The following is a 72,089-nucleotide window of genomic DNA, read 5'->3' as shown; positions in this document are numbered from 1 at the left end:
GATGACTGCTTTCTTGTGTTCTCACATGGTAAAGAGAGAGAGATGTCTATCTCTTCCTTTTCTTACAGAGCCATCAATCCCATTGGATTAGAATCCAGTTCTTTTGACTGTAACTTTAATTATCTCCTAAAAGCCGTATCTCCAATACAGTCACATTAGAGTTATGGATCCAAAACATCAATTTGGCAGGGGACAGGGGTATAATTCAGTCCATAGCATCTACCTACCACCAGTGATGAAACCCTGTTCCAACATCCCATTTTAGGACCAGCTCCCTCAGACTATTACTAACACTAATTGTTGTTTTCCCCAGGAGACAGTGAGATACTGAGATTTTCATCTAGGTGATTTACAGGGGAATATTCCAGGGAGGAATACTTTCAGGATGGTAATGAAAACAGGACTGAAACCATGATGCTGCTACAATAGAGTTATCAGTGGATCCCATGGAGCGCTTGGGACCTGCAGTGGTCATTCAGAAAAGTCCTAGATTTACCCAAAGGAAGTAATCCTTTGTACTTCTCTGTGAACAGTCTTTGGAACATCTGTAAAAGCCTGGCCTGCTGCAGTCCACGAGGTCACAAAGAATCAGACATGACTTATTGACTAAACAACAACAACAAGAAAAGCAGTATAATCTTGACAGAGTTTTTTCAGCCAAAGGCAATTACCATAGAGAAATCTAGTTACTAGCCTCAGAAGCTATCACTCCCAGAAAACAATGAGTATGTTAACTCTGGGGGAGATCTGGGAGACACACTCTAGTAATCCTCACCACCCCAGACAAAGAAAAGCAATTGGTCAAAGATTATATAATATAGTAAGATTTAATTAATTATGGATAAGAGTTGGGCTTAGCTGTTAAAGAATGGTGACTCAGGTGTTAAAGAATCTGCCTGCAATGTGGGAGACCTGGGTTCAATTCCTGGTTGGGAAGATTCCCCTGGAGAAGAGCATGGCAACTGACTCCAGTATTCTCACCTGGAGAAATCCATGGACTGTGTAATCCATGGGGTTGCAAAGAGTCAGACGAGACTGAGTGACTTTCACTTTCAAGAGTAGGAAAGAGGAAGGTGATTTTACTTAATTAAACTACTAAATTTTAAAATGCTTTTTGAAAACATTTTTGCTTGCTGTATTTATATTACACTAAGATATAAATGGATATCACCTAATAAATATAAAACACTTACAAAATATTGGGTTAGCCAAAAAGTTTGTTCCAGTGTTTTCATGAGATGTAATAGAAAAATCTGAATGAACTCCTTAGCCAACCCAATATTATAAGCCACACTGATTTTAGATAACATAATATATGAAAAATAGAGCTGTTCTGAAAATTATTTTCTGAGAACAGAAGCTGAAAGCATTTGGAACATTTTAGTATTACTTCATCCTTTGATTTTCTTTTTTAAAAAAGTAACTATTAATTCAACTGCTTTTAAACCAGTTCTCCTTGGTGAATACAACTTTCATAATTAAAAAGTAAATCAATTGTTTTTCAGCTTCATTATGTATCAGTTTATTAATAAGTATTATCTGAATCAGCACACATTTCTAATTTGTTTAGTCCAAGATAGTGAAACTAAGGTGTGCATTATTGATATGTTGTGCTGCAGTCCATGGGGTCACAAAGAATCGGACACGACTGAGCAACTGAACTGAACTTTAGAAAGTTTCACCTTGATAATTTAAAAAGTCTTTAATCTTCAAATAGTCCTTCAAAACTTATCTTCAGAAACTACAAAATATTTCTATTTGAATGTGACAACTTGAAAATACAGCAATTAATTAGAACATATTTAGAAAACCTCAACCTTAGTATGACTTTATATTTGGGAGGAAATATTTATGTACTATAATTCAAATACTTTCATTCCCTAAATGTATGTATTTAAAATTTACTTACATATCAGTGCAAGAGATAGAAAAATTGTATAAATATAATACACAGAATGAATATAAGCAATAATAAATATTAATCGTTTCCTTTTTTTTGAACATTTTAAGTCTTACTTAAAAATGGGCCAAATTTAGAAGCATAACTCTAAAAGATTCATGTAAATTTTTGGAAGATTTAAGACTTTATTCTAGAGGTCTATCTTTGTTAGTAGAAAGAAGCACTTCAACTTTTCTTTTACTTGCTTGTGACCACTTTAAGATGCTCTTCCAGTAGGGCATTTTACTTCTGCCCAAATACAAGGTGTTGGATGGGGGGATGGTTATACACGCTACAATAAATATGGCTTAATGCTGATTTATGTACTATGACTGGGACCTTTACCAATACATTTAATTATACATATTAATCATTGAAAAATGGATCTTTGAAGGGAGAACACTTTTATTCTGTCTGAAGAAATCCTTATTACAGAATTTCCATGATAACACATTCAAAAAAACAAGATAGTCAATAAATAACAAAAATTACGCTGGTGATTCAAGTTATGGTGCCAACATTCATCACCATTATTTAACTAAAACTAATTTATCATAGGAGTGTCTTGAAACTTTTTTCACCAAAGCTGTTTCCATTTTGTTATCCCACATTCTCACATTGTCCTAATAAAGTTAGAACAGGTTCCAGCTTTGGACTCTTTCTCTTTGTGTTTAAGACCTTCCTATTTTTACTCACTTGGAGCCCATACTACTTTTCTGCGCTCCTGATCTATATGTCCAACCACCCACTGAGTATGATCTAGAATTTTCTTTTTCTCCTATCCTCCAAATCAGATAAGCCTTTAACATCTATCAACTCCTTTAGGAGTAGCCTTAAAATCTTTTCTCTATCCTCACTGCTTCTACTTCAACTTAGGCCCTCAGTACCTCTTGTGTGGATTATTACAATAATTTCCTAATTATTCTGTCTGCCTAAAATTTTATTTACTACTCATCCATTCTGCATATTATTTCTATATGATGTTACTAAAATGCAAATTAACCAGATCAATCTTATGGTTAAACACTTTAATGTGACTCTGTAAGAAAAAGTTTAAATGCCTTGGCATTGCAGAGAAGACTCCCACTGCCAGCCTCTGGTGCTTCTCCAATCCTTAGCATCCCGGCCCTCCCCCATGCTGCACAGTCATGTGACTTCATGGCATTCTCCAGGTCCACACATTGCTCAGGTTACTAGGCCTCTTTTCTCTGCTGGTAATTTCCATCTCTGCCTCATCAAATTGGCAAAGTCCTTGCCATAATTTTGATCTCATTTCTTCCATCTTCTTATAAAGTGTGTTTGGATAATCCACTCTAAGTAGGGTCACCATATAATTTTTTTTTTGTCTAAATTGGGACACACTGAAGAATGAAACAAGGAGAGAATAATCCTAAGTCTAATGGATGTCGGGACAGAAGTCATAAACCAGGACTTTCCTAAGCAAACTGAAAAGGATGATCTCTTATCTAGAAGTAGAGTTGACTTGTTCCCTTTTCTTTGTGCTTCTTCTTACCTTTTTGTGGTCAATTGCTACCCCTGCACTTATTAAACTGTATTGAAATTATTTCTTTCTATGTCTCTCTTTCCTACAATGTCCTTGGTGATTAAATACTGCACTTTGCTCATCTTTTTATACATGACAACACAGCAGATCTGATCAGATTATTGATATATGGTATGTGACAAAAGCTCTATAACTGGATTATACAAATAAAGCAGCCAAGTTTACTAAATTTCTTCTGGGGAAGTCAGACATCTGAATAAACTTTAGATCCCTGTTCAACCAGTCTGGAGGTAAGAAGTTCCATGTGCTCACTTCAGGATAATTCTCGGAACCAAATTTTGGAGACATTGTGAGCAGCTGGGATCAGGAAGGTGTAGACATGTTTGACAAACAATATAAAGGGCTAGGTAGTACCCACAAACCACAGATCAAATGGAAGCCAGATGTAGGTGGATTCAGGGTCGAGGACTTCCCAGTATAAAAACAAGGTTAAGGTAAAAGAGAGGGCCAAAATCAGGAGGAGTCAAAACAGCCCAACATGTGGCACTAATGACAAAGAATCCCGAGGGGCGTGTGTGTGTGTGTGTGTGTGTGTGTGTGTGTGTGTGTGTGTAAATCACAGGTGTATACTTTAATGAGGTCCATACACATAAATGCAAATGTGTGCAATTTTAGTATATACATCCAGTCCTATGTGTTTATCAAGTTATATGCTATACATGAGCAACAAATAATTTTTCACTTCATCCATTTATTTCATTTCTACACATTTTGGTTTTCTTAAATAGGCCACTTAAAAATTAGATTATTTCTAGAAATTAGTTAAGCCAAAGATATTGCACATTCTTCCTTGTGAAATAATGATTCCTTCATAAGGGTCAGAATATTATTTTGATTACTCAAAGGGCTATTGCTCAACTTCTATATTCCCTCCTCACAGAGCTCATCTTAAACCTTCACTTCAGTTATCCCAGATGAGCACAAAAGGTTCCCAACATAAAACGCGTTCTAGCCTGTAACACTTTTTGTTTTGAATTAGATATATTTTAGCTCTATTCCCTCATCAATCAGCAGGGAGGCAGAAAGTCTGAAAAGAGCTAGGGAGGCACATGATGCACTTGATAAAACTATCTCTCAGGAAATTATTTCCATTTTATCATTTCCATTAAGTTTTTTTTGTTTTAATTCTTAGTGGTTCATTCTTCAAGAAATGTTAATAACTTGTCCCTTGGTGTTTTGCCTCTTTGAAGCTTGTTCTGATCATCTTTTCTCCACCAGTGTTGTTTCTTTTGTTATCACTGAAGCCACATCTGCTTGAAAAGAAGTGTCCTTTGATGGGACTTGAAATGCTCACAGTGTTGCCTGAGGCAAAAGTCTCAAGTTAGAATTTGGCGCCCAACCATCTTTGCTTTCAGCACCACCGACGCAGCAGCCACCTCCCGTGGGCACCCAGCATTCCCCTCATCTCTGTTTATGGACCTCCCTGGTAGCACTGCCTTTCCAAGACTGCGTTTTTCCTGTCAAAGTCTTTCCCTTGTCCCATTCCATCTGAAGCAACTGTCTTCCAGAAATCAACATGACAGACAAATTCATGCTAAGTATTGCTAACTTATTCCTTAAATCGAACAAACTTTTTTCCAAGGGAAAAGGATAAATCTCCATGGTGTAATTTCTGGCCAGAAAAAAAATACAGTTGATAATTCAACAATTCTGTTGCTCACTCTCCCCTCCTTCCCCCAAAAATGTATGACACTGGTGACTGTTAATTCTCCTGGTGATGACTTGGTGTGACATCACCATTTAGTTTTAATTTTTGTGAATTGTTGCTTTGTGAAACTATTCTAGGAAAAAAAGTCTTGCCAGCTCTTTGTTAAGAAAACATAAATAGACATGAGATGGCTAAGAATCTAACTTCCGAGAGGTTGGCAATTTGGGAAGATGAGATGGTTGAAAATTCGTAACCACCACAAAGAAAAGCCTTTAGAGCTTTCTCTGCCTAGAAGATATATTGCCATCACCCTAATCCAGGTTGGTCTATAAAAGCTCTTCCCTGGCAGCTGCAGCAGGCATTTTGTAAATGACATTATATAGGAGGCATTCTGTAGAGGACATTCTGCAGTGCACATTAGCAAAATGTATTTCCGTACTTCCGTGATTTTGTGAATTAGCAGATTGCACTAATGACAGCCATGGCAATAGAACTACAGTTAATGAGAAATTCTAAATGAGGGGGAAGAGGCTCTGTACTTTAAGAAACTACAGCCACAAATACTGAGAACTTTCTTAAGTACAAGGAAATAATCAAAACAACATGGATGAACACAAGAGCAAAGTGGAAAATGAATCGGATCCACAAACATTGCTAGACCAGCTGGTCAAAGCAAAAGTAGTATCATGATAGATTACAGTTTCCTAGAGGAGCGCGGGTGGTGGTTGCAAGCCAACTCACACTCTATATTTCTACTTATATTTGACGTACAAGTGGATGTATGCTTGTGCTAACTCACAGTACAGGTTATAAAATTTAATCCCATGTATTTATTCCCATCATCCTTTTTTTTGTTGTTGTTCTTTTATTATTAGAGTTACAAGTAAAATGTTCTGTTCAGATACATTAAGGAGAATCCTGAATTAGAATCAAGATTCTTTTGCATTCTACCATAGCATCTCTGCTGAAAACATTTTCGTGTTTTCAGTGGCACTTGGGTTAAAATCCAACCTGATTCAACAGCTGATAAAGTCCCCAGCATCTAGCTCCTGCATTCTCCCTAGCCTCAAGTCAGTCACTTTTCACCTCGATCATGATGCTCCAACCATACTTCTTTTTTTGTCTATTCATAGCTGCTTTGTTCATAATAAAAAAATCTGGAAATATCTCTGGTGCCAAGCCATAACATCCCTATCTTTTTTGAAGGTCCCTAACACTCAAAGCCTGTTCTTGCTTTAGGGCCCTGCCATGTGTTATCTCCTCTGGTGGCTGAGAATTCTCTTCTGTCTGCTCCTATCAGTTGGAACAACTGATTGGTTCAAGATCCAAGATCGAGAAAGGAGTATAACAGGGCTGTCTGCTGTCACCCTGTTTGTTTAACTTATATGCTGAGTGCATCATGAGAAATGCCAGGCTGGATGAGTTACAAGCTGGAATCAAGAGAGGTGGGAGAAACATCAACAACCTCATATTTGCGGATGATACCTAATGGCAGAAAATGAAGAGGAACTAACAGCCTCTTGATGACGGTGAAGAAAGAGAGTGAAAAAGCCGACTTAAGACAAAATATTAAAAAAAAAAAAAAAAAGATCATGGCATCTGGTCCCATTCAGTTCAGTTCAGTTCAGTCGCTCAGTCATGGTCGACTCTTTGTAACCCCATGAATCGCAGCACGCCAGGCCTCCCTGTCCATCACCAACTTCCGGAGTTCACACAGACTCACATCCATCGAGTCAGTGATGCCATCCAGCCATCTCATCCTCTGTCGTCCCCTTTTCCTCCGGCCCCCAATCCCTCCCAGCATCAGAGTCTTTCCCAATGAGTCAACTCTTCGCATGAGGTGGCCAAAGTACTGGAGTTTCAGCTTTAGCATCATTCCTTCCAAAGAAATCCCAGGGCTGATCTCCTTCAGAATGGACTGGTTGGATCTCCTTGCAGTCCAAGGGACTCTCAAGAGTCTTCTCCAACACCACAGAAGGGGACAATAGTAGTAACTGATTTCCTCTTCTTGGGCTCCAAAATCACTGCATACAGTGACTGCAGCCATGAAATCAGAAGACAATTGCTTCTTGGCAGGAAAGTGATGACAAACATGGACAATATATTGAAAAGCAGAGACATTATTCTGCCAACAAAGGTCATGTAGTCAAGACTATGGTCTTCCCAGTTGTCACGTACTGTTGTGAGAGCTGGACCATAAAGAAGGCAATGTCGAAGAACTGATGCCTTCGAACTATGGTGCTGGAGGAGATTCCTGAAAGTCTTTGGACAGCAAGGAGATCAAACCAGTCAATCTTAAGGGAGGTCAACCCTGAATATTCACTGGAAGGACTGATGCTGAAGCTGAAGCTCCAATATTTTGGTCATCTGATGAGAACAGACAGTTCATTGGAAAAGTCCCTGATGCTGGGAAAGATTGAGGGTGAAGGAGAAGAGGGCATCAGAGGATGAGAAGGCTGAATGGCATCACCAATGCAATGAACACAAACTTGGGCAAACTCTGGGAGACATTGAGGGACAGGGAGGCCTGGTGTGCTACAGTCTATGGGGTCACAAAGAGTCGGATATGACTGGGCAACTGAACAACAACAACTTCTCCTATCATGCCTGGCTCCCTCTAAGGCTCCATGTCTCAATTTAAACATAACCTCCTTGGAGAGATCTTCTGAAAATTCCATCTTTCATTTCATTTCATCACCTCCCCCTCCCCACATCACTACTATTACCTACTAGGAGTCAATTTCTTTCCTTTATAACACTGATTACAAATTGTACTTTTTTGTCTTTATTTTAGTTTGGTAGTGTCTCCCCTGCCTATTCCACTCTACCGAAAACTGTCTGCCTTGTTTACCACTTTATGTATCATACCTAGCACTGGGTTCTCTTTGCTGGCTTGTCTTGGCTGGGATGGGTTCCATAGAGAGATGCTCAAGGCAGCCCTCATGTGCCAATCCTTTACTGGGAGAACCCATCCCAGGACAGCAAGACTGAGAGAAAAAGAAGTGAAATAAAGATGAAGGAGAAATGAATGTAAGATCACTGTCCGGTCTCTCCATTACCAAATCATCTGCCACTTCACCACACAGCCAGTTGCTCAGCCATCAGAGGTGTTTCCAGATGAGCTAAACACAATCATCATGCCTAGGAATCATGGAATAGAAGGGGGAAAGGAAAGGATCTCTTTTCTCTCATTGATCAAAGTTCTCCAACAGGGAGTTCACTACTCAAGCTCTTATACCACCACCCTGCATGTCTAGGCAGCTGCTGGGGAAGCCAGATTCCTTCCGTGCCCTGTGTTGTGGGGCTTCATTTGAGTTCTGGAGTACTAGGAAAAAGAAGAAGCTCATTGGGTCTGGTCAGGTCGAGCCTGGGCTCCAGATTGATGTGGTTTCCATCACAAGTGACATCACAGCAATAGTGCCAGAGCTCAGCACCACTGGGAGAGACTGAGAAAGTGTGTGTTTCCCACAGACGAGTAACTGAAGCTGCAGCTACAGCAGTACTGCTAGCAGAAAGAGCTCTCTATGACCAAGTGGTCAAGGGCCTGGGAGACGAGTGAGGCCAAGGAAATTGGAGGAGGTGCATAAATTGAACCTTATTTGGTGCTCAATCTGTTTGTTGAATGCATAATGAAAAAGTGGATAAATTTAATGCTGGTAGAAGGCCATCTTAAGAAGTAGATCCACTTACAGCCTAAATAAATTGAGCAATCCATTTTTAGAAAGAAACTACACCTGCATACTACCTTTTAAAATATACTATAATACTTATCACCTCCAGACTGTCCATAGAACAGAATCTATTCAATATATCCCAGTTCAGTACTTTGTTTCCTTCTCAATATGCCAACACCCTCATCATCTTCTCAATACATTTATAGTCCTTCACCCACTCACCATCAGTCACAGGTTTATCTGTTTTGGTCTGGTCCATCTCTCTATATCTCAACAGATCTTTAAGCATCTATTTAAGAGGTATCGAGTGTGGACAGGCAGCATATAAGGAGCAGTTGACAAGTTTTAGGGGAGCTGGATTCTAATCTTATCTCAGCTTTAATCATACAAGGAAGTCTCAGGATAGGCATAGGCATTGGGCATCCCAGCACTGGATCAGTGGGAAAGGGAAGAAATGTAGGAATGTGTGTTTTTGAGGATGGAGTATGAATCTGGCTGACTGTCAAAAAGGATAGGCACCAGTTCAAATTATAAAGTCCTGATGACATGAAAATTTGGGGCTCAAATTGAATTACCACTGATATCTAAATGGAGTTGATAAAGCAGGTGAAGAACTAAAGAACTGAAGTTCAGGAGAAAAGAGAACAATTTGCAGGTGGCATGTTTTATAATTTGGTTTAGTTTATAAAATATTTAAGTCCTGAAGCTTGAAATATATGAAGCTGATAACAGCTGCCAAATAGTAAGGCCTGGTAGAGAGAAGAAGAGAACCAGTGTTTACTGAGCATCTGCTGTTACTCAGCCACATACATAAAACTACTCCAATCAGACAATCATCACCAAACTTTATCTGGTAGTTTTATCATTTCAGTTTTAGAGATGAGTATATTGAGGCATGATAAGGTCAGTCAGCTTCCCTAATTGAAGGCATTCAGATTTGTCTGCCTTCAAAGTTTCTGGTCTCCCATGATATCAAGCTAACTTATACAGAGGCAAGTCCTGAGAAGGGAGACTTTCAGACTCGTAACCTAGCATTCTTGAGACCAGGGCAGAGCTCCAGTCCCAACAGGACTCAGGGGCTGAACTCACTCCAGTACCCTTGCTCCACATCCCCCAGGTAAAGCATCCAACCCACAATGCCTCCACCTCCTCTCTATAAAGAAGGTACAGTCTTTCCAGGCATACCTAGACTTTTCCTTTTTGTCTGGTTTACTGGTACTGCGATGTGAATTAAAACAAAACAAAACAAAATGAAAACATCATGAGGTCTCTGCCCTCAAGGAAGCTACAATCTTCTTGAATAAGGAAGAAGATCCATGAAATTGTTATTAGGAAAACCATATAGGATGCAATGACTCTCAGTAAGTGTGTATGGATGTATGAGGTAGATAAGACGGAAGACGTTTCCAGGAAGGGTCATCATTTTAGAGGTGGAATGGGAAAGTCAGAATGAGATTCTGGTGTCAAGAAAGTGTGCACAAGTGAAGGGCAGGGGGGATCTGAAGCACTTGCTGTCTTTGCCCAAGACCACTGGACTAGCTGACAGCCCTTCTAGCAAAGACCAAACGTTTGGTTATAAGAGCTGCCACCTGCCAAGAAAAATACACACACCCACACATGGGGAAATAAACTTTAACTTTCCCCCCAAACTCTGTAATCCCTTTCCATTTGGTTTCCTGTCCTATGCGTTAGAATAAAAGGAAAGCTTCCTACTCTTTCTCATCTCAGGATTGTGTGGCCCCTGCCTTAACAAAATGTAGCTAATCTACTTGATTTGCAACCCCTAAAATGGTCAACAGGAAGGGAGGGGAGAAGAATACTAGGATACTGAAAATACAAAATCCTAGCCTTTGGATTTTCTTCAAAGTTAAGGACTCACTTAATTAGGATTTTATTTTCTGTCCTATTTATTTGAAATAAAAGCAACAGAAATAAAAAACCTGTGTCAAAAATGTGACACGCATATGTAGAAAAAAATAGCTTAGTCTGAAGTGGAGTAATAGATAATAGCATTGCTGGTTGAGTAGCCAGTACTTTAAATTACAATCAGACTTCTCACACAAGATAGTTCCGCTTTCAATCAGAACTTTCCTATACATTATTATTTTTGGAGTCTGAACACTTTTAAACTTTACCTTATCCTAAAGGTAAAGTTTTCAGAAGTTGAACATCATGATCTTAGTTGCTGTTGAGCTATGCATGAATAATGAAAAAAAAAATTGCGTTCCAACTTTCCCAGCAATTAAAGATAACTTTTTGTGTATGGATAACTCACATGCAGCCAAATTATAAAACTGAAACTTTTCATATGTCTAATCCTCAAGGAAAGTAGATCCTTGGGAAAATTTAACACCTTTCATTAATAACAAAGTTATAAGTGTAGCCTAAAGGCCCCAGACCTCATCAGTCTGTGTATACAAATATTTTAAAGCAAGAACTAAGCCTGATTTTTTTTTTCTATTTGAAAAATATTTAACTACAAAACTTTTCAAATATGTTAGAAATAAGAGGGAAATAGAACCCATTGCCTAAATGTAACAAATTAGAATTGTGCCAGATTTGCTTCAGAATGTTTCAGGGGGAAAATGTAATGAATAAAGTTGAAGCATAGAACACCCTCAGTCAGGTTCAGATTATCTCAGAAATAATCTTCTCAGAGGTAACTAGCATCCTACATCCTGAAGCAATCTGTAATCTTCTTCATCCCTGCTTTGAAAATGTTTACCCTGAATATATGTATATGCATGCATAAAAAATATATTCTAGTGTGTCATGCATTCTAAACATATATGAAAATGGTGGCATATTGTACTTACCCTTTTGCAATCTGCTTTTTTCACTCAACATTTTGTTTTTGAGAATTACCCATGTTGATGCAGATAGAAAGTTAAACATTTTTTCAGACAGTGAAAACATCCCAGCTCACTGAAGAAATCTTGCAAAGTTCACAGGGTTTTGTGGACATCCCCAGAAGCCTCTTCACCCTTGGGTGCCTCAGCCACCCTTCCTTTGGTTGCTGACTCCAGATTCTTCCCAGGTCACGGCTGGTCAAGTGGGACTTGTGGGTCCAGCTCTCCTCATTGCTGCCACTCACAGGCTAAGCAACCATTCTGCCCTTACCCTCTGTTCTGGGACACAGACCTCATCCATATCTTCAGACATCAGTGTCGCTAAGACTTACTCCCCAGCCCCCAACCCAAAACCAATAGTATGCTCTACTAAAGTAAAGCTCAAAATTCTCCAAGCCAGGCTTCAGCAATACATGAACCGTGAACTTCCAGATGTTCAAGCTGGTTTTGGAAAAGGCAGAGGAACCAGAGATCAAATTGCCAACATCTGCTGGATCATTAAAAAAGCAAGAGAGTTCCCAAAAAACATCTATTTCTGCTTTATTGACTATGCCAAAGCCTTTGACTGTGTGGATCACAATAAATAGTGGAAAATTCTGAAAGAGATGGGAATACCAAACCACCTGATCTGCATCTTGAGAAACCTATATGCAGGTCAGGAAGCAACAGTTAGAACTGGACATGGAACAACAGACTGGTTCCAAACAGGAAAAGGAATACGTCAAGGCTGATTATTATCACCCTACTTATTTAACTTATATGCAGAGTACATCATGAGAAACACTGGGCTGGATGAAGCACAAGCTGGAATCAAGATTGCCGGAAGAAATATCAATAACCTCAGATATGCAGATGACACCACCCTTATGGCAGAAAGTGAAGAGGAACTAAAGAGCCTCTTGATGAAAGTGAAAGTGGAGAGTGAAAAAGTTGGCTTAAAACTCAACATTCAGAACACTAAGATCATGGCATCTGGTCCCATCTCTTCATGGCAAATAGATGGGGAAACAGTGGAAACAGTATCAGACTTTATTTTTGGGGGCTCCAAAATCACTTCAGATGGTGACTGCAGCCATGAAATTAAAAGACGCTTACTCTTTGGAAGGAAAGTTATGACCAACCTAGATAGCATATTCAAAAGCAGAGACATTACTTTGCCAACAAAGGTCTGTCTAGTCAAGGCTATGGTTTTTCCAGTGGTCATGTATGGACGTGAGAGTTGGACTGTGAAGAAGGCTGAGCACTGAATAATTGATGCTTTTAAACTGTGGTGTTGGAGAAGACTCTTGAGAGTCCCTTGGACTGCCAGGAGATCCAACCAGTCCATTCTGAAGGAGATCAGCCCTGGGATTTCTTTGGAAAGAATGATGCTGAAGCTGAAACTCCAGTACTTTGGCCACCTCACGCGAAGAGTTGACTCATTGGAAAAGACTCTGATGCTGGGAGGGATTGGGGGCAGAAGGAGAAGGGAACGACAGAGGATGAGATGGCTGGATGGCATCACTGACTCAGTGGACATGAGTCTGAGTGAACTCCGGGAGTTGGTGATGGACAGGGAAGCCTGGCGTGCTGCGATTCATGGGGTCGCAAAGAGTCAGACAAGACCCAGCAACTGAATTGAACTGAACTGAAATGAAATTGATAAAAGGCTTCCATACTTCCACTTGACTATTAAGAGACCTGTTTCGGAGTGTTTCTTTGGGTATTTTACAGGTTGAGCGCACTCCTTTAGAGCACAACATCCAAAACCACCTCAGCAGGAACATCACCTTGGGACTGAGTCCAGCTGTGTTGTATGCTCGAGTTCCAGTGCTCAAGATGGCCCCTCATTCTCCTCCAGCCCCTGGCTGGGTTTCTGAGTGAACTGTTTTCTTTCAAGCATCTTCTGCTGCTGCTTAAAATAAATGCTTTCAGTTTTCCACTGTTATTGTTGCTGAAGATGTTTCAAATATTTCCTTTGGATTCTCATCTTTGACACTAGTGTGAATGTGTGGATGCAGTAGATTATTGGGCAGGGTATTTGAGGGGGGAAGACTGCCACTCAATTCCATTCATCAGAAACAAAACTGAACCTCAGCTCCTCTGGCTCAGTTTAGGACTCCAAGTATCTCAGAATATACTGGATATGAGAGGTCGATTATGTCTGGGGTAGGTAAGCCAGGGAAGGCATTACAAATGTGTTAATAATGACCTGATCTTTTATAGCTCAATTTCCCTTCATGGAAGAGCTACATAAGATCTGGGGGTAAGTGGAAACACTGAGAGATTCTCTCTCTAAACTGTTACTGAAGAAGTTCCTCTGAAGATAGCTGATTAAATTTGCTCAAGTTCCTGGATACAGTCTAAATGTCTCTCAACAGATGAATGGATAAAGAAGACGTGCCTTCTTCTTTAACGTCCAGCCAGTGGCCTGAGCCCAGCCCTGCTTCCTGCCCCAGCCCGACTGACCCAGCCCTGAGAGCCAATCCTTATCCTGAAATCCCTTACCTACTTTGTTCCAACATGTCAGAGACTGTACGCCTTGGAGACATGCTGAGGATATGGGTACAGTGCAGCAGGAGATTTACAACCTCTCCCCAGGGAACAACAATGTTTTCTAAGGCACAGGCCCCTCTCTTCAGGCAAACCCATTCCAGGGTGCCCTGCCCTTGGCAAAGAAAAGAGAACTAAGAGAACTCACCCGCACCCCACTGGCTCCCATCAGCCTCTCGGGGATTGGTTGCATTATTAAACTGGACACCTCCTGGAGCCCATCTCCGCCACTCTGGATTGGGGATCTGAACCCAACTGACTCCCTTTTAATTGGCTGAGGGCAATTGCCTATCCCTTCTGAACAACGCTTGCCGATCTCTCAGGACTAACCCATGTTCAACTGCTGTTCACATGGAACCCTTCAGCACTTCAGCCTTTAAAGTTCTCATCTGAATATTTGCTACTCCCACCAAGATCTGCACCTGTGGTGGTTCCACCCAGGCCCACACCACACCCTAGGCTTCAAGGCTCACTGCAGTGGTCCTCCTACATTTTGCTGTATAGCATCCTCAGGGCTTGGTGGGGGGATGTGTGTGTGTAGGGGGCAGTTCTGGCTCCCATTCCTCTTGCTCCTGTGTATGCATATATATATATACGTATACACACACACACACACATACATACACACACAATGGAATATAAGTTCAGCCATCAAAAAGAATGAAATAATGCCATTCTCAGTAACATGGATGGACCTAGATATTATCATACAAAGCGAAGTCAGAAACAAATACCATATGATATCACTTATATGTGGAATCTAAAATATGATACAGATCAATACATTTATGGGAAAAAAAAAAAAAGACTCACAGAAAACAGACTTGTGGTTGTCAAGAGGGAAGATGGGTGGGGGAAGGGAGGATTGGGAGTTTAGGATTAGCAGACACAAACTACTATACATAGGATGGGTGAACAACAAGGTCTTACTGTATAGCTCTGGGAACTATATTCATTATTCCGTGACAAACCACAGTGGAAAAGCATATGCAAAAGTATATATATATATATATAAAACTGAGTCACTGCTGTCCAGAGTAAATCAACTATACTTCAAAACATTTTTAAAAATTAACCAAAAAAAAACTCAAAAAATGAATATATAAATTTACTCAGCCCCATGCCATTGCTTTTACAAATTGTCTTGTTCTTGGGTGAATATCTGGTTGTTGACAGAGGAGCACTATCCCAGAGTTCATGTCCAAGGGTGTTTTTATATTCATCAGCCAATTTTTCACATATATTCTCTATTCACTAATACAATATCCATTTATAAAATGCTGACTACATGCAAAGCTCTAAGATATATACTCATTATGATTAATCTTGATCTATCTTAAATTTCAATCATCTGTTGATATATTACTCTCTTAGGTTGTGGGGTTTCTGAAGGCATCTTTATATGACTCTCTGATTCAAATTACAGTTCTTTCATTCACTGTGCTAGCTTTGGTGAGCTATGTAACACCTTAGAAACCCTGGCTATGTGAAATTAATATAGGGGTATTACTGTAGAAACACAGAGTGAGGATTTTATGTATGAAGAAAAACAAAGCTAATACTTAATGAATATGAGTGTCTTTAGATCCAGAGCACATTCATTAAAACTTTGAAGAAGAGGAAAAGGATGATAAATATTATTTGAATTAAAGTATACAATAAAATGCAAGGAAACTGATAATAACCACATGATATATATATAAAGCTTAGAAAATGCTTTTAAAGCTTCACATCAGCTCCCAGTATATTTCCTCACTATTGTAACTTGCTTCTAAAAGAAAAAGGATGCACTGAGACCCTCAACCTTTGTGTCTGCTAATCTGTACATTGTAACTACTTAGTACAGAACTGACTCAGTGTCTGCAAGGGTCAGCACAAGCCAGCGTGGGGCTGTGGCTGCATTTAATTTGGAATCCTGAGCGAGCCCCTCAGCGGGACACCTGAGCCCGCATCACCTGCCCTTGTCAATCATTTTGCCTTTCTCTCCAATTCGATTTCAGATGAGACCCCCAAGGAACAATGGAAAATCATGCCATCCTCGGAGGCTGAGAAAGTTCAGCCTAATCTGAAACCCAAATTGGCCTAAAGTGTCTTGTTTCAAAAATAATTTTTAGGGCTTTGATAGTGGGTCTCTCAGGATGGATTTTACCATGGGATGGCTGTGTATGCACAATTAGCTGACTGTAGAAGGGCCTTATTTTTAACAGAGTAGATTCAATTTATCCTGCAACCAGGAATGCCCAGAAAAGGAAAAGGCCGAAAGCAACAGAAACAACAGAGTACTGACAATGTGCGGCGTCAGCTTTTCTCAGGTTGGGTTCAGGCTGTGACAATCTTCCGCGCAGCCCTTTTGTTCATGACCTTTCAAGACTTTTCCAAGTGTCATGATTTTTCACAACACACACGTCAGTAACTATGAAAGTCATGAACCAATAAGGGAACATGGCCAGGGAGGCAAGTGATATTAGGTGCAAAACAGCCCACGTTGCTCAATGACTCCTTTCCAATCCCTAAAGGCTGTACTTCTTGCTTTTTCTCCATTTTTTCTATACCTCATGTCTTTTCTTCTTTTACTGTTCATTTTTTCCAACACATCACCTATTTATTGAACACTCCCAATTTTCCCAGCACTTTGAATATGGCTCAGTGGTAAAGAATCTGCCTGTCAATACAGGAGATGTAGGTTAGATCCCTAGGTCAGGTGAAGCCCCTGGAGAAGGAAATGGCAGTCCTCTCCAGAATTCTTGCCTGGAAAATCCCATAGACAGAGGAGCCTGTTGGGCTACAGTCCATGGGGTTGCAAAAAAAGGGTTAGACATGACTTAGTGACTGAACAAACAGCTTGTATGTGCTTTAGGTGGATCTTCATATTCTCCTCACATATCAGCCCTCTGAGTTAGTCATCATTATTCACAATTTTCATATGTGATGACTGAGACTGAGAGGTAAATGATTTGGCCAATTATTCAGCAAGGTAGTGGCACAAAGATTGTACACCCTTATCTGACTCTAGCAGCTATATGTGTATTTTCCTAATCAGTACTTTCTCTGTGGCTCCCACTCCTGAGCTTTTATCCTTGAACTTTCAGAAACCAAAAATGGCACTATCAAATGTCCATATCAGGATATATGACTGCTTACATTTTAATTTTTCTTAGGAATTTTGTAACATGAGATGAACAGAGGAAAGTGTCAAACTCAAGTTTCCTGAAAATATATTATCTTATTTTTTATAAAAGAATTTTATTTGGGCATTGAAATCAGAGTCTACAGAATATTAAGTCTTTAGGTCTTCAACATGCAAGGGATTACTCTGTAAGCCTGGCTGACACTGCGCTGCTTGGTGAAACAGAAATCTTCCTACCCTCCAACATGTACCAAAAGTTCTATCTTGAGAAATAATATTCAGAAAGAATCTCTTGACAGATGCATGATTCCTTATTTTATCTTTGGATGAGTCCATGGCAGAGGAGAGCAGAATAATGTTAAGCTCCTCTCATTTTTTTAATTTAAAAAAAATAAAAATTATTCATTTTTTTAGATTTTGACTGTGTGGATCACAATAAATTGTGTAAAATTCTGAAAGAGATGGGAATACCAAACCACCTGATCTACCTCTTGAGAAACCTATATGCAGGTCAGGAAGCAACAGTTAGAACTGGACATGGAACAACAGACTGGTTCCAAATAGGAAAAGGAGTACGTCAAGGCTGATTATTATCACCCTACTTATTTAACTTATATGCAGAGTACATCATGAGAAACGCTGGGCTGGATGAAGCACAAGCTGGAATCAAGATTGCCAGAAGAAATATCAATAACCTCAGATATGCAGATGACACCACCCTTATGGCAGAAAGTGAAGAGGAACTCAAAAGCCTCTTGATGAAAGTGAAAGTGGACAACATTCAGAAAATGAAGATCATGGCATCTGGTCCCATCACTTTATGGGAAATAGATGGGGAAACAGTGGAAACAGTGTCAGACTTTATTTTTCTGGGCTCCAAAATCACTACAGATGGTGACTGCAGCCATGAAATTAAAAGACGCTTACTCCTTGGAAGGAAAGTTATGACCAACCTAGATAGCATATTCAAAAGCAGAAACATTACTTTGCCAACAAAGGTCCATCTAGTTGAGGCTATGGTTTTTCCAATGGTCACATATGGATGTGAGAGTTGGACTGTGAAGAAGGCTGAGCGCTGAAGAATTGACGCTTTTGAACTGTGGTGTTGGAGAAGACTCTTGAGAGTCCCTTGGACTGCAAGGAGATCCAACCAGTCCATTCTGAAGGAGATCAACCCTGGGATTTCTTTGAAAGGAATGATGCTGAAGCTGAAACTCCAGTACTTTGGCCACCTCATGCAAAGAGTTGACTCATTGGAAAAGACTCTGATGCTGGGAGGGATTGGGGGCAGGAGGAGAAGGGGACGACAGAGGATGAGATGGCTGCATGGCATCACTGACTCGATGGACGTGAGTCTGGGTGAACTCCGGGAGTTGGTGATGGACAGGGAGGCCTGGCGTGCTGCAATTTGTGGGGTCGCAAAGAGTTGGACAAGACTGAGCAACTGAACTGAACTGAACTGAATTTAAAAATTATTTATAATTTTTCCTTACTTTTATGACCTGAGCTTGATTAGCAAACTATCTACAGGGCCACCAAGTATGACACAGGTACAGTTACAGGAGGCATCTTCCATAGACAGTGACAATGACATGAGCAGTGTCTTCTGGAACTGTTCAACAGATGGCCCTTTCTATGGAACACATCTACAAATATCACCAACAGTTTACTAGAAAGATGTTATAAGCCTGCTGCTGACTCCTTCAACTCTGTACCTACGGTTCATGAATTTTTAAAAAATAAAAACCACTGAGGCTTCAATGCCTAGAGCAATGAGCTCTTGCTGATTAATTGGTATACTTCCAAATCACAATGAAACATTTCTATGATATTTTTGTGTAGTTCTCCAGAAGTTTGGAGTAAGATGTAAGCCAACCTTTAATAATTTCAGGACTTTATGGCATACATTTATATTATCATAATTCCCTTTCATTATTTTTATCCTAATAACTTTATCTTCATCTTTTAAAAAGTTACAGGATTTCACAGTTTTACCCTGCTTAAATCCTTAAGGAATAAGACAAAAATAAAATTATTGATAAATATATACATATACAGATATATATGATGTTCAATTTTTTTAACTTTAAAGCAGTATATGCTACAAGAGGGTTTGCCTTCTGACTCAGCTGGGAAAGAATCCACCTGCAATGCAGGAGACCTGGGTTGGTAAGATCCCCTGGAAAAGGGAAAGGTTACCCACTCCAGTGTTCTGGCCTGGAGAATTCCATGAACTGTATAGTCTATGGGGTCGCAAAGAGTCGGACACGACTGAGTGACTTTCACTTTCCCTTACATGTGCCATAAGAACAGATTCAAAAATTCTCATCTCAAGAAAAAAAATTTGTAACTACGTGTGTGGTCAAGGATGTTAACTAGACTTATTGCCATGATCATTTCACGATAGCTACATGTATCAAACCTTTATGTTGTATATCTGAAACTAATATTTTATATATCAATTGTATCTCAAAAAAAGTAGAGTTTAAAAAATAGAAGCAGAATATATTGTTTTTATCATATCACAGAAGCAATATATGACTATTATGGGGGTATTAGATAATGTGGATTATCTAAAGAACATCAGGAGAAAACAGAGGATCAAAGATTATAAAAAAGAAAGTATATATACCAATAGCCTCAAACTCAGATATATACTATAGCCTATTTTTTCAAGGTATCAATGTATGGAGTACATTTCCATGATCTTTGGATGTCTATGTAGTACATCTGTTGATTATTTCTGATGTGTCTACTGTATTCGATAGCATGTATACACTGAAATGTAATTAACAGTCTACTAATTTGGGGCCTTTAAAATGTTGTACAACTCTCACTGTTAACAAAGTGTTATATGAAGATCCCTGTAGACCAGTCTTTAAAAATTGTATCGTAACAACTAAAGTTGTCTTTAAAGTATTTATTTCTAAAGTGTTAAGAGTTCTGATGTAAGTAAGACCAACTCAACCAATGTAGCATTTATCTCTCCTACATCCTCAATCTCTAGTTGTATTTGATTAGATTCCCAGAGTCCCATATAACTGAAGATAAAAAATATTGGCAATCTCAATGGTTCTTAGTTAGGTTTTTAATCACAGAGTTTCTTACAAAAAACTCTAAAGTCAGGAAAGTTTCCACATGCCATAGCTAACAATAAGTTATATCCATCATCTATGCAACATGGTGGCTCTTCAGTTTCCAGAGTAAACAAATGCTTTGTTGATTTTGGTGAGACATAAAAGGTAGAAGCCTCTCCAGGACTGTGATGAGTTCTCCTACAGAGTTCACTAGTCCTTATAACCTTTTTTTTTTTTTTTAAGAAAATTTATCATTAATAAAACACTTTTAACTGACTGCTTCCTAGCTTTGCTTCTGTTGAGATTACCTGGGACTTGGAGCCCCCAGAAAACTCCTGTGAACTAAACTTCAGTCTTCTAAAATGCCCACCCAAAATACTACCCGCTTCTCAATACAAGAACTAAAATCAATGTCAAAAGTTCAAAACAAATGTCTGATTTTAAAGAGGCTTTTTTGTACTGTTAAATTCCCCCCTCCCCAAAAAAGGAGTTTGGTGCTCGTCTGTGTACAAGTTAAGTAAGCCTTTGGGGGAATGTTCCAAGAATGACTGCTGTCATGGTGAGTAATGGTTTTGTTGGTGCTGGTTTGTGGGGTTGTTACTTGGATTTAATCTCTTTTTCATGGCTAAGGGTGACAACTCAAGTTTACATCTGTTGTACTGTAGTTCAGGCAGAAATCAAGCAAAGTTTTCTACCAGGAAAAAAAATATTGGCTTGGCCTCTCTTTTGCCTCTTCTTTCACCTACCCCGATGGAAGCCTGGCTAATGGGGAGCACTCTCCCCACCATGAAAGGGGAGCTTCCTCAGTGGGGTCTGTCTTATATATTGTCTCCATCTGCTGCTGAGAAACCTCTTCTTGAAGTCAAGTGATAAAGTCGCACTTCTGTTTCCAATGGCACCCGTCCAGCTGGGAGGGAGACTGGCAGCTTTGTGAGCGCACTTGCTTCTCCACTGGGTCGCCAAGTACAGTTGGGCAGCTGGAAAGCGTTTTCTCACTGCAGTGCCCCCACACTGTGGTTAGGCTTGAATTCCTGTGAATGTGACTAAAAAATGTTTGCGTTTTAGCCACAATCATGAACAAATTATGCTCAGCTCTTCAACACACAGACCAAGAGAGAGCTTGACCCCATTATCAAAACTCCAACCCAGATGGCAAGGAGTCCCTGCCTAATGAGGGCCTCTCAGTCATTTCAAACAAATTTCTTGTCAATCATGCCACATGGCAGACAGGGGCTCCTTTCAAAGGCATCAGAGTTGGAGGATTCAGGGGTCTTCAAGAGCCAACAATGCCTTCCTCCTAAAATTACGTATTTTTCAAGAGTCTAGAGAACACTTCTCCTTTTCTCCTCTTCTTTGTCCCTTCCCCCCTCAAAAAAAAAAGATTCTCATCTGTCTAGGCAAAATGACTATCAGACTTAGAACTCAAAATGGAACAGCCAAAAAGTCTGAACTATGTTCCTGGCTCACTCCTTGGGGTGGGGAGCTGGGAGTTGGGGAATAAACTCAGAGAAGGGGATTATGAAAAAGCTTTACCAAAACACCCAGTGCTTTGGAGTATCAAACAAAATTACCAGAAACTGTCATTCCAAGGATCCTCTTCTCGCTTTGGTTATAAAGATTCAGAAGGAGACATTGTCTGGAAGTTGAAAAAGGTACAGAGATCGTCCCTTGTAGGATCACCTTTCTGGAAGAGATGCAGAACTCTGCTCTTGGCCCCAAAGTTCCTGGCCACATTGACCAGTCTGGACTCTGCCTTTGCTCCTCCCAGACTTGGTTACTTCTTTCCTCTCTGTGAGTTGAACTTTGCCCCCCTCCTTCTTGGCTTTGTCCCCCCACACACACACCAAGCACACTTCTCTGGCTATGAGGGGTCGCCCTGCTCTTCCTATGGCCTCTCTTGCAGGCCAGGCGGCCATGCTCGGTGGTGGATCCCCTCCCTGAGAGAGGAAGCCACAGCTGTGTGTCCCATCAAAGGCCCCGGCTGCTCGCTGTGCACGAAGCAGAAGAAAACCAGTTAACTGTCCATCCATCCTCACTGCCTATGTGGGAGATGTGCAAAGAAGGGAGTGAGGAACATGGAGAGCAGGGCAGGTCCTGAGCAGAAGCCCAAGAACACAAGGCTGAGGGACGAGGTGGAGTCTGATCGGCAAGCTCTAGAAATGGTTGTTCCTCTTACTGCTGCTGAGGATTCAAAGAGGCTTTAGAGTCAGACAAAAAGTCCGATGGTGGGAGCACTGAACTCCATTTTCTGTGTGAGTCTGAGGGGAAAAAAAAAAGATAAACAGAACCTTTCACCGACAGGCATATTTCAGAGTTCAAGTGTGACATGACGGGTCCAAAATAGATTCCACATGATTGGAGTGGATCCAGGATCCCAGTCCCTGAATAGCAATCAGTGTTGGAAGCTAAGAGCCGGCCCCCACTATCATCACATAAAATATGGGAGAAACGGCAAATCCTACACAGCTGTTAGTGAATAAGGACAATCCACACGAGGAGTTTTATGCTATAGGCACATTTTCTTAAATTACTCAGCTTAGTTGAAATTGAGGGTCTCTTTGACTTTCTACATCTTTAATGAACACCCAGAACCTTACAACAGCTTTCTTTTCATGAATTTTCCTTTTAAAGAAGGAGTGTTACGGTCTTTGCAATACTCAATCCGGGCAGAACTAACCACCTGAGGGCTTCATGCTGGTTTATTTTTATGGAAAGTGTCTCATAATTTGAAAGCACTTAGGGTCACAAGCAACTCAGAGAATACAGCCAAAAAGTCCCAGAGCCGACAACTTCATCATCAAGGATGTTGATAGATGGGGGAGTGGGGTGGGGCTTCTCTTTAACGGCCAGGGTCGGCTACTCTACCTTGGTATAAGTGACCCTGTCAGACAATCAGCAGGAAGACAGCAGGAGAGAAGAGAAACTGAAGATGGGAGAGAGGCATGGAGGGAGGAAAAGAAATGGGGGCTCCAGGAAAAAGAATAAGGGACTTTCAGTGAGATGGAATCCAGGTCACCCATACATTTCCTCTTCCATTAACAGAATATTCTCCTTTAAAGCAGTCATCAGAAGGCCTTCATGATCAGGTCTTCCACATTTGGCTCATGCTTCACACATTTAAGAAAGCTTTCAAATGATCATCATTTGAGAGGGTGGGCTATAGGTCACTCTCCAGCCCAAAATGTACTCTAAGGAGTTCTGTTCTAGATATGCATTTGTGAGAGACCATCGAGCCAGGGGTGTTCTCCTCTGCCATTTTGGGGGAGCCATACTAGTGTGAAAGGAAGCAAAATGTGATCACATGGAGAACAGAACACAGAGAGGAACAGCTGGGGCAGCCTGTGTTACAGCTCCACGCAAACTGGCCAGGGAGTCCGAGTCCTGCCTCAGACCAAAATGGCAATGAGACAAGTGGGTTTTTCCCCTTTATGTTGATAGTTTCTTCATTATTTAGGCATCCCCGTATGCATTTGAAATTCTTTGGCACACCATGGACTGTTTGTCTTTCCAGATATTCCTCTTTGGTTATATGAACAGGAATTGTTTTTCAGTAACTAAGGAATAGATCAAACCACAGATCAGTAGTACAGAATTCCTATGGGTTATCAGTCCAAAAGGGTGGAAAATACATGGGAAAAAGTGACACACTCTTTCTCTCCGCCTATTATAGTATGACTAATGGAAATCTTCACAACCCACAGAAATGGTACTTTCAAAAAAATCTCTGGTCACTTCGGAGCTTTGCTTTTATTTCTCTGTATTTTGCCGTGTATACAGGCACTATGGTGTATTTATTTAAAGGCAGGCCTGTGATGGCCTGCTGGAGTTTAATTACCAAGGTTACAAACAAATAAAGCTTTAGTGTATTATAAAGTGTTAATACATGGTTTTCACAAAGAGCATAACGTTACCTAATCAAAAAGCTTAGAGCTTCAAGTGACCTTTAAAGATATGCCTTCATAGAAATAGGTATTACTATTTATAGTTGATACAGCACACAAACTTCAGAAAGGGAAACAGCCATACTCAATTTCACCAGCTAGTTAAAAGTATTCTAGGGATTAGAACTCTTTTGCTTCTAATGTAATTGTTAGTGTAGAATGGCAATCCAACCAGCCTTAAATCTGTACAGAATAGACTAGTGGTTTCCAGGGACCAGGGGAAGGTGAATGGGTGTACATGGTTTCCTTTTGTGGTGATATTCTGGAATGAGGCAGTGGTGATAGTTGTATAATTTCATAAATGTACTAAATGACACTGAATTGCTCACTTTAAAATAGTTAAAATGGTGAATTTTATGTTGTATGAATTTTATCCCCCTACCCAATACATCCGCAAAAAAATCAGTCAGTCATAACATGCTGCTTTTGATGAAAAGAAATCAAGAGTAAGATTTTGCTAGTAACTGTTCACCTTTCCATCTCCTCTACATCCTATAAAGTTCTTTCAGCTAAGGGGATGTTGCTTATGACTGTATATTCCTCTAGTACCCAGCATAAGGGGCTTGCCTGGTGGCACAGTGGTAAACAACCTACCTGTCAATGCAAGAGATGTGGGTTCAATTTCTGGGCCAGGAAGATCTCCTGGAGAAGGAAAATGGCAACCCACTCCAGTATTCTTGCTTGGGAAATCCCATGGTCAGAGGAGCCTGGCAGGCTACAGTCCATAGGGTCGCAAAGAGTTGGACATGACTTATAGGCTGAGCATGCACCCAGCAGGTGCCCAATAATTATATTGAAATCTCCTTCCCTTCAAATAATTCCAACCAGCCTTTGAATCATCTCAAAGTAACACAAGCTTTTTTATCCATCTAGTGTATAACATCACCTCAATTTTTTATCAAACATGCCTTACTCCACTATTGAGTAAGATGAGATTATTTGAGTCCTGAAGGAGCCAGTCAACCTCCTAGAGGTTAATGATGTACCCTGGTGGTTCCTAGAACAGGGCTGTGCCCAGAGGAGAGCTTCATTTAGTTTATGTCGATGGGATGAGGAGTGAATCTCTGGAAATTCCCAATAACTAAGAAGGGATATTCTGGTAAAGTAACAGAAATTTCAACCTATCCATACTGCTAGCAAAACATTGTTTTTGCTACTATTTGAAGACACTACAACTTTAAATTTATTAAGACTAGATTCAAGGGCAACCCCCAGATTAATACACACCAACCCAAGAAGCTTAACACTTACTCCTCAACCAGAGAAATGGGATGGCCAAAGCTCTACCCTTTATAGTGATACTTTCTCAGACAGAAGGACAAGAAGCAAATCTATTGTTTTCAATACACAACTATCTATTGCCCTTGACTTTAGTTTTCTCCTGAAAACTCTATCTGTAAATGGAAAACTATCAATTGAAAACATCTACTAATTTCAGTGGAAAAGATAATAAATTTCATTCTAATTTCTCAGAAGAATATATTCTTGAAGAATGAGAGCAAGTTTATGTAAGAAGTAAAAACGCAGAAGTTGTATATAAAATATAATAAAGTACATCATACTGATTTTTCTTTCTCCCACTTTTTTTCAATTTTTCAAAACTTTAGGGGATTATAATTATGTTTAACTCAACTGCTTAAAAATAAAAGAAATGTAGCAAAAATATTTTTAGGGCAAAGTGAAACCTAAATGTAAGGGTGTCAAAACACATAGAAATAATGCTCCCACATAATCTTAGAAGATATTGTTTCTCCATCCCTTCCACTTGACCTATATATATATATATATATATATATATATATACAGTGGTGTACTGATAAATGTTTAATAATTGGCTCTACAGAAGAACAATACACATAAATACTTTACTACAAATTTCACCGATATAAGGACTATGTAGAAAATAACTTACACATAAAATGTATATACCACTCTTTCTTGTGCTGTAATATCCACAAAGCTAATTGATTCTGAAAGAATGGTTTCATTGTATTTTGCCTAACTCCTGAATCTATAGCTAACCAATTAACAAACAAGTTCAAAATCTACAAAATGAAAGTTGGTTGACATTTCTCTTATGTTTTTATTAGTTAGTAAGACAAAAATGAAACAGTGAAGACACATGTGAAAACTTTCATTGACTGTCGATGACAAACTCCCTTGCTAAACTGAACAATAGATTTTCAATACTAGAGGAAGACTTCCTCAATTCTGTGCTTTCTAATTGTAATAGTAATTATGTATAGTATAATGTTTCACTTATACATTCACTTGTTTCACTTAAGAGCATAGGTAATTTCAAAATGTAACAAAATAGTTAGTGATAACTTTTGGTATGTATTACCTTGTTTATGGTATGATTTGTTAAATTACAAGTCAATATGATTTAGTTTTTAATGATGACTATATTTAAATAGTTCCTTGGACTGCAAGGAGATCCAACCAGTCCATTCTAAAGAAGATCAGTCCTGGGTGTTCATTGGAAGGACTGATGCTAAAGCTGAAACTCCAATACTTTGGCCACCTCATGTAAAGAGTTGACTCATTGTAAAAGACTCTGATGCTGGGAGGGATTGGGGGCAGGAGGAGAAGGGGACGACAGAGGATGAGATGGCTGGACGGCATCACCGACTTGATGGACGTTGAGTTTGGGTGAACTTCGGGAGTTGGTGATGGACAGGGAGGCCTGACATGCTGCAATTCATGGGGTCACAAAGAGTCAGACACGACTGAGCGACTGAACTACTGAACTATATTTAAAACTAGATAGTGAAACTCCCGATAATTAAAGTCAGTGCTTAAGAGCTGCTCTGAGCTGACTTGTACATCATTGTATGTATGGAAAGCAAATGTTCTCCATTCATCTGAGCATGGCACACAATTTAAATTTTTCTTAGGGTAGTCTCTAACTAAAAACTGTCAGGATCTAATCACTGTTTTCTCTTTCCCTATAAGCATGATGTTATCCCAACCTTATAGCACATTATTGTGACTTTTGGTTGGGGGGAAAGCCATTAAAGCAACAACACGAGTTGTTCACAAAACAGTATAACTTTTCAAAAGCCAATATGGCAAACAGTCATTCATAGTCACTTTTTGAGATAACTCAGCATGATGAATTAGGAACAATTAAGCACATGTTGATATCAGATGATACCATAAAATTAAAGAGGAGTTTTCATCTTTTTAATTCATTTTCTTACTTGTTCTTGGGCTGTCTCTGCCTCTTAGGAACCAATCCTGAATGGGTTGGTCATATCATTTGAGAGATGGTTATATCATTTGAGACTGCTTATACAATGCAGTCTCAAATGTCCACCGAAATCCTGAGAGGATTACTACTCCGTTTTCATGGTCTACCTAACCAAACAATTGCAATTCAAGCTTTCAGGCTCTTAATTTATTCTCATTGCTCTGAATGTATATCTTCTATCTTCATGTCTGAGGCCAGAATAAAGAAGCTGTGTGAACAAGGCACTGGAAATTATGGCCATCAAACCGAGAGTGAGGACAAGTCCTTTAACAGAAGGATGGGAACCATGTTCAAATGCATGATCTTACTTTTTTCAAGAATGATAGTGTGGGAACTGCCCTGGTGGTCCAGTGGTTAACACTTTGCCTTTCAATGCAGGGGATGCAGGTTTAATCCATGGTCAGAGAGCTAAGATCCCACATGCCTCGTGGCCAAAAAAATTGTCTAAAGGAGCAATATTTAAAAATAAAAATAAATGAAAAGGAACAAATTCATAAGGATTAAAAAAAGAATGACAGTATGATTAAAGTCAAAGGAAAATAAGATAGTAAGACTCTTTTAGGGAATTCCATTTTTTATCTCAGTGTTGCATCTGAGTTTCTTTGTAGTTGGAAGAGAGCCATGAAAAAGAAAAACAAGCATCTTCCTTCTCAATGCATATTTCAGTTCTGTGTTCTGGTAGAGGAGGGTGGCCAGGGGCAAAGAGATAGTTTTGCATCTCATCTTGGTTTGCTCAAAAGCCAAAACTGAGAAAAAGACTCTGATGCAGGTAATTTATGAGTGGTACTCCCAGGAATTGGGGGTTAGGGTGTGGGAAAGTTTAGAAGGGGAGAGGGAAAGGCCCAGTAAAGCATGTGTTATGACCTGGTTACCCACAAAGACAATGTGACTGAATCCCACTGGGGATCTCTTGAGGAACACCCTGCAGATTTATCCTCCAAAGGCAATGAGACTGAGGACGTATCCTCTGCCTCTGTTCCCCACTGGCTGAAGGAACGTTAACTTAACCGTACTTCCAGGCTGTGCCACTCTTGGGCTGAGTGAACTCTAGCATTTGAAAAGTTTCGCTCCCAGCCCATCACCAAGATCACTCCTCCCAGGGCAGCCACAGGCATGGCACTAGCTCTAAAGCAGCCCACCACTACCACATAAAGTGCTTGGCAGAAAGCCTGCGGAGGAGAAACCGAGGTGGGACATTGTTGGTGCGCGTAGACAATTCGACCACAGCTACACCTGAGAGCGGAGTTGGGCTGAGGTTTAGCACAGGTCATAAAATGCTCTGCTAGGATGCCCAAGATTTTTCCCATTCATTTAACATTTACTGAACAGAGCTACGTACAAAGAACGTACTGTACCAATTACCATTGGGTTATATACTCATTGGAAAAGACCCTGATTCTGGGAAAGTTTGAAGGCCAAAGGAGAAGAGGGTGGCAGAGGGTAAGATAGTTAGAGAGTATCACTGACTCAATGGACATGCATTTGAGCAAACTCCAGGAGATAGTGAAGACAGGGAAGCCTGGCATGCTACAGTCCAGGGGGTCACAAAGAGTCAGTCACGACTTAGCAACTGAAAAACAACATGTGTACAAGCACTACCCACCACCCACTCTCTGCTTTCTGGCACTCATGTTATAGCCATACCTGGCCTTTGAGCTGGCACATGAAACATCAGAGTAGTCACAGAAGCCTATGTCCTCGCCTTTACCCAACCTCTGTTGCCCAGAAAGGGCCTCCATCACTGGCCAGTAAGTGTCTTTCTTTCCTTGTTAGGGAGTCAAAGTCTCTGTGACCAGCAGTTTCTTCACTTTGGTATTTATTCAATAAACAATTATTGAGATTCTTCTTTAGGCTAGGTACAACACTAAGAATGTGAATTACAGAAATGAATGAGTAACATCCTGCCCTAGGAAAAACGGGGACAGTTAACAGGTGTTGAATGGCTACTAAATACAGCCTACTGTTCTCAGAGCTCTGTACTTTAACTGATAAACATTCTCCTACAACAGGACTGCAAAATAGATGAGCTGACCCCCACTTCATAGATGAAAAAATTGAGAACAAAATAATGTTCACAGAGCCTTGAAATTAGCAAATAGTAAAGATGCTACTCTCTGGTTGGTTGGCTCAAAACACTGTACATTGTATAAAATGCTATTCTATTTTATGGACAGCATAATATTTTGATTAAAATTTAATTGGGGATAAACCAACAATTTTTGAATTTTCTTAACCCTTTAGAAAATTAATAAAATAAATTATATAAATTCCCATAAAAAGGCAAATACTTAATATATGCTATTTTAAATCCAATGATAAAAGTAGGACAAGTCAAATTAACAGAAAAGGTTAAGAATGTAGCTTATACAAATACTGTTCAACAGAAAACATTAAGGGAGACAGAAAGTAATACATCTATTAAAGTTATAGATCTTAATGATTGTATATCCACCACAAATGAACCTAAAAGATCAGAGAAAACCAAAAATAAGTTATATTACAAAAATCTATTGTAAATATAAGAAGAAATTGACAATAACGAAAATAAAAACAAAAATAAACAATGGGACCTAATTAAACTTAAAAGCTTTTGCACAGCAAAGGAAATCATAAACAAGATGAAAAGACAACCCTCAAAATGGGAGAAAATATTTCAAATTATGCCACCTACAAGGGATTAATCTCCAAAATATACAAACAGGTCATGCAGCTCAATAACAAAAGAACAAAAACCCAGTCCAAAAATGGGTGGCAGATCTAAACAGACATTCTACAAAGACATACAAATGGCCAAAAACCACATGAAACTATGCTCAACAATACTAATTATTAGAGAAAGGCAAATCAAAACTACAATGAGGTATCACCTTACACTGGTCAGAATGACCATCATCAAAATATCTACAAGCAATAAATCTGGAGAGATTGTGGAGAAAAGGGAACCCTCCTCCACTGTTGGTGGGACTGCATTAATAAACTGGTACAGCCATTATGGAGAACAGTATGGAGGCTCCTTATAAAACTTACAGAACTACCTACTCTATGATCCAGCAATACCCAGAGAAAACCATAATTCAAAAAGATTCATGCACCCCAATGTTCACTGCAGCGATATTTACAATAGCCATGAAAGCAATCTAAATGTCCATAGGCAGAGGAGTGAATAAAGAAGTGGTACATATATACAATGGAATATTACTCAACCATAAAAAAATGAAACAATGCCATTTGCTGCAACATGGATGGGCCTGAGATTGTCATACTAAGTGAAATAAATCAGATGGAGAAAGAAAAATATCATGTGATATGGCTCATATGTGGAATCTAAAAAAACATGGTACAAAATGGAAACAGAATCAAAGATGTAGAAAACAAACTTCTGGTTACCAAGGGGAAAGGGAGGGTGGGATAAATCAGGAAATGGGGATTGACAAATACATATTACTAAATATAAAATAGATAACAAATAAGGACCTATTATATAGCAAAGGGAATTCTACCCAATACTCTGTAATAACTTTATGTGGGAAAAGAATCTTAAAAAGACAGGATATAGGTATATGTATAAGTGATTCACTTTGCTATACATCTCAAACTAATACAACGTTGTAAATCAACTATAATACAATAATTTTTTTTTAGAAATGAATACATTGACAGAATAAATTGCAGTAAAGCATTTTATGGCAATTAAAAATTTTTTTGATTGATCAATTAAATGCAAAAATGTAGCTGGAGAGAATTTGGAAAATATAATGAGCAAGATTTAAATATATTAAATATTTCATACTACAAACTTAAACCATATATTTTCCAAGTGTTCAGTTTCGATGCTTAAAGTTATTAGGTCGGTCATAAAGAAAGCATCAACAAATATCAACAGCAATACATTTTACAACATCTTCTAAACCTGACAAATCTAGGCAATGAACACCAAGATGGTCAGTTCAGTTCAGTCACTCAGTCATGTCCCACTCTTTGCAACCCCATACACTGCAGTACTCTAGGCCTCCCTGTCCATCACCAACTCTTGGAGCTTATCAAACTCATGTCCATCAAGTAGGTGATGCCATCCAACCATCTCATCCTCTGTCATCCCCTTCTCTCCATCCTTCAATCTTTCCCAGCATCAGGGTCTTTTCCAGTGAATCAGTTCTTTGCATCAGGTGGCCAAAGGATTGGTGTTTCAACTTCAACATCAGTCCTTACAATGAATTTTCAAGACTGATTCATTTAGGATTGACTGGTTGCATCTCCTTGCAGTCCAAGGGACTCTCAAGAGTCTTATCCAACACCAAAGTTCAAACCCATCAAGTCTTCAGTGCTCAGCTTTCTTTATAATCCAACTCTCACATCCATATATGACTACTAGAAAAACCATAGTTCTGACTAGATGGACCTTTGCTGGCAAAGGTCTGTCTCTGCTGTTTAATATGCTGTCTAGGTTGGTCATCAGAGAAGGCAATGGCACCCCACTCCAGAACTTTTGCCTAGAAAATCCCATGGACAGAGGAGCCTGGTAAGCTGCAGTTCATGGGGTCACTAGAGTCGGACACGACTGAGCGACTTCACTTTCACTTTTCACTTTCATGCATTGGAGAAGGAAATGGCAACCCACTCCAGTGTTCTTGCCTGGAGAATCCCAGGGAGGGGAAGCCTGGTTGGCTGCCGTGTATGGGGTTGCACAGAGTTGGACACGACTGAAGCGACGCAGCAGCAGCAGCAGCTAGGTTGGTCATAGCTTTTCTTCCAAGAAGCAAGCATCTTTTAATTTTATGGCTTCAATGATTTTGGAGCCCAAGAAAATAAAGTCTCCCACTGTTTCCCTATCTATTTGCACCGAAGTGACAGGACTGGATGCCATGATCTTAGTTTTCTGCATGTTGAGTTTTAAGCCAGCTTTTTCAGTCTCCTCTTTCACTTTCATCAAAATGCTCTTTAGTTCTTCTTCACTTTCTGCCATATGGGTGGTGTCATCTGCATATCTGAGATTATGGATCTTTCTCCCAGCATTCTTGATTCCAGCTTGGGCTGAATCCAACCCAACATTTCGCATGATGTACTCTGCATATAAGTTAAATAAGCAGGGTGACAATATACACCCTTGACAGACTACTTTCCCAATTTGGAACCAGTCTGTTGTTCCATGTCTGGTACTAACTATTGCTTCTCAACCTGCATACAGATTTCTTAGGAGGCAGGTAAGGTGGTCTGGTATACCCATCTCTTTAAGAAGTTTCCACAGTTTGTTGTGATCCACACAGTCAAAGGCTTTGGCGTAGTCAATAAAGCATAGGTTGATGTTTTTCTGTGACTGCGTTTTTCCAATGATCCAAATGATGTGGGCAATTTGATCTTTGGTTCCTCGGCCCTATCTAAATCAAGCTTGAACATCTGGAAGTTCTCAGTTCATGTACTACTGAAGCCTGGCTTGGAGAATTTTGAGCATTACTTTGCTAGTGTGTGAGATGAGTGCAATTGTGCAGTAGTCTGAACATTGATTGGTATTGCCTTTCTTTGGGATTGGAATGAAAACTGACCTTTTCCAGTCCTGAGGCCACTGCTGAGTGTTCCACATTTGCTGTTAAACTGAGTGCAGCACTTTCACAGCATCATCTTCTAGGATTTGAAATAGCTCAACTGAAATTCAATCACCTCCACTAGCTTTGCTCTTAGTGATGCTTCCTAAGGCCACTTGACTTCACATTCCAGGATGTCTGGCTCTAGGTCAGTGATCACACCATCGTGATTATGAGGGTTGTGAAGATCTTCTTGGTATAGTTCTTCTGTGTATTCTGTTCTATTCACCTCTTCTTAATATCTTCTGCTTATGTTAGGTCCATAGAATTTCTGTTCTTTATTGTGCCCATCTTCGCGTGAAATGTACTCTAGGTATCTCTAATTTTCTTGAAGAGATCTCTAGTCTTTCCCATTCTATTGTTTTCCTCTATTTCTTTGCATTGATCACTGAGGAAGGCTTTCTTATCTCTCCTTGCTATTCTTTGGAACTCTGCATTCAAATGGGTATATCTTTCCTTTTCTCCTTTGCCTTTTGCTTCTCTTTTTTTCCTCAGCTATTTGTAAGACCTCCTCAGACAAGCATTTTGCCTTTTTGAATTTCTTTTTCTTGAGGCTGGTCTTGATTACTACCTCCTGTACAATGTCTTGAACCTCTGTATATAGTTCTTCAGGCATTCTGCCTGTCAGATCTAATTCCTTGAATCTATTTGTCACTTCCACTGTATAATCATAAGGGATTTGATTTAGGCCATATCTGAAAGGCCAACTGGCTTTCCCTACTGTCCTTAATTTAAGTCTGAATTTGACAATAAGGAGTTCATGGTATGAGCACAGTCCATGCCTGGTCTTGTTTTTTTGCTGACTGTATAGAGCTTCTTTATCTTTGGCTGCAAAGAATATAATCAATCTGATTTCAGTTTTGACCATCTGGTGAGGTGTATGTGTAGAGTAATCTCGTGTGTTGTTGGAAGAGGGTGTTTGCTATGACCAGTGCATTCTCTTGACAGAACTCTATTAGCCTTTGTCCTGCTTCATTCTGTACTCCAAGGCCAAATCTGCCTGTTATCCAGATATTTCTTGACTTCCTACTTTTGCATTCTAGTCTCCTATGATGAAAAGGACATCTTTTTTTGGTGTTAGTTTTAGGTCTGCATAGAACCATTTAACTTCAGCTTCTTCAGCATTACTGGTTGGGGTATAGACTTGATTTACTGTGATCTTGAATGGTTTGCCTTGGAAATGAACAGAGATTATTCTGTCGTTTTTGAGATTGCATCCAAGTACTGCATTTCAGACTCTTTTATTGACTATGAGGGCTACTCTATTTCTTCTAAGGGAATCCTTGCCCACAGTAGTAGATATAATGGTCATCTGAGTTAAATCCACCCATTCCAGTCCATTTTAGTTCACTTATTCCTAAAATGTTGTTCACTCTTGCCATCTCCTGTTTGACCGCTTCCAATTTACCTTGATCCATGGACCTAACATTCCAAGTTCCTATGCATTATTGTTCTTTACAGCATCGGACTTTACTTCCATCATCAGTCACCTTCACAACTGGGTATTGTTTTTGCTTTGGCTCCATCCCTTCATTCTTTCTGAAGTTATTTCTCCACTGATCTCTAGTAGCATTTTGGGCACCTACTGACCTGAGAAGTTCATCTTTCAGCATCCTACCTTTTTGTCTTTTCATACAGTTCATGGGTTTCTCAAAGCAAGAACACTGAAGTGGTTTGCCATTCCCTTCTCCAGTGGACCTTGTTTTGTCAGAACTCTCCACCATAACCTACCCATCTTGGGAGGCCCTACATGGCATGGCTCATAGTTTCATTGAGTTAGACAAGGCTGTGGTCCATGTGATCAGTTTGGTTAGTTTTCTGTGATGATGGTTTTCATTCTGTCTGCTTCTGATGATAAGGATAAGAGACTTAAGGAAGCTTCTTGATGGGAGAGACAGACTGAGGGAGAAACTGGGTCTTATTCTGATGGGCAGGTCCATGCTCAGTAAATCTTTAATCCAATTTTCTGTTGATGGGAGGGACTGTGTTCCCTCCCTGTTGTTTGACCTGAGGCCAAACTACAGTGGACATAATGAAGATGATGGTGACCTCCTTCAAAAGGTCCCATGCAGGCAGTGCTGCAGGCCACCACAGATCCATGCCTCCACTGGAGACTCCTGGACACTCACGGGCACGTCTGAGTCAATCTCTTGTGGGGTCACTGTTCCTTTCTCCTGTGTCTGGTACACACAGGGTTTTGTTTGTTCCCTCCAAGAGTCTGTTTCCCCAGTCCTGTGTAAGTTCTGACAGCTCCAAGGTGGGGTTAATGGTGACCTCCTTCAAGTGGGCTTAAGCCATACCTAAGTCTGCTGCACCCAGAGCCCTTGTCCCTGAGGCAGGCCACTGCTGACCCATACCACCACAAGAGACAAACACAGTTCTGGCTCAGTCTCTGTGGGGTTTCTGGGTGCTGGTGCACACAAGGATTTTTGAGCCATCTGAGTGTCTCTGGGGGCTAGGGGTTTGATTCTAAGCATGGTTTTCCTCTCCTACCATCTTGCTGGGGCTTCTCCTTTGCCCTTGGACATGGGGTATCTGTTTTTTGGTGGGATCCAACAATCTCCTGTAGATGATTGTTCAGCAATAAGTTGTGGACCAAGATGTTACCCAACCCCAAAATGTCATCCTCTCCTCCTCTGCCCTTCTCCCACTCCCCCACCTCTTTCCATGCACAATTCCAACAATGGGAACATTATAAAACATTTTAAACACTATTAGAGAAAAGAAAAATTAAAATTTCAGTAATAAAAAGGAACAAAATTGAAAATATTATTTATCAAAACAAATAAAATAGCCAAACCATGTTCAAACTCAGAGCTATGTTTTTCAGATTTTAAAGAACAAAATAACCAAGTTAAATTAAGACATTGATCTAAGATGTTAAAAAATACCCAATACAATTAAGAAAAGGAAATGTAGAAGTAGAAACAAAGCAAAAATAGAAAAGTAGAATAGGTAGATAGGATTTTTTTCAAGTAACAAAATACAAAGTCCACTAAGCAGCAAATATAATCAAGGAAAAAGGAGAAAGATAAATTTACAAAAGAAGGAAGAAAAGAAAACAAGTGCAGACTTGGAGTTTAAAAATAATGAAAATCAAGTGAATTTACTCAAACTAAGTCCAAATAAATATAGTGTGACAAAACAAGTGCATGGAAGAAAATGAAAAAATTATGAAGAATTACCTCTAAAATGTTTCCAAACCAGATGTGTCTTCCAATGAGACTAATTACATTTTCCAGAAAGAGGTAATTTCCATACTGAGCAGACTATACCTCAGCTCATAGAAACAGATCAGAAGTTTTAAAATTAATTTTGAAAAGCTAGTACTATCTTGAAAATATCATCTTATGCGAAATAACAAATATATAGCAAGAGCAATTCCATTATGATTGCAGAAGGGAAATCTTAAATCAATAAGATAAGTACACTGCAATAATAAAGCAAAAGAATAACTACTGTAATTACAGACAATACCAGCAATGAAGGGACAGTTCCTTAATAAGAAGCATATTAATAGAAATATCAAATAGATAGGAGGGAAAATGATCTCAAAAGATAAACTATAGACAATTGATAAAACTCAACATCGATTTTGGTTTAACAACAGTAATAATCATAAAAAAGTTACCAGTAAATTAAAAATACCAAAGCTATCTAACATGGTTTGGATTATCAATCTCAGCAAAGGGTTCCTGCTACTGCTTAAGCTAATAATACTGTGAGTCTCAAAGTTTAGTTCTCAGACCACTAGCATCAGCAACACCTGGGAACTTGTCTGAAATTCCATTTCTCAGATTCCATGCCAGTCCTACTGAATCAGAAACTCTGAGGGGGTGTTGCTTTTTGACCTGTGTTTTATTTTTAATTGGAGGATAATTGCTTTACAATACTTTATTGGTTTCTGCCATATATTAACATGAATCAGTCATAGGTAGACATATGTGCCTTCCTGTTTTGAAAAGTTTTCGAGACAGTCATGTGTTTTAACTGGTACATACTGATTCCTGAGAGAAATCAATTGTTAACATTTAAGGAATTTTGTGTGCCAGCTATTACATATAGACAATATTAAAAATTAAATATGCTAACTTACAATTAAAGTATATTAAAAATCAGAGATAAAAATATTCGAACTGTATTACTTCCTAAATATTCTGCTGCATGTTAATATTATCTATGTTTCCAAGACTTTTGCAGCTAGTGTATTCTACAGCATATCTATTCCCAACTGCACTTTGATACTGAATAACTTAAAGTTGGTCATGGTAAGAGTATTTCCAGAATTAACCCCTGAGATTGGTAAAAGCAAAAATTCTGGATTTGATTTATTTTGATGATTGTCTAGATCAGAGGTTAGCAAATGTCTTCTGAAAAGAACCAAAGAGTAACTACTTTAGGTTCTGTGGGCCATACAGTCACTATTGTACCTGACAGGGTAATGTGAAAACCACCACAGACAGTACTAAACACGTTTGGTGTACATGGGTGTGACTGGGTTCCAATAAAATTTTATTTTTTTAAAGCACTGGGTCAGATTTTTGACTGTTAGCCATAGTTTGCAGACTCCTGACTTGTATTTTAAAAGAAAGATAATGAAGAGGAAAAAGATGGAGAAAATAAAAATTCAAATTAAATTTAAAGATTTGTTGTGAAAGCAGTTATTACATTCTATTCTGAAAAAAACAAAAACTTGAGGGATATTCTTCTAGAATTAGGAGACAAATGATTCAGCAAGTAAGCCCCTCATACTGTTGACAACCAAGTGAATATTCAACATATCTGTACTGTTTCATCTTTCATATTAATCTGTGTAAACTAATATTCACACAAGAATTTCCATTCATCACTAATTGCAACCATAGGTTAGCTAAGGATACAAAAATCTTCTCAAAGCCAACAGAAGCATTCTGTAAAAATTAATTGTTTAATGGAAATTGCAAGGAAGGTTTTTGAGAATCACAGTTTTAGACAATATACCAAGATAAAAGGGAAATGAGAGATTAAAAAATCATTATTTGTAGATGCCTTTATTGTGCACATAGAAAACTCAAGAGAGTCAACTGAAAATTACAAAAACCATAAACAAAGCTCAACAAACATGTCAGATTCAAAATAAATAAGGACAAAAAAATAAAACCTTCTCTATCATGAAAAGTCAACCAGAAAAATATGATAGAAAAAAGATAATATTTACAAATCCTAAAACCATATAAAATACTTACATGTAAGTTTCAAGAAATGTGTAAGATAAAAAGTTCACCAACGGTCTTGAAAGAAGATTTACATAGAGAAGAAATTAATATTTTAAAGAGAACTCCTTCCAAAGTTTGTTGTTTTATGAATTAATATATTAACAGAATTTGGGGGCCATTTGACCCAGTGATTTTTTCAAAGTTCCCTGAAAAGAATACATGAGCCATATTTTAAGATATTAATGAGAATGGGGGAAGGTCTAAAAATTATACTAACATGTTTTTAAAATACTGAAAATGAGTTTAAATAGCATGAGTGAAAGTGAAAGTCGCTCAGCCTTATCTGACTCTCTGCCACCCCATGACCTGTAGCCCACCAGGCTCCTATGTCCACAGAGTTCTCCAGGCAAGAATATCGGAGTGGGTAGCCATTCCTTCTCCAGGGGAACTTCTGGACCCAGGGACTGAACCTGCTGCTGCTGCTGCTAAGTCGCTTCAGTCGTGTCCGACTCTGTGCGACCCCAGACACGGCAGCCCACCAGGCTCCCCTGTCCCCAGGACCCTCCAGGCAAGAACACTGGAGTGGGTTGCCATTTTCTTCTCCAATGCATGAAAGTGAAAAGTGAAAGTGAAGTCGCTCAGTCGTGTCCGACTCCTAGCGACCCCATGGACTGCAGCCTACCAGGCTCCTCTGTCCATGGGATTTTTCAGGCAAGAGTACTGGAGTGGGGTGCCATTGCCCTCTCCGAGGGACTGAACCTAACTCTCCTGTATTACAGGCAGACTCTTTTCTGTCTGAGCCACCAGAGAAGTCCCTAAATAGCATAGAAATTTGTAAAAATGAGCTGAATGTGACATCCAATGTGAACTATAACAGCAAGCTGCCACTCTCTGCTTATTAGCAGAGAATGTCTTTAAGTTTTTATAGTGAGAATAATATCCATTTGAAGGAAAAGTAAACTATGCTGAATTCTATAAACTTAAAGAGAAGCACTTCACTTATCTTCCTATCCTAACCTGCCTGCCATTGATATACACTTCCACTCCCTAGAGGTAGTCACTGGCAAATGTTGACAATCAGATATCCTTCATAGCTTATACACAGATATAATATTTGAATATCTGTATATAAAAACTCTTTATGTAAATAGAGTCATAGCATATACGTTATTCTGCCCTCACTCTTTAAAATCACTGGTAAATAGTGGACGTTTCCCCATACTGATACAAAGACTTATTTGATCCCTTTTATTGGTAACACATTTCTGAGCTACGCATTTATATCACAATTCATCTATTTAATCCCCTTTAGATGAGTACTGAGGAAGTTTCCACAGCATCACTACTGCAATCTATTCACATATCACACATACATACACACATATACATAACATACACACATAAAATATATGTATTTATGGACAGTTCTGTAACATATTTTGAGTGAATCCTTCGAAGTGAAATTATTCTGTCAAATGATGTACACATTTAAAATCTCCATAGATATTGTCTAATAGCATCACAGAAGATGTATGCCAATTTCTACCACCAGTATATAAAAATCCTGGATAAACAAGATCCTACTGCATAGCACAGGGAACTATGTCCAATCTCCTAAGATAAACCAAGATAAAAAATAAGACTGCAGCCATGAAATTAAAAGATGCTTGCTCCTTGGAAGAAAAGCTATGACCAACCTAGTTAGCATATTAAAAAGCAGAGACAGACCTTTGCCGACAAAGGTCCGTCTAGTCAAAGCTATGGTTTTTCCAGTAGTCATATATGGATGTGAGAGTTGGACTATAAACAAAGTTGAGCACTGAAGTATTGATACTTTTGAATTGCTGTGGTGTTGGAGAAGACTCTTGAGAGTCCCTTGGACTGCGAGGAGATCCAACCAGTCCATCCTAATGGAAATCAGTCCTGAATATTCATTGGAAGGACCAATGCTGAAGTTGAAATTCCAAACCTTTGGCCACCTGATGCGAAGAACTGACTCACTGGAAAAGACCCTGATGCTGGGAGGGATTGGGGGCAGGAGGAGAAGGGGATGACAGAGAATGAGATGGTTGGATGGCATCACCGACACGATGGACATGAGTTTGAGTAAGCTCCAGGAATTGGTGATGGATAGGGAAGCCTGGTGTACTGCAGTCCATGGGGTCACAAAGAGTCCGACACGATTGAGAGACTTAACTGAAGATAAACCATGATGGAAAAGAATACGTAAAAAAGAATATATATGTATGTGTATAAGACAATCACTTCACTATACAGCAGCAATTGACACAACATTGTAAATCGACTATACTTCAATTCTTAAAAAAAGAAAAAAAAATCTTTTGTCTATGAAATCATCAATATAATTTGTTACTGTTAATCTGATCAGTGGTAATTGATCTCTCAGTTGTTTTTTCAATTCTTTAAAGTTACATTGAATATATTAATTTATTAAATTTTTTCTATGAATGGTTTATTCATGTTACTAATTTTCTCTTGGATTGCTTTTATTGATTTTTTTTTCTGTATTGAGGAAATTAGTATCGTATATAATGCATATTGTAAAATGTTTCTTTTTTCCTGTATTATGGTAGATGTTTTTGTCATATTAGAAATCTTGGTTTTAGATAGCAAAATGTAATTACTTGGAGGGAACTCCCAATCAAAGATTGTTTTACAAATTATCCATGATTTCTCTTGTTATTTTTAAATTAATTTTGAATTTATTTTTATAAAGTGTTAAGTAGAGTTTCAGACTCCCCATGCCCAGTACTTTTTCAAGATGCTGGGAGCTGTTAAAAGATTTAATGATGGCCAAAAATATACAGATGCCCATTTTAAGGTATTTATAGTCTATTTGGGTAAGACTTCCAATAATCATATATTCCCACGAAATTTGTGATCCGTGCTAAAAATGAAAGGTATATAGTGCTAAACGAAATGTTTTAACTTAGAGTCAAGAAAGGCTTCATGAGGTGAAGACATTTGAGCAAAAAGGACAAAGAAAGGGCTATAACTAGGTCTGTACCTTTTAACCACCTTCACCACGTTCTCCCACCCCCTACTCCTTGCCTCTCAACTACATACCTTAGCTTTATTTCTATGAATTTGGCTTTATAGATTTCACATTTAAGTGAGATAATATATCACTTGTATTTCTCTCTGACTTATTTCACTTAGCACAATGCCCTCAAGATCCATCTGTGGTGTTGCAAATGGCAATATTTTCTTCTTTTTGTGGCTGATTAGTATCAATCATATATTTATACTGCATCTGCTTTATCTGTTCATCCATCAGTGGACACAGGTCATTTCCAAGCCTTGGCTATTGTAAATAATGTTTAAGGGAGCAAGGAGGTATCTGTACAAGGAGGCATGGATACCTCTAAGATAGCGATCTCATTCCCTTCAGTTATACACCCAGAAGCAAAATTGCTGGATCATATAATATTTCTATATTTTAATTTTTGAAGAAATTTCATACTGTTTTACATCGTGAAAGTGAAAGTCGCTCAGTCGTGTCCAACTCTTTGCGACTCCATGCACTATACAGTCCGTGGAATTCTCCAGGCCAGAATACCAGAGTGGGTAGCCTTTCCATTCTCCAGGGGATCTTCCCAACCCAGGGATTGAATCCAGGTCTCCTGCATTGCAGGTAGATTCTTTACCAGTTGAGCCACAAGGGAAACCCAAGAATACTGGAGTGGATAGCCTATTCCTTCTCAAGTGGATCTTCCTGACCCAAGGGGTCTCCTGCATTGCAGGCGGATTGTTTTACATTGTAGCTATACCAATTTGCATTCCGATCAACACTGCATAAGCATTCCCTTTTCTCTACAGCCTTACCAACATGCTTTACCAGCTCTGAGGCAATGTCTCATTCCGATTCTGATGTGCATTTTCGTAATGATTAATGATATTGAACACTTTTCCAGATACCTGTTGGCTGTTTGAGTATCTTCTTTGTAAGAAAGTTTATTCAAATCATCTACCCATTTTTTCAATTGGATTTGGGGGGATTTTTGCTACTTAGTTGCATAGTTTCTGATATTTTGGATACTGACCGCTTACCAGATTTGTAATTTGTAAATATTTTCTCCCATTCCATAGGCTGACTTCTTATTTTGTCAATTATTTCTTTTACTGTGCAGAAGTTTTTTTAGTTTGATGTAGTCCCACTTTTTAAAAATTCTGTTGCTTAGTCTTTAGGTCTTATAACAACAACAAAAAAAATCATTGCCAGTATCCAGTCAAGCGTCTTCCCTGTGTATTCTTCTAGAGATTTTGCTTTCACATCTTACATTCAACTTTTAATCTACTTCAAATTAATGTTTTGAGAGACATAATTGATATATCTCATTCTTTTGCATGTGAATATCCAATTTTCCCAGCATTATTAAAAAGAATATCTCTTTCCCCTTGAGTATTCTTGGCTCCCTTGTCAAATACAAGTTAATCATGTACACATGGGTTTCTTTCTGGGTTCTTGATTATCTTCCATTAATCCATCAGTCTGTTTTAGGGCAGTACTGTATTGTTTTATAAAATAAATTCTAGGGAGGTAATGTATAACATAAAGACTATAGCAAACAACAACATGATGACATCTTAGGAATCAGTGAAATAAAATGGATGAGAATGGTTAAGATTTAATTCAGTTGACCATTATATCTACTACAGCGGGCAAGAATCCCTTAGAAAAAATGAAGTAGCCCTCATACTCAACAAGATTCCAAAATACAGCACTCAGGTGCAACCTCAAAACTGACAGAACTCTTTCCTTCTACTAACCCTGCGGTTCTTCATTTCTTCCTTTTCTAGTTGCTTTAGGTGTAGAGTTAGGTTATTTGTTTGACTTTTTTCTTGTTTCTTGAGGTATGCCTGTATTGCTATGAACTTTCCCCTTAGGACTGCTTTTATAGTGTCCCACAGGTTTTGGGTTGTTGTGTTTTCATTTTCATTCATTTCTATGCAAATTTTGATTTCTTTTTTGATTTCTTCTGTGATTTGTTGGTTATTCAGCAGCGTGTTGTTCAGCCTCCATATGTTGGAATTTTTAATACTTTTTCTCCTGTAATTGAGATCTAATCTTACTGCATTGTGGTCAGAAAAGATGCTTGGAATGATTTCAATTCTTTTGAATTTACCAAGGCTAGCTTTATGGCCCAGGATGTGACCTATCCTGGAGAAGGTTCCATATACGCTTGAGAAAAAGGTGAAGTTCATTGTTTTGCGGTGAAATGTCCTATAGATATCAATTAGGTCTAATTGGTCTATTGTATCATTTAAAGTTTGTGTTTCCTTGTTAATTTTCTGTTTAGTTGATCTATCCATAGGTGTGAGTGGGGTATTAAAGTCTCCAACTATTATTGTGTTATTGTTAATTTCTCCTTTCATACTTGTTAGCATCTGTGTTACATATTGTGGTGTTCCTATGTTGGGTGCACATATATTTATAATTGTTATATCTTCTTCTTGGATTGATCCTTTGATCATTATGTAGTGACCTTCTTTGTCTCTTTTCACAGCCTTTGTTTTAAAGTCTATTTTATCTGATATGAGTAAAAATTAGGGCAGAAATAAATGCAAAAGAAACAAAAGAGACCATAGCAAAAATCAACAAAGCCAAAAGCTGGTTCTTTGAAAGGATAAATAAAATTGACAAACCATTAGCCAGACTCATCAAGAAACAAAGGGAGAAAAATCAAATCAATAAAATTAGAAATGAAAATGGAGAGATCACAACAGACAACACAGAAATACAAAGGATCATAAGAGACTACTATCAACAATTATATGCCAATAAAAGGGACAATGTGGAAGAAATGGACAAATTCTTAGAAAAGTACAACTTTCCAAAACTCGACCAGGAAGAAATAGAAAATCTTAACAGACCCATCACAAGCACGGAAATTGAAACTGTAATCAGAAATCTTCCAGCAAACAAAAGCCCAGGTCCAGACGGCTTCACAGCTGAATTCTACCAAAAATTTAGAGAAGAGCTAACACCTATCCTACTCAAACTCTTCCAGAAAATTGCAGAGGAAGGTAAACTTCCAAACTCATTCTATGAGGCCACCATCACTCTAATACCAAAACCTGACAAAGATGCCACAAAAAAAGGAAACTACAGGCCAATATCACTGATGAACATAGATGCAAAAATCCTTAACAAAATTCTAGCAATCAGAATCCAACAACACATTAAAAAGATCATACACCATGACCAAGTGGGCTTTATCCCAGGGATGCAAGGATTCTTCAATATCCGCAAATCAATCAATGTAATACACCACATTAACAAATTGAAAAATAAAAACAATATGATTATCTCAATAGATGCAGAGAAAGCCTTTGACAAAATTCAACATCCATTTATGATAAAAAAAAAAAAACTCTCCAGAAAGCAGGAATAGAAGGAACATACCTCAACATAATAAAAGCTATATATGACAAACCCACAGCAAACATTATCCTCAATGGTGAAAAATTGAAAGCATTTCCTCTAAAGTCAGGAACAAGACAAGGGTGCCCACTCTCACCATTACTATTCAACATAGTTTTGGAAGTTTTGGCCACAGCAATCAGAGCAGAAGAAGATATAAAAGGAATCCAAATTGGAAAAGAAGAAGTAAAACTCTCACTATTTGCAGATGACATGATCCTCTATATAGAAAACCCTAAAGACTCCACCAGAAAATAACTAGAACTAATCAATGATTATAGTAAAGTTGCAGGATACAAAATCAACAAACAGAAATCCCTTGCATTCCTATACACTAATAATGAGAAAAAGAAAGAGAAATTAAGGAAACAATTCCATTCACCATTGCAATGGAAAGAATAAAATACTTAGGAATATATCTATCTAAAGAAACTAAAGGCCTATACCTAGAAAACTATAAAACACTGGTGAAAGAAATCAAAGAGGACACTAATAGATGGAGAAATATAACATGTTCATGGATTGGAAGAATCAATATAATGAAAATGAGTATACTACCCAAAGCAATTTATAGATTCAATGCAATCCCTATCAAGCTACCAACAATATTCTTCACAGAGCTAGAACAAATAATTTCACAATTTGTATGGAAATACAAAAAACCTCGAATAGCCAAAGCTATCTTGAGAAAGAAGAATGGAACTGGAGGAATCAACCTACCTGACTTCAGGCTCTATTACAAAGCCACAGTCATCAAGACAGTATGGTACTGGCACAAAGACAGAAATATAGATCAATGGAACAAAATAGAAAGCCCAGAGATAAATCCACGCATGTATGGACACCTTATCTTTGACAAAGGAGGCAAGAATATACAATGGATTAAAGACAATCTCTTTAACAAGTGGTGCTGGGAAATCTGGTCAACCACTTGTAAAAGAATGAAACTAGAACACTTTCTAACACCATACACAAAAATAAACTCAAAATGGATTAAAGATCTCAATGTAAGACCAGAAAATACAAAACTCCTAAAAGAGAACATAGGCAAAACTCTCTCTGACATACATCACAGCAGGATCCTCTATGACCCACCTCCCAGAATATTGGAAATAAAAGCAAAAATAAACAAATGAGATCTAATTAAACTTAAAAGCCTCTGCACATCAAAGGAAACTATTAGCAAGGTGAAAAGACAGCCTTCAGCATGGGAGAAAATAATAGCAAATGAAGCAACTGACAAACAACTGATCTCAAAAATATACAAGCAACTCCTACAGCTCAACTCCAGAAAAATAAATGACCCAATCAAAAAATGGGCCAAAGAACTAAATAGACATTTCTCCAAAGAAGACATACAGATGGCTAACAAACACATGAAAAGATGCTCAACATCACTCATTATCAGAGAAATGCAAATCAAAACCACTATGAGGTACCATTTCACACCAGTCAGAATGGCTGCAATCCAAAAGTCTACAAGCAATAAATGCTGGAGAGGATGTGGAGAAAAGGGAACCCTCTTACACTGTTAGTGGGAATGCAAACTAGTACAGCCACTATGGAGAACAGTGTGGAGATTCCTTAAAAAACTGGAAATAGAACTGCCTTATGATCCAGCAATCCCACTGCTGGGCATAACATTGAGGAAACCAGAAGGGAAAGAGACATGTGTACCCCAATGTTCATCGCAGCACTGTTTATAATAGCCAGGACATGGAAGCAACCTAGATGTCCATCAGCAGATGAATGGATAAGAAAGCTGTGGTACATATACACAATGGAGTATTACTCAGCCATTAAAAAGAATACATTTGAATCAGTTCTAATGAGGTGGATGAAACTGGAGCCTATTATACAGAGTGAAGTAAGCCAGAAAGAAAAACACCAATACAGTATACTAACACATATATATATGGAATTTAGAAAGATGGTAACAATAACCCTGTGTACGAGATAGCAAAAGAGACACTGATGTATAGAACAGTCTTTTGGACTCTGTGGGAGAGGGAGAGGGTGGGAAGATTTGGGAGAATGGCACTAAAACATGTATAATATCATATATGAAACAAGTCGCCAGTCCATGTTCGATGCACGATACTGGATGCTTGGGGCTGGTGCACTGGGACAACCCAGAGGGATGGTATGGGGAGGGAGGAGGGAGGAGGGTTCAGGATGGGGAACACATGTATACCTGTGGCGGATTCAATTTGATATATGGCAAAACCAATACAATATTGTAAAGTTAAAAAATAAAAAAATAAAAAAATAAAAAAAGCTGACAGAACGATCTCAGTTCATTTCCAAGACAAACCACTCAACATCACAGTAATCCAAGCCTGTGCCCCAACCACTGAATCTGAAGAAGCTACATTTACTGGTTCTATGGGCTTTCTTGGTAGCTCAGCTGGTAAAGGATATGCTTGCAATGCAGGAGACCCCAGTTTGATTCCTGGGATGGGAAGATCCCCTGGAGAAGGAATAGTTTACCCACTCTAGTATTCTTAGTTTTCCCCCAAAATAAAGCCAACTCTCTTCTGATTTGGGGGTTTCCCAGGTGGAACCAGTAATAAAATACCCACCTGCCAGTGTAGGAGACATAAGAGATATGGGTTTGATCCCTGGGTCGATAAAATCCCCTGGAGGAGCACATGGCAAGCAACATCAGTATTCTCGTCTAGAGAATCCCATGGACGGAGGAGTCTGGTGGGCTACAGTACATGGGGTCTCAAAAAGTAGAACATGATGAAAGCAACTCAGCATGAAGACCTACAACATTTTCTAGAACTAACACCAAAAAAATAGATGTTCTTTTCATCGTAGAGGATTAGAATGCAAAAGTAGTAAGTCAAGAGATTCCTTGAATAACAGGCAAGTTTGGCCTTGGAGGACAAAATGAAACGGGGCAAAGGCTAACAGAGTTTTGTCAAGAGAACATACTGGTCATATCAAACACTCTTTCTCAACAACATAAGAGACAATGCTACACATCAGGTCAGTTCAGTCTCTCAGTCATGTCTGATGCTTTGCGACCCCATGGACTGCAGCTCACCAGGCTTCTCTGTCCATCACCAACTCCCAGCATATGCTCAAACTCATGTCCATTGTGATGGTGATGCCATCCAACCATCTCACCCTCTGTCATCCCCTTCTCCTCCTGCCTTCGATCTTGCCCAGGATCAGGGTCTTTTCAAATGAGTCGGTTCTTTGCATTAGGTGGCCAAAGTATTGGAGTTTCAACTTCAGCATCAGTCCTTCCAATGAATATTTAGGACTGATTTCCATTAGGATGGACTGGTTGGATCTCCTTGTAGTCCAAGGGACTCTCAAGAGTCTTCTCCAACACCACAGTTCAAAAGCATCAACATTTCAGTGCTCAGCTTTGTTTATAATCCAATTCTCACATCCATACATTACTACTGGAAAAACCATAGCTTTGACTAGACAGACATTTGTCAGCAAAGTAATGTCTCTACTTTTTAATATGCTGTCTAAATTGGTCATAGCTTTTCTCCCAAGGAGCAAGTGTCTTTTAATTACACGGCTGCATTCAAAATCTGCAGTGATTTTGGAGCCCTCAAAAATAACGTCTCTCACTATTCCCATTATTTCCTCACCTATTTGCCATGAAGTGATGGGACTGGATGTCATGATCTCAGTGTTTTGAATGTTGAGTTTTAAGCCAGCTTTTTCACTCTCATGTTTCACTTTCATTAAGAGGTTCTTCAGTTCTTCACTTTCTGCTATAAGGGTGGTGTCATCTGCATATCTGAGGTTATTGGTATTTCTCCTGGCAATCTTGATTCCAGCTTGTGCTTCATCCAGCCTGGCATTTTGCATGATGTACTCTGCATATAAGTTAAGTAAGCAGGGTGACAATATACAGCCTTGATGTACTCCTTTCCCAATTTGGAACCAGTCTGTTGTTCCATGTCCAGTTCTAATTGTTGCTTCTTGACCTGCATACAGATTTCTCAGGAGGCAGGTAAGGTGGTCTGGTATACCCATCTCTTGAAGAAGTTTCCACAGTTTGTTGTGATGCACACAAAGGCTTTGGTGTAGTCAATAAAGCATAGGTTGATGTTTTTCTGGAACTCTCCTGCTTTTTCAATGATCCAACAGACATGGGCAATTTGATCTCTGGTTCCTCTGCCCTTTCTAAATCAATCTTGAACATTTGGAATTTCTTGGTTCACATACCGTCGAAGCCTGGCTTGGAGAATTTTGAGCATTACTTTGCTAGTGTGTGAGATGAGTGCAATTGTGCAGTAGTCTTAACATTGTTTGGCATTGCCTTTCTTTTAGATTGGAATGAAAACTGACCTTTTCCAGTCCTGAGGCCACTGCTGAGTGTTCCAAATTTGCTGGCAAATTGAGTGCAGCACTTTCACAGCATTAACTTTTAGGATTTGAAATAGCTCAACTGGAATTCCATCACCTCCTCTAGCTTTGTTCTTAGTGATGCTTCCTAAGGTCCACTTGACTTCTCATTCCAGGATATCTTGCTCTAGGTGAGTGATCACAGCATTGTGGTTATTTGGGTCATGAAGACCTTTTTTGTATAGTTCTTCTGTGTATTCTTGCCATCTCTTTTTAATATCTTCTGCTTCTGTTAGGTCTATAGAATTTCTGTCCTTTATTGTGCCCATCTTTGCATGAAACAGTCCCTTGGTATCTCTAATTTTCTTGAAGAGATCTCTAGTCTTTCCCATTTTATTGTTTTCCTCTATTTCTTTACACTGATCACTGAGGAAGGTTTTCTTATCTCTCCTTGCTCTTCTCTGGAACTCTGCATTCAGATGGGTATATCTTTCCTTTTGTCCTTTGCCTTTTGCTTCTCTCTCTCTCTCTTTTTTTTTTTTCTCAGCTGTTTGCAAGGCCTTCTCAGACAAGCATTTTGCTTTCTACATTTCTTTTTCTTGGGGATGGTCTTGATCAGTGCCTCCTGTACAATGTCACAAATCTCTGTCCATAGTTTTTCAGGCATTCTGTCAGATATAATCCCTGAATCTATCTGTCACTTCTACTGTATAATCTTAAGGGATCTGATTTAGGTTACACATACCCAATGCTACACATACCCAATGCTACACATGGACATCGCTATATGGTCAATACCAAAATCAAATTATGTTCTTTGTAGCCAAAATGGAGAAGTTCTATATCATCAGCAAAAATGAGACCAGGAGCTAAATGTGGCTCAGATCATGAGCTCCTGATTGCAAAATTCAGGCTTAAAGTGAAGAAAGAAGGAAAAACATTAGGACATTCAGTTATGAGCTAAGTAAAATTCCTTATGATTATACAGTGGAGGTGACAAGTAGATTTAAGGGATTAGATCTGGTAGGCAGAGTGCCTGAAGAACTACGGACAGAGGTTTGTACATTGTATAGGAGGCAGTGACCAAAACCATCCCAAATGAAAAAAAAAAAAATGCAAGAATGCAAAGTGATTGAGGAGGCTTTACAAATAGCCAAGTAAAGAAGAGAAGTGAAAGGCATGAGAGGAAAGGAAGGATATATCCAACTGAATGCAGATTTCCACAGAACAGCAAAGAGATATAGAAAGGCTTTATTAAATTAACAGTGTAATGAAATAAAGGAAAGCAATGGAATAGGAAAGACTAGAGGTTTCTTCAAGAAAATTGGAGATATCAAGGGAACACTTCATGCAACACTGGGCATGATAAATGACAGAAATGTTAAGGATCTAACAAGCAAATGAGATTAAGAAGAGTTAGCTTGCATACAGTAGTAACTATAAAAAAATGACCACAATGGTGTGGTCATTCACCTAGAGCCAAACATACTAGAATGTAAAGTCAAGTGGGCCTTAGGAAGCATAACTATGAACAAAGTGATGGGAGGTGACAGAATTCCAGCTGAATTGTTTAAATTCTTAAAAAATGATGTCACTAAAGTGCTACATTCAATATGTCAACAAATTTGGAGTACTCAGCAGTAGCCACAACACTGTGAAAGGTCAGGTTTCATTTCAATCCCACAGAAGGGCAATAACAAAGAGTGTTCAAACTATCATACAATTTCATTTCACATGCTAACAAGACAATGCTCAAGATTCTTCAAGCTAGTCTTCAGCAGTATTCAGATGTATGTGAACTGAGATGTACAAACTGGGTTTAGAGAAGGCAGAACAACCAGAGATCAAATTGCCAACATTTGTTGGATCATGGAGACAGCAATAGAACTGCAGAAAAATCATCTACTTCTGCTTCATTGACTATGCTAAAACCTTTGACTGTGTGGATCACAGCAAACTGTGAAAAATTCTTACAGAGATGGGAGTACGATATTACCTAACTCCTAGGCAATCTGTATGCAGATTAAGAAGCAACAGTTAGAACTGGACGTGGAAGAACTGATTGGTTCAAAATTGGGCAAGGAGTATGTCAAGGCTGTATATTGTCAACCTGCTTATTTAACTGCTAAGCAGAGTATGTCATGTGAAATGCCAAGCTAGATGAATCACAAACCAGAATTAAGACTGCCAAGAGAAATATCAGCATCCTCAGATAATGCAGATGATACCAATCTCACGGCAGAAAGTGAAGGGAAACAAACGAGTTTCTTGATGAGGGTGAAAGAGGAGAGTGAAAAATCTGGTTTGAAAATCAACATTCAAAAACCTAAGTTCATAGCATCCAGTCCCATCACTTCATGGCAAATAGGAGGGGAAAAATTGGAAGCAGTGACATATTTTATTTTCTTGGGCTCCAAAATAACTGTGGATGGTGACTGCAGCCATGAAATTAAAAAGCACTTGCTCTTTGGAAGGAATGGGCTTCCCTTGTGGCTCAATTGGTAAACAATATGCCTGCAGTGCAGGAGACCTGGGTTTGATCCCTGGGTTGAGAAGATCCCCTGGAGAAGGGAAAGGCTACTCTAGTAATCTAGCCAGGAGAATTCCATGGACTGTATAGTCCATGGGATCACAAAGATTTGGACATGACTGAGTGACTTTCACTCACTCACTTGGAAAGAAAGCTATGAAAAATCTAGACAATAGTTTAAAAAGTAGAGATATCACTTTACCAACAATGTTTCATATAGTCAAAGCTATGGTTTTACCAGTAGTCATGTACAGAAGTGAGAGCTGGACCATAAAGGAGGCAGAGCACCTAAGATTTGATGCTTTCTAATTGTGGTGCTGGAGAAGACTCTTGAGAGTCCCTTGACAGCTGCTGCTAAATCACCTCAGTCATGTCAGACTCTGTGTGACCCCACAGACGTCAGCCCACGAGGCTTCCCCGTCCCTGGGATTCTCCAGGCAAGAACACTGGAGTGGGTTGCCATTTCCTTCTCCAATGCAGGAAAGTGAAAAGTGAGAGTGAAGTCGCTCAGTCCTGTCCAACTCTTAGAGACCCCATGGACTGCGGCCCACCAGGCTCCTCCGTCCATGGGATTCTCCAGGCAAGAGTACTGGAGTGGGTTGCCATTGCCTTCTCCATCCTTGACAGCAAAGAGATAAAACCAGTCAATCCTAAAGGAAAGCAACCCTGGATATTCATTGGAAGGACTGATGCTAAAATTGAAGTTCCAATATTTTGGCCACCTAATGCGAAGAGCGGAATTGGAGAGACCCTAATGCTGGAAAAGATTGAAGGTAAGAGGAGAAAGGGTTAGCAGAGAATGAGATGTTTCATTAGATAGCATCACTGCCTCGATGGACATGAATTTGAGCAACCCCGGGGAGATCGGTCCTGGTGTTCATTGGAAGGACTGATGCTGAAGCTGAAACTCCAATACTTTGGCCACCTCATGTGAAGAGTTGACTCACTGGAAAAGACCCTGATGCTGGGAGGGATTGGGAGCAAGAGGAGAAGGGCATGACAGAGGATGAGATGGCTGGATGGCATCACCAATTCGATGGACATGAGTTTGAGTGAACTCTGGGAGTTGGTGATGGACAGGGAGGCCTGGCATGCTGCAATTCATGGGGTCACAAAGAGTTGGACATGACTGAGCAACTGAACTAAACTGGGGAGATAGTGTAGGACAGAGGAGCCTGACATGCTACAGTCCATGGGGTCGCAAAGATTTGGACACTATAGATCTGATAGATAGAGTGCCTGATGAATTATGGAATGAGGTTTGTGACATTGTACAGGAGACAGGGATCAAGACTATCCCCATGGAAAAGAAATGCCAAAAAGCAAAATGGCTATCTGGGGAGGCCTTACAAATAGCTGTGAAAAGAAGAGAAGCGAAAAGAAAAGGAGAAAAGGAAAGATATAAGCATCTGAATGCAGAGTTCCCAAGAATAGCAACAAGAGATAAGAAAGCCTTCCTCAGCAATCAATGCAAGGAAATAGAGGAAAACAACAGAATGGCAAAGACTAGAAATCTCTTCAAGAAAATTAGAGATACCAAGGGGACATTTCAAGCAAAGATGGGCTCGATAAAGGACAGAAATGGTATGGACCTAACAGAAGCAGAAGATATTAAGAAGAGGTGGCAAGAATACACAGAAGAACTGTACAAAAAAGATCTTCATGACCCAGGTAATCACGATGGTGTGATCACTCATCTAGACCCAGACATTCTGGAATGTGAAGTCAAGGGGGCCTTAGAAAGCATCACTACGAACAAAGCTAGTGGAGGTGATGGAATTCCAGTTGAGCTATTCCAAATCCTGAAAGATGACGCTGTGAAAGTGTTGCACTCAATATGCCAGCAAATTTGGAAAACTCAGCAGTGGCCACAGGACTGGAAAAGGTCAGTTTTCATTCCAATCTAAAAGAAAGGCAATGCCAAAGAATGCTCAAACTACCGCACAATTGCACTCATCTCACATGCTAGTAAAATGCTCAAAATTCTCCAGGCCAGGCTTCAGCAATACATGAATCGTGAACTTCCTGATGTTCAAGCTGGTTTTAGAAAAGGCAGAGGAACCAGAGATCAAATTGCCAACATCTGCTGGATCATGGAAAAAGCAAGAGAGTTCCAGAAAAACATCAACCTATGCTTTATTGACTATGCCAAAGTCTTTGACTGTGTGGATCACAATAAACTGTAGAAAATTCTGAAAGAGATGGGAATACCAGACCACCTGATCTGCCTCTTGAGAAATCTGTATGCAGGTCAGGAAGCAACAGTTACTACTGTACATGGAACAACAGACTGGTTCCAAATAGGAAAAGAGGTACATCAAGGCTGTATATTGTCACCCTGCTTATTTAACTTATATGCAGAGTACATCATGAGAAACGCTGGACTGGAAGAAGCACAAGCTGGAATAAAATTGCTGGGAGAAATATCAATAACCTCAGATATGCAGATAACACCACCCTTATGGCAGACAATGAAGAGGAACTAAAAAGCCTCTTGATGAAGGTGAAAGAGGAGACTGAAAAAGTTGGCTTAAAGCTCAACATTCAGAAAACAAAGATCACGGCATCTGGTCCCATCACTTCATGGGAAATAGATGGGGAAACAGTGGAAACAGCATCAGACTTTATTTTGGGGGGCTCCAAAATCACTGCAGATGGTGACTGCAGCCATGAAATTAAAAGACACTTACTCTTTGGAAGGAAAGTTATGACCAACCCAGATAGCATATTCAAAAGCAGAGCCATTACTTTGCCAACAAAGGTCCGTCTAGTCAAGGCTATGGTTTTTCCTGTGGTCATGTATGGATGTGAGAGTTGGACCCTGAAGAAGGCTGAGCACCGAAGAATTGATGCTTTTGAACTATGGTGTTGGAGAAGACTCTTGAGAGTCCCTTGGACTGCAAGGAGATCCAACCAGTCCATTCTGAAGGAGATCAGCCCTGGGATTTCTTTGGAAGGGATGATGCTAAAGCTGAAACTCCAGTACTTTGGCCACCTCATGCGAAGAGTTGACTCATTGGAAAAGACTCTGATGCTGGGAGGGATTGCGGGCAGAAGGATAAGGGGATGACAGAGGATGAGATGGCTGGCTGGCATCACTGACTCGATGGACATGAGTCTGAGTGAACTCTGGAAGTTGATGATGGATAGGAAGGCCTGGCGTACTGTGATTCATGGGGTAGCAAAGCGTCGGACACAACTGAGCGACTGAACTGAACTGAACTGAACTAGTGACTGAATACCAACAGTTAACAATACTGTATTATATATTTGAGAGGCTGATAGTAAAATATCTTAAAAGTTAACACTGCTGCTGCTAAGTCGCGTCAGTCGTGTCCAACTCTGTGCGACCCCATAGACAGCAGCCCACCAGGCTCCCTTGTCCCTGGGATTCTCCAGGCAAGAACACTGGAGTGGGTTGCCATTTCCTTCTCCAATGCATGAAAGTGAAAAGTGAAAGTGAAGTCGCTTAGTCGTGTCCGACTCCTAGCGACCCCATGGACTGCAGCCTACCAGGCTCCTCCATCCATGGGATTTTCCCGGCAAGAGTACTGGAGTGGGGTGCCATTGCCTTCTCCAAAAGTCAACACAAGTAAAGAAAAATTCTTATGTATATAAGATAATGAATTTTAATCTCACTTCATTGATCACTTTACAATACATATATCAAATCATTTTGTTATACACCCTGACCTTATACAATGTTATATGACTATTTTTTTAAACACACAACAGTCTTTACTTTTAAATGATTATCAGTACAGTATCAGTACACAAGTAGTTAACATGTAACAAGTTAGTGAATTCTACCACCTAGTAAGTGTGTTTTTTTTTTATCTCAATCATATTGAAGGAAAATAAGTTAATAGGTAGTTTAAAACAAGAGAAAAGAATGAGCTACATTTAAAGATATTTGGTTGGATGGAATAGGAAGTCTTTCAGACAGAAAACTTAAATGAGGCTTTATGGGGAGATTACAGCATATTTTGATCGTTGAAATCAGAGTAAATGATTTAGGTGAAGGGTCCAGGGAAACAATGGAGGGGGCTGAAAAGGTCAGCAAGAATCTGACTGGGAAGAGTCTTGGTGGTATGCCAGTGATGCCAAATTTTTTCACAAGAATAAGAAGTGGCCTTTAAAGGGTTTTAAGCTGGAAAGTGACATAATCAGAATATTTTGTATTCTGAAAATATTATTCTTATGATAAGAAAAAGAATGAATACAAGATGGCTAGCTATTAGGTTATATTATTTGTATAATATACATTTATTTATAATAATCTATTTAGAGAAAAATTAGAAAATTTCTGAAGGATGTTTCCATAAATTATAGTCTTCATATAATCACAGAGAAAATGTCTTAGAAGACTATGTAATGACTGGGAAATGCTTACATTTAAGACAGGAAACAAAATTATATACATACATATGTATGTGCATGTATATATAATATATACATAAAGTGGTCATGTGTCTGTATAATTATATATGTATAATTATACACACACACACACACACAATGACCATTTTACACATATGACTAGAGTAATATACAGCAACATGTTACTCTAGGTTTACTTTGGATAGTACATTTATAGTCTCATTTCTATTTTTTAATTTTATAAATCTAATTTCAATGTATTATCTATGTAGGTACAACCTTTCATAAAGAGTTTTATATTCCATAACACAATTTCATCCTCAAATAAAATATATCTCAAAGAAAATCTTTGCTGAAATATTTTCAGAAGTAAAAATTGAAGACGTATAAAAAATATTTTCCAAAAAAACCCCAAGAGCTCATCTCTCCATTCTGAACACTCACACACAAACAACAAGGCCATAGTCCTATTCCAACATGTGTGTGCACGTGTACACACACACACACACACACACACCTGTACACGTCTATGCAGTAACCTCAGTGCGAACCTCCTCTAGTTCTCTTTCCCTGCCCTCCTAGGTAATGGCTGGTATTCTAACCCAATTTTGCCCACCTTGCACATTCCCATGCGTCCCCAAACATGCTCAAATTAATGTAGAGTAGATTGAATTCCAGGCTGGAGGACAGGAGACCTCCTGCAAAATAATCAGATCAGTTCAGTTCAGTTGCTCAGTCGTGTCCGACTCTTGGTGACCCCATGAATAGCAGCACATCCAGCCTCCCTGTCTATCACTAACTCCCAGAGTTTACCCAAATTCAAGTCCATTGAGTAAGTGATACCATCCAACCATCTCATCCTCTGTCGTCCCCTTCTCCTCCCACCCTCAATCTTTCCCAGCATCAGGGTCTTTTCAAATGAGTCAGCTCTTCGCATCAGGTGGCCAAAGTATTGGAGTTTCAGCTTCAACATCAGTCCTTCCAATGAACACCCAGGACTGATCTCCTTTAGGATGGGCTGATTGGATCTCTTTGCAGTCCAAGGGACTCTCAAGAGTCTTCTCCAACAACACAGTTCAAAAGCATCAATTCTTCAGCACTCGGCTTTTTTCTCACAGAAGAAAGTCCAACTCTCACATCCATACGTGACCACTGGAAAAACCATAGCCTTGACTAGATGGATTTGTTGACAAAGTAATATCTCTGCTTTCTAATATGCTGGTCAGAACTGTGGTCATAACTTTCCTTCCAAGGACCATGTCTTTTTATTCCATGGCTATAATCACCATCTCCAGTGATTTTGGAGCCCAAAAAAACTAAAGTCTGACATTGTTTCCACTGTTTCCCCATCTATTTCCCATGAAGTGATGGGACCAGATGCCATGATCTTAGTTTTCTGAATGTTGAGCTTTAAGCCAACTTTTTCACTCTCCACTTGCACTTTTATCAAGAGGCTTTTTAGTTCCTCTTCACTTTCTGCCATAAGGGTGGTGTCATCTGCATATCTGAGGTTATTGATATTTATCCCAGCAATCTTGATTCCAGCTTGTGCTTCTTCCAGCACAGCGTTTCTCATGATGTACTCTGCATATAAGTTCAATAAGCAGGGTGACAATATACAGCCTTGACGTACTCCTTTTCCTATTTGGAACCAGTCTGTTGTTCCATGTCCAGTTCTAACTGTTGCTTCCTGACCTGCATATAGGTTTCTCAAGAGGCAGGCCAGATTGTCTGGTATTCCCATCTCTTTCAGAAGTGATCCACACAGTCAAAAACTTTGGCATAGTCAATAAAGCAGAAGTAGATGTTTTTCTGGAACTCTCTTGCATTTTTGATGATCCAGCGGATGTTGGCAATTTGATCTCTGGTTCCTCTGCCTTTTCTAAAACCAGCTTGAACATCTGGAAGTTCACGGTTCATGTATTGCTAGAGCCTGGCTTGGAGAATTTTGAGCATTTCTTTACTAGCGTGTGAGATCACCTCCTGCCAAACACTGAACCTACCACCTAACTAACTTTTCCACTGCCCACTGGAGTAACAAAACAGACAAACATTATCCTTTCCCAAATACCAATTAAATGCCAAGCACATTATATGAATTATCTTATATCTTTATAACAATCATGCCAATTAGATGTTGTATTTTTACTTTTTGGCTTGTGAAGTGAGAGAACACTAAAATGAACACATTCCAGATCAATGTTTATTTTTCACTCACAAAAAGCATTTCATTCAGCTCATTAGGCAGCACTGGAAATAGCCCTTCAGGGACCAGGTTCCTTCCCTCTTGCTTCCCCATATCCTGCACCTGATTTGTTCTTATATACATAGTGAAAGGTACACTCTGCACGTCCAGGCTGTAAGCCAGCAGAATGCAGAGTGTGGATGCAGCTGGACTAAACTAGAGCAAGCACACCATCTCTGTGCATTCTATTGGTGAGAACTTAGTCACAAGAAAGTTCCTGCTGATAAGAGAGGCTGGTGATGTGGTCTAGCTGCGAGCCCAGGAAGAAGGGGAGGACAATGCTATATGCAAAGCTAATAACTTTGCCCTAGATATTATGACTGCTCTTTTAAGGAAGAGGAAAGTACAGCTCAGAGAAGTTTGGTGACTTTCCCAAAGTCACACAGGAGAAAGTAGCTGGACCAAAATGCACTCACTCATCTATCTGACTCCAGATTCTTCACCTTTTCAATATGCCACGGTACTAATGTGCTAACATTCCAGCCTTCATAATCCCCTCTCATCTCCTGAGAAACTGTTATCCAAAGTGAGGGAAGAGAGTAAGTCCACTTTCCTTGGCCTCTCTAAACCATGGGTTGGCAAACATGGGCTGCTAGTCTGGCTGAGCCTACTACCAATTTTTGTAAGTAAGTTTTTATTGGCACACTCTTATATGGATTGTCTATGGCTAGTTTTACACCATGATGGGAGAGCTGAGGACCTATAAAAGGATTGTTCTTGTTGTTCAGTTGCCAAGTCATCTCCCACTCTTTGCAACCCCATGGACTATAGCATGCCAGGCTCCTCTGTACTTCACTATCTCCCTGAGTTTGCTCAGATTCATGCCTATTGAGTCCGTAACACAATCTAATCATTTTATCCTTTGCCACCCCCTTCACCTTTTGCCTTCATTCTTTCCCAGCATCAGAGTCTTTTCCAATGAGTCAGCTCTTTGCATCAGTTGGTCAAGGTATTGGAGATTCAGCTTCAGCATCAGTCATTCCATGAGTATTCAGGGTTGATTGCCTTTAGGATGGACTGGATGGATCTCCTTGCAGTCCAAGGGACTCTCAAGAGTCTTCTCCAACACCAAAATTCAAAAATATCGATTCTTCAGTGTTCAGTCTTCTTTATGGTCCAACTCTCACATACATACATGACCACTGGGAAAATCATATCTTGAACTATTCACACCTTTGTCAGCAGACTGATGTCTCTGCTTTTTAATACACTGTCTAGATTTGTCATAGCTTTCCTTCCAAGGAGCAAGCGTCTTTTACTTTCATTGCTACAGTCACTGTCTGTGGGGATTTTGACCCCCAGGAAAATAAAATCTGTCACTGCTTCTACATTTGTCCCTCTATTTGCCATGAAGTGATGGGACCAGATGTCATGAGTTTAATTTTTTGAATGTTAAGTTTCAAGCCAGCTTTGTCACCCTCCTCTTTCACCTTCAGCAAGAAACTCTTTAGTTTCTCTTCACTTTCTGCCATGAGAGTGGTATCAACTGCATATCTGAAGTTGTTGATATTTCTCCTGGCAATCTTGATTCCAGCTTGTGATTCATCCAGCCGGGCATTTCACATGATGTACTCTGCATAGAATTAAATAAGCAGGGTGACAATACATAGCCTTATCGTACTCCTTTCCCAACTTTGAACCAGTCAGGTGTTTCACGTCCAATTGTGTTATTTGTTGTCCTGCATACAGGTTTTGCAAGAGACAAATAAGATGGTCTGGTACTCCCATCTTTTTAAGAATTTTCCACAGTTTGTTGTGGTCCACACAGTTAAAAACTTTATATCTTCAATGAAGCAGTAGATGTTTTTCTGGAACTTCCTTGCTTTCTCTATGATTCAGTGGATGTTGGTAATTTGATCTCCGGTTCCTCTGCCTTTCCTAAACTCAGCTTGTATGTCTGTAAGTTCCCAGTTCACCTATTGTTGAAGCCTAACTTTAAGGATTTTGAACATTATCTTGTTAGCATGTGAAATGAGAGCAATTGTTAGGTAGTTTGAACATTCTTAATTCTGGTTCTGATTTCTGGTAGGGCTGGGTTCCAGTCCTCCCTTCTCTGGAGGCCCCGGGAAAAGTCCCATAATGCCTGGGTATCTGTAGGTGGCAGGAGATGTCTGTAAGACCACCCCTTTCGCCCCCCTCTCCCGCTTCCTCCCCTTTTTTCTTTCAACCTGACTTCCTTTCCTCCCTTTGAAATCTTTGATGTTAGTACTTGGATCTGAAGTTCTGTGTCTCTATAGGAGGTTTTCTGAGAGACTGTATTCTTGTATTTAAGGGCTTCCCTGGTGCTGCAGAGGTTAAAGTGTCTGCCTGCAATGTGGGAGACCTGGGTTTGATCCCTGGGTCGGGAAGATCCCCTGGAGAAGGAAATGGCAACCCACTCCAGTATTCTTGCCTGGAGAATCCCATGGATGGAGGAGCTTGGTGGGCTACAGCCCACGGGTCACAAAGAGTCGGACATGACTGAGTGACTTCACTTTCACTTTCACTTTGAACATTCTTTGGCATTGCTCTTCTTTGGGTTTGAAATTAAAACTGACGTTTTCCAGTCCTATGACTGCTGCTGAGTTTTTCCAATATGCTGACATATTAAATACAGCATTCTAACAGCATCATCTTTTAAGATTTTAAATAGCTCAGCTGGAATTCCATCACCTGCTTTGTTCATAGTAATGCTTCCTAAGGCCTTCTTGACTTCACACTCTAGGATGTCTGGTTCTAGGTAACTGACCACACCATTATTGTTATTCTGTTTATTAAGACAGTCTTCGTATGGTTCTTCTGTGTTTTATTGCCACCTCTTCTTAATCTCTTCTGCTTCTGTTAAGTCCTTTCTGTTTCTATCCTTTACTGTGCCCATTCTTGCATGAAATGTCACTTTGATATCTCCAATTTTCTTGAATAGATCTCTAGTCTTTCCTATTCTATTGTTTTCCTTTATTTCTTCACATTGTTCATTTAAGAAGGCCTTATCTCTCCTTGCTCTTCTTTGAAACTCTTCATTTAGCTGGGTATATCCTTCCTTTTCTCTTCTCTTCTCTTCTTGGCTATTTGTAAAGCCTCCTTGGACAATTACTTTGCCTTCTTGCATTTCTTTTTCTTTGGGATGGTTTTGTCCATTGCCTCCTGTACAATGTTATGAACCTCCACCCAAAGTTCTTCAGGCACTCTGTCTACCAGATCTAATTCCTTGAATCTATTCTTCGCCTCCAATGTATAATCATAAGGGATTTGATTTAGGTCATACCTGAATGGCTTAATGGTTTTCCCTACTTTCTTCATTTTAAGCCTGAATTTTGCAATCAGGAGCTTATGATCTGAGCCACAGTCAAGAAGCTCTACAAAGCCCCAAATCCTTGCTATTTGGCTCCTTACAGGCAAAGCTTGTGACCCCTAATCTAGATGATCTTTGTTCATCAAAATCAATCTTGCCGCCATGGAGTTTGTTAACCAAATACATTATAAATCTTTATCAGATAAATAGGAAAGTATAAGGCTGCTACTTGCTCAACAAAGAGACCAAATTTCAACTCAGCAAACAAAGTAAGAATTTCACAATGAAGCCTTTTAAGAGAAGAAATTAATGTTAAAATCAGCCTTTCAAACAGGACCAAAGAGAGGCAATATCAGTGCCATGCTGAAAGGCAACAGAGTAACTGTAAGAATAACAGAAACACATTCCGAAGCTGTTCCCTTTATACAGTGTTGATAAAATTTGTTAATACCATATGTTAGTCGTATGGAGGGAGGCATGGTCTGACTATGAATTTTGGAATTTTACCAGCAAACTTGTAAGATCTGAAGTCGCAGATTTGCTGAACTGCTCATCTCTGTGCAGGCTGTGGCTGGAGGTTGAAGGAGGTGAACAAGAGGGAAGCAGGAAAGCTGTTCTATGTGCAGCTTGAGTGGAGTGGGGCTGGACAGGACACCTTCTTGTCAATCTCCATCAGCTCTACATGTCGACACTCAAAGGGAGGAAAATGCTGCTCCTTCCTTTCTAGGTGTTTTCTGATAAAAATGGATTTTTAACTGAACAATCTGATTGGTTCTCAAGTTATCCAGCTGTGGGATTAACAAGAACACATTGGGACTTGTTAGGTATACCATCATTCATTAATTGATATACCCATGAAAGGGGGAAAAAAAAGGTTAGGAGAATCTCTCTGGGGACCTAATTTTGTGCCTTTTTTTTCATATGTGCTATTGAATGCACTCATTCTATGTGAATCTTTATCTTGTGATTTTTGCACTGTTTCTCTTTATTTCTTTAGATCAAACTGAAGCTGTGGAATATCAAGCCTGCTTCAGCACCTTATTTCTGAACCAGAAGCCAACCTCAGTTTGATATGGTACCAGTCAATCCTAAAAGAGATCAACTCTGAATATTCACTGGAAGGACTGATGCTGAGGCCCCAATACTTTGGCCACTTGATGCGAAGAGCTTACTCATTGGAAAAGACCCTAATGTGGGAAAGACTGAGGACAAGAGGAGAAGGGGGCAACAGAGGATGAGATGTTTGGATGGCATCACTGACTCAATGGACATAAGTCTGAGCAAACTCCAGGAGATAGTGAAGGACAGGGAAGCCTACCATGCTGCAGTTCAAGGAGTCGCAGAGTTAGACACGACTTAACTACTAAACAACAACACTAGAGAAGCAAGTGGTGTTTTTCTGATGCAGGAGACTCAGGTAACTGGACCCATGTTTCTCATGACCCATGAGGGCTGATTCTTAGGACAGTTTTTTCCCCCAAATCAGACGGCAGAATATAAAATTTCAGAAGTTGTAAAGAGATAACTTATTTTCCCCCTTGTGTCAGAAAGACTCCATCCCACTTGAGGAATGTCCAAGTACCTGTATTTTTCCCAGTATGGTGTACCCAGCCCTAAGTTAAAAGTTTATGGTGTCTTCTCAAAGCTTTGAGAAAGGACTGAAAGAATCCCAGTGAACTTCACCCCCAAATTATTGTCACTAATGTCTTTAATGGCTGCATATGTAATTTTAAAAAAATGACCCTGTGTTATCCTCTCTTGCTTGTTAGAGATCAATTTTTGTCCTTGGTTTTCTCCCCCTACTCCCACAGACCCACAACCCCACTTCAATGGAAACCTCAAAGCTTGAGTTATTATAGCATAATTCATGCCTAGATGCTGAAGGGGTCGTTAGCCTTCTGGTTTACACCTAGCCACACCAAAGGTATGAGTTATTACACAATAATTCATGTCACATAATTTCTTATTGCTTAATTAACTTTTCTATCAGATGAAAGCATTTTTGCATCAGCAAATGTGGTGCCCTCATATGACTTAAAAGCCTTTCTTTATTTTATACCAATGGGTCAAAATTTATTAAAAGTAAGTTGAATCTCAGGGCTAGAATAAAACCTATCATCTTTTATGTAAATAAAGTGTCAAAATTGCTCTCTGGATTAGGGGAAACAGAAAAAGACAGGACTGCTGGTCTTTCATATCACAACAACAAGAGAACTTACTTTCTGGCATTTGAATATATAAAGGAATAGTGGAATATTTTTGTTTTTGTTTTGTTTTTTCCCCCTATCCAATGATGTAATTTCCAATTTCAAAACATCTGCTCTCCTGTTGTTTTTTGTTTTTTTTCTTAAAAAAAAAAAAAAAGAACTGGTTTTAGGTCTGCAGGTGTGATCACAAGGGATAAAACATCTGTGGTTTGCCTTAGAAAATGAAGAGGAATATATGCAAAGCTGGCAGATGATATCAGCTGCCACTAAGTCACAACCGTCACAGTACTCATTATTGAGCCTCCCAAATTCACAGATCGGGAATCTGTAGTTCAGGGACAAGCACATTTTCCCAGCTGCACATCCCAAGCTTATGTTCCATCCATGGGCCAGGAGCAAACTCTACGTTTACTTTCAAGTTTTCTTAAGCTTGACTCTTATCAGCTAAAATATTAGTCCCTTGAAACAAAAAAGAAGCGCAAGTGACATCTTCAATTTGTGGAAAATATAGGCATAGTAATGATTGTGGCAGATAAGACGCATTTGTCTGACGTAGAGGTGACCAGCAGGAAAAAGCTGAGGGCTGAGGTGAGCCAGCTGGTCGGTCATAATGAGGTCACGCCAGTCTCAAGGGTCCTTACTTTACAATCCATGAGGAATGTTGTGAATAAGGAACAAAGTCCCCATTAGTCACTGAGATAGCTTTCAAATTTGAGGGGAGAAAAACATCAAGATTTATTCATCACAGCATGTCATTCTTGGCCAGATTGGTTGAGTGGAAGGAACACAAAATTTAGAATTAGACAGACTTTGATCAGAACCCTGAGACAGCTATGTGCTGACTACGTTACTTCAGGTGAATTATTTAACGTATCTAAACTGCAGGGTCTTCAACCACAAAAGAGGGCAAGTAATCATCATCTTATGGGGTCAAGGTGACAGTTAAACGTTATTAGGCCTCCCTGGTCGTGCAGCGGTAAAGAGTCCTCCTGCCAAGCAGGAGACTTGGATTTGATCCCCAGGTCAGGAAGGTTCCCTGGGGGAAGAAATGGCAACCCACTCCAGTATTCTTGCCTGAAGAATCTTGTGGACTGAGGAGCCAGGTGGGCTACAGCCCATAGGATCACAAAGAGTTGGACATGACTTAATGACTGAGCACAAGCAGGATGCAGTGTAAACCAAGATAATTTTCATAAGTACCTCAGATTTCCAACAAAGGAATGTGAACAATGTTTCCTTACATTCTTTACTTATGGGCTTATGCAGAAAGGGAAAGGGTCCAGTGACAAATATTTCCTATAAACTTTGGTAATTTTGATCCGATGACCTTGCTCTATGAGCAAACACAGACTGTAGGAACCAGGCCATCTGTGTTTGAGAGAAGGTGAGACCATTTCATCACACTTCCCAACAAACTAATTTATTGACAAGTGAAGGATATAGGAGGGCAGGCTAGTGAGGGAGACCACACTCCTAGGATTAGGTTTCATTCTCAGGAAGAGACCAAGTAGTAGTTATCTGGAGGGTTACAGTATCAGTCCTTGGAAGGATAGGTGTCCTATGGAGGGAACAAAGAAATAAAAGCATTGATGTCAGAAGACCAGAGATATGTCAGGCAGATTCCTTAAAAATTGAGAACCTGGAAAAGTGTTTTCTAATTCTAGAACAGATTAGAAAAATAGTCCTCTCCTTCTGAAATACATCTTTCAGAGTTAATTAATTTGGTAATCTAGTAGTCATTCACACTTTAGAATGAATTCTTTCATTCAGATAGCAGCCACTGAAGAACAGAAGTACTTTTTCAATTCCAATACATTTTAGGCTTTGTTGCCTTGTTTTTCTGTCCAAGGAGGGAATCACACGGTGGGAGAAAAGGATTTGCAGCTGCTGGGGGCAGATGGATTCAGCTTATGAATTTATCCACAGTGGATGTGGAGACTGAAGTCAAATTGAGAAGGCAGCTGTTGCTGAGAAGATGGCCAAGAAGTGAAATAATAAAAAATACGGCTAATTCTTGTGACTAAATCAAAGACAAGGAGCAAGTGAACTAGAAAGCAGGACTGGATAAAGGAAACTCGAAATTTGGGGTATATGTGCCACGGATGAATGAGTCTACCCAACAGTTGGCTTGTCATTATTTGCTAAGCCTGGGTTTTTTATAACCACAAGTCTTTGCACAGGCATATCAGTGCAATGAATTAAAACTGACTTTGGGAACACTGTTCTGCACAGGGCAGCTTCACAGAGGCCTGTGTGACTGTCAAAGAAGCCGCAGAAGGGTATGAGTCAGGTAGGAAGTGGGGAGTAGGACAGTGAAAAGCTATAATGAGGATCAAAAGTGGCAGAAACTAGCAATTGATTGAGACATTAGAATAATCTCGGTAGACCTTTGCATCAAAGATCATGACTTATTTCTTGGAACTATAGTTGGTGTTTAAATAGGAAGCCTGGACCTTACTGCAGCCTTATCTGGTGGCTCCCAAACATCAAATGGTTCTGAACGACTGGAAGTCCATGGCCCCTGTGGCCTCCTTTGACCTGAAGTAAGTCATCTGGAGCAAGAAGACAACGATGAGTGCAGAGTGAATCAGAATCTAGACTAAAAGAGACATCTGGCTTCTTGATGATAACCGGAGCATGAGCTTCACAGGCAGGCAAGGGTGTAAGTGAGGGAATCTGGGGGTGTTTAGCTGACCCCTGCTAACTCTCAGCCTCTCCTACTGGGTAGATATCTTTAAAGTTATTCCAGAGGCAGCAGTCTCTAAGTACATGAGTAAACATACGCTTGCATTATGAAATCAGTACACTCACATGTATGATCACACTGTGGTTCTCATAAAGCATTTCAACCAACTGGGCCAAAGCCATTTGACCAAAGTCCTTCCCAAAGGGCTAGGAGAGTCAGCCACCTCCTACCATTTCACATAGGCATTGGACCAAGGCTCACACTCTGGGGAGTGACCTGGCGGTGCCCTCCAGACCACAGCAGCAGCTGCTTCTGAAACTAAGCTCTGCCTTCTCATTTTTTGGGCATCAGCAGTGCACAGCTGTCTTTGGTCAGCTCCCTGGGAAAGGAGCTGAGCTTCCCATCTTCTTCTTGAAGTGGCATTAGCTGTGCTCCTTCTTCTCTGGCTCCACCCACATTCCACAGTGACACTCACTAGCTGCTCACTCAGGCACCTCTAACGCTGCCTTGGCAGAGTGTCCTGGCCAAGTTTCTGACCACAGCTGTTCCACCTAGAGTGTAGCTGGTGGGTCAGAGAATGACCTAAAACAGCTGTCTGTTTCAGGGTAGGCTAGGAAGAGAAGGAAAGTGTGTTTGATCCCAAGGGTTGATGAAGATGTGTGTATCTGCAAGTGTGTATGCCTGTTTGCAGGTAGAAATGAGTTAGCAATGTGTGGTCACGTCAGGACAAGTGTGTGCACATCTGATGGGGGAGGGCAGGGGGGGAGGTGGCTAAAAATATATGTAGTTTGTATTTATAGACTGGGTAACGCATGTACATTGTTAGATCTGGCTCTTGAAAGTTTGGCAAGCCAGATTATATATAAGTGTGTCAAGACAATCTTCCAAATATAGTTAGAGCACCATATATTCATGCCAGTCTCATTGTTTATAGGGTTCAGGCATGTGAAGGGAGCTGTTTAAGGAACATCTAAGCCTTTATTCATATAAATTCAGGTTTTTCACTTTATCCCAAGTCTTCAAGTGTTGCTCAGAGCTTCCTGAGCCCTCCTTAAAGCCCTCTGCCTAAGGCTGCCTGTGAAGATGAAGTTTATCCAGAAGTTATGCTTTGTCACAGCCCAGATGCTCAGATGTGTGATGGCACCAGCCACATGGCTGCATGATGCAGGATGCACAAGCTGCCAATTGATGTCCATATGGACTTCATTCCCCTACCAGGATTTGGCCCTAATCACTTCATTTTCTCCTCCATCCCACCTCCGGCCTAATGAATCTCGGCATCTGGCATCCTGCTAATTTTTGGGGACAGACTCATCTTTGGGCGCCTCCACACTTGATCTTCTTTCAGACTCAGTTGGTTTTAGATCCAGCAAATATGGTTTTAGTTTGTCCCCCAGATATTGACAAGCAGAGAGTGCCCTACTGGCCAATCATTACTTGTGAGTTGAATTTCTCACTATTATGTTTGTGGTTTGCTTTGTGTTATATGTTCCTAAGCTATTTTTTTTAATTTTATTTTTAAACTTTACAATATTGTATTAGTCTTGCCAAATATCGAAATGAATTTGCCACAGGTATACGTGTGTTCCCCATCCTGAACCTTCCTCCCTCCTCCCTCCCCATGTCATCCCTCTGGGTTGTCCCAGTGCACCAAGCCCGAAGCATCCAGTATTGTGCATCGAACCTAGACTGGCGACTCATTTCATACATGATATTATACATGATTCATGCCATTCTCCCAAACCTTCCCACCCTCTCCCTCTCCCACAGAGTCCATAAGACTGTTCTATACATCAGTGTCTCTTTTGCTGTCTCGTACACAGGGTTATTGTTACCATCTTTCTAAATTCCATATATATGCATTAGTATACTGTATTGGTGTTTTTCTTTCTGGCTTACTTCACTCTGTGTAATAGACTCCAGTTTCATCCACCTCATTAGAACTGATTCAAATGTATTCTTTTTAATGGCTGAGTAATACTCCATTGTGTATATGTACCACAGCTTTCTTATCCATTCATCTGCTGATGGACATCTAGCTTGCTTCCATGTCCTGGCTATTATAAACAGTGCTGCGATGAACATTGGGGTACATGTGTCTCTTTCCCTTCTGGTTTCCTCAGTGTGTATGCCCAGCAGTGGGATACACTGCAGTTCTATTTCCAGTTTTTTAAGGAATCTCCACACTGTTCTCCATAGTGGCTGTACTAGTTTGCATTCCCACCAACAGTGTAAGAGGGTTCCCTTTTCTCCACATCCTCTCCAGCATTTATTATTTGTAGACTTTTGGATCGCAGCCATTCTGACTGGTGTGAAATGGTACCTCATAGTGGTTTTGATTTGCATTTCTCTGATAATGAGTGATGTTGAGCATCTTTTCATGTGTTTGTTAGCCATATGTATGTCTTCTTTGGAGAAATGTCTATTTAGTTCTTTGGCCCATTTTTTGATTGGGTCATTTATTTTTCTGGAGTTGAGCTATAGGAGTTGCTTGTATATTTTTGAGATTAGTTGTTTGTCAGTTGCTTCATTTGCTATTATTTTCTCCCATTCTGAAGGCTGTCTTTTCACCTTGCTAATAGTTTCCCTTGATGTGCAGAGGCTTTTAAGTTTAATTAGGTCTCATTTGTTTATTTTTGCTTTTATTTCCAATATTCTGGGAGGTGGGTCATAGAGGATCCTGCTGTGATGTATGTCGGAGAGTATTTTGCCTATGTTCTTCTCTAGGAGTTTTGTAGTTTCTGGTCTTACATTGAGATCTTTAATCCACTTTGAGTTTATTTTTGTGTATGGTGTTAGAAAGTGTTCTAGTTTCATTCTTTTACAAGTGGTTGACCAGTTTTCCCAGCACCACTTGTTAAAGAGATTGTCTTTAATCCATTGTATATTCTTGCCTCCTTTGTCAAAGATAAGGTGTCCATATATGCATGGATTTATCTCTGGGCTTTCTATTCTGTTCTATTGATCTATATTTCTGTCTTTGTGCCAGTACCATACTGTCTTGATGACTGTGGCTTTGTAGTAGAGCCTGAAGTCAGGTAGGTTGATTCCTCCAGTTCCATTCTTCTTTCTCAAGATAGCTTTGGCTATTCGAGGTTTTTTGTATTTCCATACAAATTGTGAAATTATTTGTTCTAGCTCTGTGAAGAATACCGTTGGTAGCTTGATAGGGATTGCATTGATCTATAAATTGTTTTGGGTATATACTCATTTTCACTATATTGATTCTTCCAATCCATGAACATGGTATATTTCTCCATCTATTAGTGTCCTCTTTGATTTCTTTCACCAGTGTTTTATAGTTTTCTATCCTATAGGCCTTTAGTTTCTTTAGGTAGATATATTCCTAAGTATTTTATTCTTTCCATTGCAATGGTGAATGGAATTGTTTCCTTAATTTCTCTTTCTGTTTTCTCATTATTAGTGTATAGGAATGCAAGGGATTTCTGTGTGTTGATTTTATATCCTGCGACTTTACTATAGTCATTGATTAGTTCTAGTAATTTTCTGGTGGAGTCTTTAGGGTTTTCTATGTAGAGGATCATGTCATCTGCAAACAGTGAGAGTTTTACTTCTTCTTTTCCAATTTGGATTCCTTTTATTTCTTCTTCTGCTCTGATTCCTGTGGCCAGAACTTCCAAAACTATGTTGAATAGTAATGGTGAAAGTGGGCACCCTTGTCTTGTTCCTGACTTTAGAGGAAATGCTTTCAATTTTTCACCATTGAGGATAATGTTTGCTGTGGGTTTGTCATATATAGCTTTTATTATGTTGAGGTATGTTCCTTCTATTCCTGCTTTCTGGAGAGTTTTTATCATAAATGGATGTTGAATTTTGTCAAAGGCTTTCTCTGCATCTATTGAGATAATCATATGGTTTTTATTTTTCAATTTGTTAATGTGGTGTATTACATTGATTGATTTGCGGATATTGAAGAATCCTTGCATCCCTGGGATAAAGCCCACTTGGTCATGGTGTATGATCTTTTTAATGAGTTGTTGGATTCTGATTGCTAGAATTTTGTTAAGGATTTTTGCATCTATGTTCATCAGTGATATTGGCCTGTAGTTTTCTTTTTTTGTGGCATCTTTATCAGGTTTTGGTATTAGGGTGATGGTGGCCTCATGGAATGAGTTTGGAAGTTTACCTTCCTCTGCAATTTTCTGGAAGAGTTTGAGTAGGATAGGTGTTAGCTCTTCTCTAAATTTTTGGTAGAATTCAGCTGTGAAGCCGTCTGGACCTGGGCTTTTGTTTGCTGGAAGATTTCTGATTACAGTTTCAATTTCCGTGCTTGTGATGGGTCTGTTAGGATTTTCTATTTCTTCCTGGTCGAGTTTTGGAAAGTTGTACTTTTCTAAGAATTTGTCCATTTCTTCCACATTGTCCCTTTTATTGGCATATAATTGTTGATAGTAGTCTCTTATGATCCTTTGTATTTCTGTGTTGTCTGTTGTGATCTCTCCATTTTCATTTCTAATTTTATTGATTTGATTTTTCTCCCTTTGTTTCTTGATGAGTCTGGCTAATGGTTTGTCAATTTTATTTATCCTTTCAAAGAACCAGCTTTTGGCTTTGTTGATTTTTGCTATGGTCTCTTTTGTTTCTTTTGCATTTATTTCTGCCCTAATTTTTAAGATTTCTTTCCTTCTACTAACCCTGGGGTTCTTCATTTCTTTCTTTTCTAGTTGCTTTAGGTGTAGAGTTAGGTTATTTATTTGACTTTTTTCTTGTTTCTTGAGGTATGCCTGTATTGCTATGAACTTTCCCCTTAGGACTGCTTTTACAGTGTCCCACAGGTTTTGGGTTGTTGTGTTTTCATTTTCATTCATTTCTATGCAAATTTTGATTTCTTTTTTGATTTCTTCTGTGATTTGTTGGTTATTCAGCAGCGTGTTGTTCAGCCTCCATATGTTGGAATTTTTAATAGTTTTTCTCCTGTAATTGAGATCTAATCTTGCTGCATTGTGGTCAGAAAAGATGCTTGGAATGATTTCTATTTTTTTGAATTTACCAAGGCTAGATTTATGGCCTAGGATGTGATCTATCCTGGAGAAGGTTCCATGTGCGCTTGAGAAAAAGGTGAAATTCACTGTTTTGGGATGAAATGTCCTATAGATATCAATTAGGTCTAACTGGTCTATTGTATCGTTTAAAGTTTGTGTTTCCTTGTTAATTTTCTGTTTAGTTGATCTATCCATAGGTGTGAGTGGGGTATTAAAGTCTCCCACTATTATTGTGTTATTGTTAATTTCTCCTTTCATACTTGTTAGCATTTGTCTTACATATTGCGGTGCTCCCGTGTTGGGTGCACATATATTTATAATTGTTATATCTTCTTCTTGGATTGATCCTTTGATCATTATGTAGTGATCATCTTTGTCTCTTTTCACAGCCTTTGTTTTAAAGTCTATTTTATCCGATATGAGTATTGCTACTCCTGCTGTCTTTTGGTCCCTATTTGCATGGAAAATCTTTTTCCAGCCCTTCACTTTCAGTCTGTATGTGTCCCCTGTTTTGAGGTGGGTCTCCTGTAGACAACATATGTAGGGGTCTTGTTTTTGTATCCATTCAGCCAGTCTTTGTCTTTTGGTTGGGGCATTCAACCCATTTACATTTAAGATAATTAC

This window comes from Bos javanicus, chromosome 8 (assembly GCF_032452875.1).
Source record: "Bos javanicus breed banteng chromosome 8, ARS-OSU_banteng_1.0, whole genome shotgun sequence".
Taxonomy (NCBI): domain Eukaryota; kingdom Metazoa; phylum Chordata; class Mammalia; order Artiodactyla; family Bovidae; genus Bos; species Bos javanicus.
Note: the sequence above shows the minus strand (reverse complement) of the source record.